The sequence below is a fragment of the Eubalaena glacialis genome, chromosome 18 (assembly GCF_028564815.1).
Source record: "Eubalaena glacialis isolate mEubGla1 chromosome 18, mEubGla1.1.hap2.+ XY, whole genome shotgun sequence".
Lineage (NCBI taxonomy): Eukaryota > Metazoa > Chordata > Mammalia > Artiodactyla > Balaenidae > Eubalaena > Eubalaena glacialis.
In genome coordinates, this window is record NC_083733.1 from 58529895 (window position 1) to 58601983 (window position 72089).

A 72089-nucleotide genomic window follows, 5' to 3' on the forward strand; every position below is an offset into this window, starting at 1 on the left:
CAAGAACTGAGAGGTGGCAGAGCTGGAGGCGGACCCAGGCTCTGGCCCCAGCCTTCCCCGCGCCCTCACCAGGACCTGTGCCCCTGTCATCAGAGGACCCACATCCCCCCTCTGCCTGCTGTGTACCGAGGAACCCCTGGCTCTGCCGCCCTCGGAGTCTCCCCTCCCTCCACCCAGCTTTCACTCTGTCACCCCTCAGGACTCAGATCACTCCTGGTGGGGAGCAAAGGCTGCAGCAAGGCCGGGACACAGGATTCCCAGGCTGTCTCCGTACACTCGGGGCCCCCCGGAGTGTTCGTCGCCTCCTTTGCCCGGTTCTGCTCTTCCGACAAGTGCAACTCGGCTGCCAGCAGCAGCGTCCTGTTGAACTCCCTCCCTCATCCAGGTGTGGGACCCCAGTGGGCTGGGTGGGACCAGGGGTAGGGAGAGATGGGGCCCCAGAGATACACCCTGGGGCTCAAGGAGGGTGGCTACAGCTAAGAGCAGAGCCGTGCGCCCCCAACCTTCTCTCTGCTCCCCAGCTGCCCCTGCCCCGGGAGACCTGCAATGTCCCACCTGTCTGTCCATCTTTGGATCCTGCACACAAAACTCTGATATTGTGAGGTGTCCTAAGGGCACCAGTCATTGTTACAAGGGTCACATTGCTATCAGGGGAGGTGAGTGCTGAAGGTCAGGTCCCAAGGATGAAGGGGCTGGGGGCCTGAATTCACTGGTCCTGAGGTGGGAGGCTGCTTGAGACCCTGGCTTATGCGTTTGAGGGTGGAGGGGGCTGGGGACCCAGATTTCCTAGGTCGGAGGGAGGAGGGGACTGAGAGCCTGGTCTCTTGGTCTGAGGGCGGAGGGGAGGGTCTAGGATTCCTAGGGTTTAGGAATTTAAGCTGAGGAAATCTGAGCCCTCTCTGACTCGATCTTCACTCTCCAGGTGGGCTGACCTCCCCAGTGAACATCCAGGGCTGCATGGCCCAACCTTCCAGCTCCTTGTTGAACGGTACCCAGAATATTGGGGTCTTTTCCGTGATTGAGGACCATGATGAAGCTATAGTGCCCGATGGAGCTGCCCCTGCCCCCGACCTGGCTTGGGTGGGAGGGCTGGGACTATGCCTAGCCCTTTGGTGTGGGGCGCCCTCCCTGCTGATCCCATTTCCCCGTGATTCTTAGCCCCTGCTGACCGCCTAGCCCCAACCCTCCCTCTGACCTCATAACTAAACAGCCTTGGACACTGAATTATTTCCCGGTCCTCTACACGAGTTATCACCTACACCCACCCCACATACTCTGTGACCTGATGACAGGGCCTCGGGGCAGCTGAACTTGCCCTGCGGGAGGGTGGACATTCAAGCAGTGGCCCCGTGTGTGTGATAATAAAGACATTGTCCTTTCCCCCAAATGCTGGGGTTTCTCTACGTGAGGGGAGGGTAGGACTCCCAGAGATCTGGCATGAGGGAGGAGAGGAATCCGGATTCACCATCTCAGACTGTCCTTTACTGATCTGGTCCGCATCCCCATTGGACCCCACTGGGTGGCAGCAGAGTCTTCAGGTTGCTGCAAGCAAAAGTATTTGGGCATCGCCATGACTTGGGAGGTGAAGATGCACCGGGACCAATGAGGCTTCTATCCCAGTAGCCAGGGCCTCAGCACCAACAGCGGGCTCACCCCACTTGAATAACTTAAGGGTTTGTGTGAAGCAGAGAAACAAGAGGGTTTGCACAGTTTCCTGAGGCTGATATCATTGGGGCTGTTATCATCCTAGGCCTGAAACACTGAGAAGTCATTACCATTACTAGAATCTGGAGGGGGTGGTGTTTAGAGAACGCTGCCTGACAGGATCTCTGATCCCAGGCTGAAAACCCATCCAGCCCACAGCGACACTACAGGGAGGGAGCCGGGGAATTAATACCCCAACCTCACTCAGTGTCCTCCCTCTGGTCTCCTGTTGGGTCTCCCCATTGACTGAACCCAGCTGGAAGGCAGGAGATACCACTGCCAGTCCCCACAGCACAGGGCAAGGAGAGAAGGTGAGAGAGTGAATTTGAAGAAGGAAACAGAAAGTGTCCAGCACAGTCACCCTTTTCCTTTGTCCAGATGAAAATCAGATGCTCAATACAGAAGACACAATTCCCATCCGTTACTTAATCATAGAAACATATTGTGCTAATGACAGTGGGTCACACACCCACAGCATTAGACACCCAGTTCTTCATGTACCAAGTGAGAGGAAGATGGGGAAAAACAGCCTATAACGAAGATGAAAAGGTCCTGACTATGTAGCTGGCGGTGATCAGAGCTGCCCTCTCCTACCACCCATTCTATGTTCTCTTACCACCTGCCAACACCTCCTCTGGACAACTGGTGTGACACAAATCTTCATTCTTAAGGGAAGTAAGTGTTCAATGGTCTTGTCTTTATTGGCTCTTGGCCACTTTCTGCTGAACAGGGCCACCGGCCAAGGAGATATTACCCCCAACGCATCCCCTGGCTTCCAAACATAGTCTTCCTTGATCCAGCAACCCAGCCTCCCTCTGGTGGTCAGGTTCCCTCTGGCCATCAGCAGAGTGGCCCTCGTCTCTGCCTGTTGTTTCAACAGCACAAGGTGCACAAAACGGCAAGGGGGCAGTCCTGGCTTCCAGTTGATTAGAGCTCTGATGGGGTTCCTCACCCACACCAAGCCCAAGGTCACAGAGACCAGGAGCAAAAATTCTTTAAGCGGGTTGTTAGGTGTACTAGTGGGAGGGGACACTCCCTTATCCTCCCCTGATTCATGGACCCCTGCATTCTGGCTCTGGGAGAGGTGACACGATAGACTGGCCACTGGTTCAAGACATACAGCATCTCCTGTTGGGTGGCAGGGTACCTTCTCTCACCTGGTGCCCTCATCAACCATCACGGCCATTCCACCCTTCCGATAAGTCAACTGTCTCTGTGTAGTGGGGCACCTGGAAGATCAGTGAGCTCCATGGATGGGAGTTAATTGCCTCACTTCCTTTGCCTTAAAATATGTCCTCTAGCTGGAAGCAATACTTCATGCGATACTGTAGCAATAGAACAGACATCTTCTAAGTTCCCAAATGGCAGGGCTGACAGAAGCATTGAGTACGAGGAAGGCAAATCAGAACCCACAGTGTGTATTTATCCCTGTGGGGAGGAAGCTCAGTCCCCTCGAGGGTGGGGTGTGTCCTGGGTAGTCCTGCTGTAGAAAGACGCCACAACAGGCTTAGAGTTGGCCTCTGCCTCTGTTGGTTTGGGCACTGAGTACAGTCAACAGCCAGGTCACCTTGGGGAGAGTTAGCCCATTTGTTGTTACCATGTGGAGCCTCCACCGCCCACATGGCCACTTTGCACGTGGGCCCCGTGTGCAAGCACTGATGCGAGAGAAGCCGCCTGACACTGTCCACAGGATACCAAGGGTACCCATGCTCAGGGCATGGGTTCTGGTGGGCATTCGTGTGGGACGTGAACATCTTCACACTCTGTGCCCATCCCCAGAGGACCTTACTCATATCCCCCCGTCTTCATTTGATACCTTTCTTCTTACCAAGTCCTTGAACAAGTGGCTCACCATGGGTCCATGCAGAAGTGGACCTGAGGACCCCTCTCCCTCCCACAAAGTGGACCCCTGAAGTTTTGCCGCCTGAAGGATTTCCTTACATCACTCTTTCAGGACCACACGTGCGAGTGCTAACACAGCAGCTACCCACTTCTGCCTGTCGCCAGCCCACACTACAGTTCCATCCATACACCTAGTCTGTGCTTTCTGTCCTCTGTAAATAGATCACAGGGAATCCCCATGAGCTCATAGGTGTGGGTGGAGGAAGAGGCAGAAGGAGTGGGTGCCATGGGTGCCTGAGCCACTTGCTGGGGTGTCCACCTGTGCCCTGATCTCATACACACCTTCTCCATGGATGGCAGATGCTGCTGTGCGTGCCCAACGTCATGGTTTGGTAACTTGACTGCACCCAGTATGTGATGTGCAGTTCAGGTCACAATGCTCTTGGTGTCCCATGGTCAGGTATTCAAACTTTACTGGGCCCCAGTAATAAGCCAGGAGCTGTTTCCCAGATGGAGGATAGTTATTTGCAGAAGAAGACATACCTTTCCTCCAAAACCCCAAGGTTCTGCACTATGATTATCCTATTATCTCTTTATGTCACATAAACTTTCAGGGACCTTGGGTCTCTTGGGTCAGATGACCCGAGGTTCAGAGCAGCTAGGTTTCCAGTCTGAACCTGCATCAGAGCCCTTTCCTGCTCTAGGATCCACTCAAAACTGGCAGTCTTATGGGTTCCCTCACAAATGAGTAGGAGTAGTATGTCAAAATGTGCTACATCCCCCCAGCCAACTCCTAAAGGACTGATCTCTTTTGTAAAGGGAGCCACACAAGGTGTAGCAAATTGTCTCTCGGTTTAGAAGGAATATTGAGACCTGCCCCAGACCTATAGTCCCCTAGGACTTACACCAGCGTGACGGGGTGGGGAGTAGATGACGCACAGTTTATCCTCCACTCTGTGGCACACGTGTGTTATCATCAGGGGTGCCTGCTACTTCTTGTTCACTGTGTCTGATTAAATAACATAAATCCATCAATGAAGTGGACCAGTGTTATGCTCTGTAGAAAATCAGATGATCAAGGTCCCTCTGGGACAAGAGGGCAGGAGAGTTGACCAAGACATGAGGCCAGAAAGTGAAGGTGTACTCTTGTCCCTGAAATAGAAGTGCTTCTGATTATCTCTGCCAACGAATACAGAACAGTGAATTGTTAGATCTGTAAGAAACCACATCCAGAACCGTAGCTGCAATTATCATTGCCACTTACATTTGCCAGAAACTGTCGTCATTCTCTAGACCGAGGTGCGATAGCCACCTAGGTCCTTGTGTCTCTCATGCTGTGGTGTTGGCATTAATCTCAGAAATTCCCCCAGGGGTGCATTATAGCTTCTGATTTACCATCTTGGTGGGCGTGGTAATAGTTTCAGAAGCACCATTCGGTCTTTCTTACCATAACAGCCCTCACTCCATGGGTCAGGGAACCTACGTGAGGGCTTTTCCAGTTACCTATTCCTATTATACATTCTAGGATGACATAAATAACAGGATGAGTCTGTGGTCCTCTGAAGCCCACTGGGAAAGGGAGTTAATTGCCTCACTTCCTTTGCCTTAAAATATGTCCTCTAGCTGGAAGCAATACTTCATGCGATACTGTAGCAATAGAACAGACATCTTCTAAGTTCCCAAATGGCAGGGCTGACAGAAGCATTGAGTACGAGGAAGGCAAATCAGAACCCACAGTGTGTATTTATCCCTGTGGGGAGGAAGCTCAGTCCCCTCGAGGGTGGGGTGTGTCCCACTGGGACTGAAGCCCACTGGGAAAGGGACTTGAGCCAAAAGTCTGTCTACACCCTCACCTGGCTCACGGTGGTGATAAGCATCCATCCAGACCCATCATCCGAGTAATCCTCACAAGGTCTGAGCATTTATTTCCCTTTGACCAGTGCCCAACTCCTCCAGATAAATGCACGCGCCCCCCCCCCCCCCACCAACCAGTCTTTCTGGTGTAGGGGGAAGATTCACTGCCTACACCCATGGTTGCACGGCAGGGTCCTTCTCAAACGGGCCCGGCCTCCTTGCTCGTTCACGGGGTTCCAGGGCTATACTGGCTTAGTCTGGGAATTGGATAAGAAGTCATAAGTCCCTGTCATGGTGATCTAAGATTTCTTCCCGTCAGAGCTAGAAAATTCCCTGCACCTTTAGGGACCCCCGGTCATTTAGCTTTGCCACGGATCCCCACCTGTCAGAACGCTCTGATGACATTTTTGCTCTGTGGCTTGTTCCAGTGATTGGGGCCACATTGTCCTGCATACCCAGTGTCACCACTTGGCTGCTCCCAAATCCTCTTTTTCCAGCATTCCCATAAGCATCTTCTGCCTCAGAGGTTCTTCTGCCACCACAGCGCTCTCGATGTCCCCTCCTCTGTGTATTTCTTAATGCCTTCCCACGGGATAGGATAAGGAGGTGACTAAGGAGGCTGCACAAGATGGACTTTTTCCAGCTTCCCCTGGTCCCCAAACTTGGGACTCTATTTCTCTCCAATACGCTGGAGAAGTTCTAGCATTGAGTCCAGATAGTAACTCACTAACATAGCAGGCTCATAATGATATTCCCAGATGCTTGAACCAACACCTTCAATCCTATATCCCATGTGAAAGAATTTGGCCCCACGAAGCCTTTCTCTTGGTCCTATTTGGTCTCACACCCTTAGAATCTGTATCAGCCAGGGTCCAGGCAGCCATCAGGAACCACACACCAGTTTTAAAGGGGAAAGTATTTTGGTTTTGGTTTTTGGTTTTTGGGCGTTTTGTTTTGGCCGCGTGGCATGCGGGATCTTAGTTCCCCGACCAGGGATCGAACCCAGTTAATATAAAGAATCATTAGTGAATTCCCTGGCGGCCCAGTGGTCAGGGGGTCAGGACTCCGTGCTTCCACTGCAGGGGGCACTGGGTTCAGTCCCCAGTGGGGGAACTAAGATCCCGCGGTGCGACCAAAAAAAAAAAAAAAAAGAAAGAAAATCATTAACTAAGTAACAGGGGATGAGGATTAAGAGGGGATGGGTTACTAAGGGGTAAAGAAGGGTAAAGAGAACTTTAGAAGATAAGAGAATAGCAAGCAGATCTAGGGAGCAACCTCTATACCTGGGGCTGGAAGACAAGCTCTTCCTCCTGCAGTGTCCGTTTAGCACCGTCTACTGGCAAAGCCTAACATTGTGCCAGGGAGACGATGAGAAATGCTTGCAAGAGCCAGCAGGGCAATGAAGAGTGGATCTGGAGCTGAGAGACAATAAATGGATAACTGGCACAGAGTCTGTTCATACACATGCCAGGACTCCTGCCACTGCAGACTGGCGAGGTCCTGTAACGCTCTCAGTGTGTGGCATGCCCATGCCGGACCAAGCCCCGTGCTTCTCTGGACTACGTTGGAAATTCACTCTTGTGGGTCTGGAGGAGAAGCAGTCCCCAATAAGGGGACTCTGTCCCATGTACGAGGGTCACACTCTCTTCTCCCCCAGCGCCTTTTCCTTAGCACAAAGTGGCAGGGTTGAACATTTACCTGGCAGTGCAACTCTGTAACACTTTCACTCAGACTTTGGGCTTCATCCTCAGCCATATGTGCCCTGTGACTACAGGAAACAAGGGACGCTCTGCTAAGGGAGCTTTCTGATTGTCCATCACATTTCAGTTTGGACAGTCTCACCTTTCAGTTGCTCCTTTTCCCCATGTTTGCTCTCTAGGGTCATCCGTAGAAACCAGCTGACGCCACAATCAACCGAGGCACCACTGCTGCCATAGTAACAAAGTGCCACACCCACGTGACTCCCAATACCTTGCTTTCCACCTGCACTTCTTTCACTGTTACCACCAGTGATAATCTTGTAACAGGGAAGAGCCAATTTTGACTCCAAGTTAGATCTGTTTCTTTGACTTTAGCCTTTGCTTTTCCTTGCTTTTGTTATTATAATCATACATAATGGCCTGCCTCAGGGAACCCTACCCACCTGTAAATGGCTGCCAGAAAGAAGAAATTAACACATCCCCTCCCCAAGGATGGCCATTCCAGGAGACGTTTTGCAAGACTGATGGCCCTTTTTACTTTACTTTCTCCCCGCCTCTCCCTCTCTATTCTGCCTTTTTACTTTACTTCCCTCTTTGATTCTATAAAAGAAACTGGCATCCATGATCTCGGAGAGGCAGCAGTGAGTGGTGGTGTGAAGCGAGATCTTAATTCCCTGACCAGATATTGAACCTGGGGCCAGCAGTGAAAGCCCAGAATCCTAACCACTAGGCCACCAGGGAACTCCCTCATGTACTTTAAACATATCACTGTGACAACATATAACAAAGAGTCAGGACCACCGTGATCATTGCACAGGTCATGTTGTGCATTGCACAAATGCTCTACATCTAGGGGGTGCCATGCACTTCATAGATGTATAACTGGCATGAAAAGGCTCAATACTGAAACAGGGGGAGACAGCTCCCTTCTACATAAATCTACACTTGAACACAAGGCCATGCACACTCGTGGTGTGCTGGTAAATGTTGAACAACTGCTCCCCTGAAGGGAGAAATAAAAGCTCTGATCTGTAGCATTTGCCAATGCCCATAGTATAAATACTCCCACTGTGGCTGATTTCAAGCTACCACGATGTCCCTGCCCCATGGAGTTGGGAAGAAATGCCCATGAACAACCATTATCTCTACTATACAAATACAATATCTATAAATAGCCTCAAGAACATAGGTAACAGTGAAATGTAGAAAGATAATTTAGGAAGTGATGATTTTTGAGTATTTGTTACCTTTGTTTTAATATAATTTAGTTGTAAGTTGACATAATTTAATTTTTAATAGTGGCTGTGTTTAGCAACTGGCTTGCAAAATTCCTGAAAATGTCAACATTGGCTCTCATGAACCGGGTGGAGTTAGTCCCAGCACAGCACTGCGCACACCCCAGAGAGAGCCAGGGAGGATGCACACGTGGGCTTGGCCATACCCTGCCCTGAGAGCCCTCAAGGGTCCCCTGAGCTCTCGATTCTTAAAGAATAGATTCTTATCCTCCCTTCCAGCTCTGAACCTGTCAGGGTGCCCTCACCTCTGGGTGTGTGAGTAGGGGACCAAGTTTGGTCACTGCCAAAAGCATGTGCACCTCAGTATCCAAGGTGTGTGGTGTGTGAGCATTGACGCCATCGGCACTGTGGGTCTCCCTATTATGGCTTGAGAAGTCACCCAAGATGACCAACACTTACAATTCCCAAGATACAAGAAGGCTGGATTCTCCTGGTGGAAGAACAGTGGTAAAAGAAAAAGCAATGGGTGCAGGCCACTGAAAGCTAATACAAAATAAGAAACTGGAGCCAGGTATACAAAAGACGAAATTTTCCTATGATGTGCACCAGCCAGTGACCAATCAGATGAGACAACTGTAAAATTCAGGTGACCAGAGGCATATATTTGGTCTTTTTGTACCTTTTTTTTTTTTTTGGCCAAACGGGCAAGGCTTGCGGGATCTTAGTTCCCCCTCCAGGGATCAAACCCAGGTCCTCAGCAGTGAAAGCACCTAGCCCTAACCACTGGACCACCAGGGAATCCCTGTACCTCTTAAAAACTTTCCAATGAGAAAGATTAATTAGGAAACTCAAATTTACGTTATGACCCCAGCCAAGAACCAATTGGTAATTTTTAATGCCAAATTTAGGCTTAAATTGAATAGAAGCGCCTACTTGTACTTCCTTTTAAACCATTCTATTTGACTTCTACCCAACCTGTCCAATAGCTCGGCCTCGCTAGCAAGAATAACATTCCGTGGTCACACCTCACGCCTGAGATTTTTCTTTAACACTACTTTCCGCAGGTCTAGCCACAAATGGATACGTGGGTTTGCGACAACATATTATGTTAGTTATCTACTGATGCCTTCCAAACCATCCCAAATGGTCACTTAAAACAACAGCCATTTGATCTGTTCACAATTCTATGGGTCATCGACTAGAACTGGGCTCAGCTTGTGGTTCTTCTGCTGGTCTCACTTGGAGATGTTCACGTGTCTGCATTTGTCTGACAATTTGATTGAGGCTGGAGGGTCTAAGATGGCATCACTCACACGTCTGACAGTTGCTGCTGGTTGTGAGCTGGGCCTCTCTACGTGGTTTGTCATGATCAATGTTATTCCAGGTTTCTCTAAGTGATGGTCCCCCAGGCAGCAAAATAGGGGAAACCCCAGTGTGCAAGCGCTTCGTGTTTGCTAATGTCCCATTGGCCAAAACAAGTCACACGGCCACGCTTAGCTTTAAGGGATGGAGAAACAAGACTCTGCCTTTGGATGGGAAGAGCAGCAAAGACACGTTACAAAGGGATGGGAGGAATTTGTAGCCATTAAACAACCTACCCCATACACTAACTATAACAGATTTTCAGATGAAGCGGTGGTTCTGTTTTCTGTAGCTGTCTCTTGACACAGAGGCCTGGCATTTTGTAGAATTCTCTTCGGCTCCCTGAGTTTCAGGGACCTGAGAACACTTCATTCAGTCAAAGAACCTCTGACCACTTTGGGATCTTAATTACTTGAGGCCAAAGGTGAATGAATTCATTGACTCCCCTTTCACCTCTTTGTCATTGTCACTATTAAGAATCTCTACTGAGTTACTGATGGCTTTAAAAACTGAACCCAAAGAAAGATTTACTTTATTTACATCAATAATTAACATTTTAAACCCACACTAACTCTCGTTAAAATGCCCGCTTCGGGTTACTTTATTTAGAGGTGGGTTAGGGCCATCTTCATAATGCCAAAAATTAATTTAAAACACACAAATAAAAATGCCATGTCTCCCCGACCAGGGCTAAGTGAGCAGATACAGGCAATTTAGAATTGAGAAAAAAGCCCTTTATTTAAGCTTGTGAGTTTGCGTGCAAACAAACTTAAAATAACCTTCCAGGGGGCTATATATGGAACAATGTCCAAAGCTCACACAGAAAGAGAAAACATTCCAATTTCAATAAGCCAGGCAGAGAGACCTTGTTGAACACATAGGACATTCAGTGGAGACCCCAGAAAAGTTATAATTTATGAGTAGAGCTAAACCAGCCCTAGAGCAAAGTCTATTCTATACCCATGTTAACAAAGCTTAACTATTCTATATTATTCTCTATTCTATACTCTTAAATATTCCTATATATTAGCAATGAACAACTGGAAAGTGAAGTATTTAAAAATACCACTTGCAAAGGCATCTACACACATAAAATACCAAATAATAAATTTAACAAAATATGTGGAAGACTTGTACACTAAAATCTAGTGAGTATAGCTAACAGAAGTGGAAGAAGTCTCAGATAAGTGGAGAGAGATATCATGTTCATGGATTGGAGGACTCAATATTGTGAAGATATCAATTCTGCCACATTGACGTACATATTCAATGCAATTCAAATCAATTAAAATAAAATTCCAATTCCAATCAAAAGTTTAGCAAGCCTTTTGTAGTGGCTGACAAGCTGATTCTAAAATTTATAATGAAGTGGAAAGGCCCTATAATAGCTAAGACAGTTTTACAAAAGTAGAAGAAAGTTGGAGGATTTACACTATCTGATTTTAAGGCTACTACAAAAATACAGTGTTCTAGGGCTTCCCTGGTGGCACAGTGGTTAAGAATCTGCCTGCCAGTGCAGGGGACACGGGTTCGAGCCCTGGTCCGGGAAGATCCCACATACTGCGGAGCAACTAAGCCCATGCGCCACAACTACTGAGCCCACGTGCCACAACTCCTGAAGCCCGTGCACCTAGAGCCCACGCTCCGCAACAAGAGAAGCCACCACAATGAGAAGCATGCGCACTGCAACAAAGTGTAGCCCCTGCTCACTGCAACTAGAGAAAGCCCGGGCGCAGCAACGAAGACCGAACACAGCCAAAAATAAAGAAATTAATTAATTAATTAATTTTAAAAAATACAGTGATCAACAGAGTGTGGTATTATCTAGATGTATATGTTAAATAGAACAGAGTAGAGTCCAGAAATGTATATACATATGATCAATTGATTTTCAACTAAGGGTATGAAAGTAATTTAATGAGAAAGGACAATCTTTTCTACAAAGGATTCTAGAACTGGTGGATTTAGGGAGAAAATGGACCTCAATCCTTACCTCACACCATTCACAAAAATGAACTCAAAATGGATCATAAACCTAAATGCAAAGGCAAAATGATAAATCTTCTAGAAAAAAACATAGCAAAAAAAATTTTTGTGACCTTAGGGTAAATGAAATTTTTTTATTGAACACCAAAAAACATGAATCATGAAAAAAACTGATAAATTGGGCTTTCTCAAAATGAAAAACTTCTTCTCTTCAAAAGATACCATTTTCTTAACAGTAAAAAGACAAGTCCCAGACTGAAAGAAAATACTTGCAACACATATATTGAAAACATGAAGCACTCTTATAATGCAATAATAAGATGGCAAATAACCCAGTTTTTTTTTTTAGCACCTTTATTGGAGTATAATTGCTTTACAGTGTTGTGTTAGTTTCTGCTGTAAACAAAATGAATCAGCTATATGTATACATATATCCTCCTATCCCCTCCCTCCTGCGTCTCCCTCCCACCCTCCCTATCCCACCCCTCTAGGTGGTCACAAAGCACCAAGCTGATCTCCCTGTGAGATGCAGTTGCTTCCCACTAGCTATCTATTTTACATTTGGTAGTCTATATATGTCAATGCTACTCTCTCACTTCGTCCCAGCTTACCCTTCCCCCTCCCCATGTCCTCAAGTCCATTCTCTATGTCTGTACCTTTATTCCTGTCCTGCCCCTAGGTTCATCAGAACCTTTTTTTTTTTTTTTAGATTCCATATATATGTGTTAGCATAAGGTATTTGTTTTTCTCTTTCTGACTTACTTCACTCTGTATGACAGATTCTAGGTCCATCCACCTCACTACAAATAACTCAATTTCATTTCTTTTTATGGCTGAGTAATATTCCATTGTAATATGTGCCACATCTTCTTTATCCATTCATCTATCGATGGACACTTAGGTTGCTTCCATGTCCTGGCTATTGTTAATAGTGCTGCGATGAACATTGTGGTACATGACTCTTTTTGAATTATGGTTTTCTCAGGGTATATGCCCAGTAGTGGGATCGCTGGATCATATGGTAGTTCTATTTTTAGTTTTTTAAGGAATCTCCATACTGTTCTCCATAGTGGCTGTATCAATTTACATTCCCACCAACAGTGCAAGAGGGTTCCCTTTTCTCCACACCCTCTCCAGCATTTATAGTTTGTAGATTTTTTGATGATGGCCATTCTGACCGGTGTGAGGTGATACCTCATTGTAGTTTTGATTTGCATTTCTCTAATGATTAGTGATGTTGAGCATCCTTTCATGTCAAATAACCCAGTTTTAAATGGGCCAGTGATTTGAACTGACACTTTGCTAATAAAGGTATACAAATAGTTAATTAGCACATGAAAAGTTGCTCAACATTTTTCATTATCAGAGAAATGCCAATTAAAAGCATAATGAGATACTACTACACACCCTCTAGAATGGTTAAATTTAAAAGTCTGACAAAACCATGGGTTAGCAAGAATGTGGAGCAACCGAAATTCTCCTGCATTGTTGGTGAGAATGTAAAACTGTGGGACCACTTTGGAAGAAGGTCTGGGAATTCCTTATAAAACCTACTATGCACCTACCCTATGCCCCAGCAGTTCCACATTTACCCTAGAAAATGAGAATATATGTCCAAACAAGGTCTTTTTATATGAATGTTTACAGGAGCTTTATATAGTAGCAAGCATTTACTGGATGCCTACACTGTAATCACGTGCTGGGTACACAGGGATGGATCGGACACAGTTGGAAGGAACCAGACACACATATAAATACACCCAGACATGGTCTACACATACAGCCATACATGTACACATAACATACACATAGACACAGGCATGTACACACAGAGAAACATGCACAGACACACACACACACATGCACACAGAGACACAGACACGTACATGTACAGAAGCGCACACACAAACTCACATGAACACACAGACACACACGCACACACACAGCCATTGTACCATAAAGTGAAAATTCCTAATACAAAGGCATAGACAAAAGACTTTGGACATCAACAGTTTAGCAAATATTTACTGAGCATCAGGAAGACCAGGCGACAGAGGGGGAGGTGCGCACGATGTCAGGGAATAAGTAGAGGACAGAAGGGCATCCCAGGGTGATAGAACAGCTCCTGTGAAGGCCTGGGGGTCAGAGAGGGCTGGGTACAAGCACATATAGATTGCTCAAAATAGGCCACAGCAAGAGCCCATATTGAAGTAGAACTGAAGGGCTGAAACATGAGTGGCCTTGACTGTCCCCATCAGGGGTGGTGGTCCCCGTGAGAACGGTGGGTCGGCACAGTCAGGAAGAGCCCAGCAGTTAACAGCCTAGTGTCTGAGTCGGAGACATGGGTGCTAGTCCCAGCTTTTGAGCGTCACCATCTCCTTGAGCCTCATTCCCCAATGTGATGTGTATTTATTTAACAAGCCCCTTCTATTTCCAGGCTCTGTCGTAGATGCTGGGGATACACCAGGGAATAAACAAATCAAAACCAAACCACCTGCCTTTGTGGAGCTTACCTTCTTGTTGGGGAAAGTAGTCATTGAACATAGAAATAAATAGAGACAAATAATATGTCAGGCAATGATAAGTGCTCAGAAGAAACTCAAGCAGAGCAAGGGGTCAGAGATTGACACAGCTGCTGTTCTTCTGAACAAGAGTCAGCAAAGAGCGCTGTTATAACAGAGACATGAGTGAAGGCAGGAAGTGGAGTAAGGAGGATGGTTTCAGAGAGCTGGAGGAGCATATGCAAAGGCCCCTGAGGTCAGCGTGTGCCTGCCATGTGTTCCTGGAACAGCCTGGAGGCCAGTGTGGGTGGAGAAGGAGCGAGAGAGAGCAGAACAGGACATGGGGACAGAGTAGGGCATTATAGACCATTTTAAGGACTTAGACTCTCTCTTGGGGTAAAATGGGAATTCACTGGAAGGCTTTACACAGATGTGACACAATCTGACTTATATTTAACAGATCACTCTGATACCAAGAAGGGAATAGACTGAAGTGGGGCAAGGGCAGCACGTATTGCAATAATCCAGGTGAACAATGATGGTCCCGTTAGTGTTTAAAAAAGATGTCCTCACTATATGTTAGCCATTCGATTCATTTTGTTTTCATTTTATTTTCCAAATAATTTGCCAACCATTGCTCTAGACTAACCTTCTCATTTTCCAGATGAGGAAACTGAGGCTCAGAAAGGAAAAGAGATCAGCTCAGGCTAAGAAAGATCCAGGGATTTCTCTCACACCAAAAAGGCAGAGTCACTTCTCCCACAGGGGTGGTGGTGAAAGGTCCCTACAGGTGTATAAACAGAGATGGGGTGAAGAATAGAGGAGGGGGTCTTACACTTCCAAGGTTCCTTCTAAACTTGAGATGGAGGGACCCTATGGCCAGGTCACCTGGAGTGTGAATTAAGAATGTGATCATCTTCCCAAGCCTGTGACTTGGAGGGACAGACATAGGCTGAGAATGGGGGCACTTTCTTCCCAGATCCTTTGATGTGGAATCACTCAAAGATGTCAAAGATACAGGGCAAGCCTGAAGGCAGGAGAAATCCTACAGCCCCCCTAAGAATTGAACCTATATCTGATCCTTACTCTCCTCATAATAGAATCAGATGGGTAGGCTTGGGTAGAAAGGGGTGTTTCCCCTACAAACTCACCCACTGGGATGCACTATATATACCTTGTGTTAACAGGGAACCCAGAATTCAGCTCACTGTTCTGGCCTATTTGGAATCCCTGAGTGAGCCTCTGAGCCCCTGACTCGCTCCGGGGATACCCCCTCAGTCTTGCATCTTCACACCCTCCCTCACCAGCCATCAGGGTAGCCTCTGTGGGAAGCAAAGGCTGCATCAGGAATGACGTTAACACAGAAGAAATTACAAAATGGTAGCAGGATGCCCCTGGAGCGCTATTCAGCACTCACTGCTTCATCTGTAACGCAAGTCTCTCTAACAGGCTGTTACGGGTGGTATTGCCCCCAAACTCACATGTTGAAGTCCTAACCTCCATTACCTCAGAAAGTGACCTTATTTAGAAATAGGATCCTCACAGGCATAATGAAGTTAAAACAAGGACATTAGGGTGGGACCTAATCCAACTGGTATCCTCATACTAAGGGAAAATCTGGACACAGACATGCATAGAAGGGGACTTCCCTGGGGGTCCAGTGGTTAAGAATCCATCTTCCAATGCAGCGGACGTGGGTTCGACCTCTGGTAGGGGAACTAAGATCCCACATGCCACGAGGCAACTATGCCCATGCACCGCAACTACTGAGCATGTGAGCCACAACTAGAGGGCCTGTGTACCGCAACTACAGAGCCCACGCGCTCTGGAGCCCACGTGCCACAAGTAGAGAGCCGCAACTACTAAGCCCACGCACCACAACTAGAAGAGAAGCCCACAGGCTGCAACGAAGAGCCCGGGCGCCACAACTAAGACCTGACGCAGCCAATAATAAAATAAATAAATAAATATTTTTAAAAAAGACATGCATAGAGGGAAGATGATGTGAACACACAAGAGGAAGACAGCCATCTACAGGCCAAGGAGAAAGGCCTGGAAGAGATCTTTCCCTCACAGCCCTCAGGAGGAACCAACCCTGCTGATACCTTTATTTTGGACTTTCAGCCTCTCAATCTGTGGTACTTAGTTACGGCAGCCTCAGCAAACTAATTAACAGGCCAAGAGATTATTTAAGATGACCTTCACTACAGGTGCTAGAAGCCAGCTTTGGGGCTAGGACAGAAGAGGACGGGTGAGTGCCAGTCAGAGGCATGGGAAGGGATGAGGGCCCTGAGACAAGATTCTGGAGCTTGAAGCAGGTGTCTGTGCAGCTCCCAACCACCCCCTCTGCCCTCCAGTTTCCCCTAACCCATTGGTCCTGCATTGGCAATTGTGGCCAAGATCTGAGACCTTGCACCACACCTATAGGTACACAATGACCCAGGAAAACCACATACTGCTACAGCTCAAAGAGGTGAGTGCTGGAGGCCTGAGTCCCAAGAAGAAGGGAGGGCGGCTCAGAGTCCTGGGTCCTGAGAGACAGGGTCTTTGGGACCAGAACTCTCTCTTACTGTATATATGAACTGTTCCTAATATTTATGTTAATAAATATATTAATAATAATATTCTTAATATTAACAGTCCCCAACTGAAAACTCTTAATATATTTTTACATAAAATTTAGAGTTTTACCAACACTGTTCTTATTGCAGCATTTTTCTCTATTAAAAATAAATATTCATATTGTGAGGAGGGATTAACGAAGATGGCGGAGTAGAAGGACGTGCTCTCACTCCCTCTTGCGAGAGCACCAGAATCACAACTGGCTGCTGGACAATCATCGACAGGAAGACACTGGACTTCACCAAGGAGGATACCCCACGTCCAAGGACAGAGGAGAAGCCACAGTGAGACGGTAGGAGGGGCGCAATCAGAGTAAAATCAAATCCCATAACTGCTGGGTGGGTGACTCACAGACTGGCAAACACTTATACCACAGAAGTCCACCCACTGGAGTGAAGGTTCTGAGCCCCACGTCAGGCTTCCCAACCTGGGGGTCTGGCAACGGGAGGAGGAATTCATAGAGAATCAGACTTTGAAGCCTAGTGGGAATTGATTGCAGGACTTCGACAGGACTGGGGGAAACAGAGACTCCACTCTTGGAGGGCACACACAAAGTAGTGTGTGCATCGGGATGCAGGGGAAGGAGCAGTGACCCTGGGGGAGACTGAACCAGACCTACCTGCTAGTGTTGGAGGGTCTCCTGCAGAGGCGGGGGCTGGCTCTGTTTCACCGTGGGGACAAGGACACTGGCAGCGGAGGTTCTGGGAGGTGCTCCTTGGCGTGAGCCCTCCCAGAGTCTGCCATTGGCCCCACCGAGGAGCCCAGGTGGACTCCAGTGTTGGGTTGCCTCAGGCAAAACAACCAAAAGGGAGGGAACCCAGCCCCACCCATCAACTGTCAAGTGGATTAAAGTTTTACAGAGCTCTGACCGCCACAGCAACAGTCAGCTCTACCCACCACCAGAGCCTCCCATCAAGCCTCTTAGGTAGCCTCAACCACCAGAGGGCAGACAGCAGAAGCAAGAAAAACTACAATCCTGTAGCCTGTGGAACAAAAACCACATTTACAGAAAGATAGACAAGATGAAAAGGCAGAGGGCTATATACCAGATGAAGGAACAAGAAAAAACCCAGAAAAACAACTAAATGAAGTGGAGATAGGCAACCTTCCAGAAAAAGAATTCAGAATAATGATAGTGAAGATGATCCAGGACCTCGGAATAAGAATGAAGGCAAAGATTGAGAAGATGCAAGAAATGATTAACAAAGACCTAGAAGAATTAAAGGACAAACAAACAGAGATGAACAATACAATAATTGAAATGAAAACTACACTAGAAGGAATCAATAGCAGAATAACTGAGGCAGAAGAACGGATAAGTGACCTGGAAGACAGAATGGTGGAATTCACTGCTGCGGAACAGACTAAAGAAAAAAGAATGAAAAGAAATGAAGACAGCCTAAGAGACCTCTGGGACAACATTAAACACAACAACATTCGCATTATAGGGGTCCCAGAAGGAGAAGAGAGAGAGAAAGGACCAGAGAAAATATTTGAAGAGATTATAGTTGAAAACTTCCCTAACATGGGAAAGGAAATAGCCACCCAGGTCCAGGAAGTGCAGAGAGTCCCATACAGGATAAACCCAAGGAGAAACATGCTGAGACACATAGTAATCAAAGTGGCAAAAATTAAAGACAAAGAAAAATTATTGAAAGCAGCAAGGGAAAAATGACAAATAACATACAAGGCAACTCCCATAAGGTTAACAGCTGATTTCTCAGCAGAAACTCTACAAGCCAGAAGGGAGTGGCATGATATACTTAAAGTGATGAAAGGGAAGAACCTACAACCAAGATTACTCTACCCGGCAAGGATCTCATTTAGATTTGATGGAGAAATCAAAAGCTTTACAGACAAGCAAAAGCTAAGAGAATTCAGCACCACCAAACCAGCTGTACAACAAATGCTAAAGGAACTTCTCTAAGTGGGAAACACAAGAGGAGAAAAGGACCTACAAAAACAAACCCAAAACAATTAAGAAAATGGTCATAGGAACATACATATCGATAATTACCTTAAACGTGAATGGATTAAATGCTCCAACCAAAAGACACAGGCTTGCTGAATGGATACAAAAACAAGACCCATATATATGCTGTCTACAAGAGACCCACTTTAGACCTAGGGACACATACAGACTGAAAGTGAGGGGATGGAAAAAGATATTCCATGCAAATGGAAATCAAAAGAAAGCTGGAGTAGCTATACTCATATCAGATAAAATAGACTTTAAAATAAAGAATGTTACAAGAGACAAGGAAGGACACTACATAATGATCAAAGGGTCAATCCAAGAAGAAGATATAACAATTATAAATATATATGCACCCAACATAGGAGCACCTCAATACATAAGGCAACTGCTAACAGCTATAAAAGAGGAAATTGACAGTAACACAATAATAGTGGGGGACTTTAACACCTCACTTACACCAATGGACAGATCATCCAAAATGAAAATAAATAAGGAAGCAGAAGCTTTAAATGACACAATAGACCAGATAGATTTAATTGATATTTATAGGACATTCCATCCAAAAACAGCAGATTACACGTTCTTCTCAAGTGCGCACGGAACATTCTCCAGGATAGATCACATCTTGGGTCACAAATCAAGCCTCAGTAAATTTAAGAAAACTGAAATCATATCAAGTATCTTTTCTGACCACAACGCTATGAGATTAGAAATGAATTACAGGGAAAAAAACGTAAAAAACACAAACACATGGAGGCTAAACAATACGTTACTAAATAACCAAGAGATCACTGAAGAAATCAAAGAGGAAATCAAAAAATACCTAGAGACAAATGACAATGAAAACACGACGACCCAAAACCTATGGGATGCAGCAAAAGCAGTTCTAAGAGGGAAGTTTATAGCTATACAAGCCTCCATAAAGAAACAAGAAAAATCTCAAGTAAACAATCTAACCTTACACCTAAAGAAACTAGAGAAAGAAGAACAAACAAAACCCAAAGTTAGCAGAAGGAAAGAAATCATAAAGATCAGAGTGGAAATAAATGAAATAGAAACAAAGAAAACAATAGCAAAGATGAATAAAACTAAAAGCTGGTTCTTTGAGAAGATAAACAAAATTGATAAGCCATTAGCCAGACTCATCAAGAAAAAGAGGGAGAGGACTCAAATCAATAAAATCAGAAATGAAAAAGGAGAAGTTACAACAGACACCGCAGAAATACAAAGCATCCTAAGAGACTACTACAAGCAACTCCATGCCAATAAAATGGACAACCTGGAAAAAATGGACAAATTCTTAGAAAGGTATAACCTTCCAAGACTGAACCAGGAAGAAACAAAATATGAACAGACCAATCACAAGTAATGAAATTGAAACTGTGATTAAAAATCTTCCAACAAACAAAAGTCCAGGACCAGATGGCTTCACAGGTGAATTCTATCAAACATTTAGAGAAGAGCTAACACCTATCCTTCTCAAACTCTTCCAAAAAATTGCAGAGGAAGGAACACTCCCAAACTCATTCTATGAGGCCACCATCACCCTGATACCAAAACCAGACATAGATACTACAAAAAAAGAAAATTACAGACCAATATCACTGATGAATATAGATGCAAAAATCCTCAACAAAATACTAGCAAACAGAATCCAACAACACATTAAAAGGATCATATACCACGATCAAGTGGGATTTATCCCAGGGGTGCAAGGATTCTTCAATATACACAAATCAATCAATGTGATACAGCATATTAACAAACTGAAGAATAAAAACCATATGATCATCTCAATAGATGCAGAAAAAGCTTTTGACAAAATTCAACACCCATTTATGATAAAACCTCTCCAGAAAGTGGGCATAGAGGGAACCTACCTCAACATAATAAAGGCCATATATGACAAACCCACAGCAAACATCATTCTCAACGGTGAAAAACTGAAAGCATTTCCTCTAAGATCAGGAATGAGACAAGGATGTCCATTCTCGCCACTATTATTCAACATAGTTCTGGAAGTCCTAGCCACGGCAATCAGAGAAGAAAAAGAAATAAAAGGAATACAAATTGGAAAAGAAGAAGTAAAACTGTCACTGTTTGCAGATGACATGACACTATACATAGAGAATCCTAAAACTGCCACCAGAAAACTGCTAGAGCTAATTAATGAATTTGGTAAAGTTGCAGGATACAAAATTAATACACAGAAATCTCTTGCATTCCTACATGCTAATGATGAAAAATCTGAAAGAGAAATTATGGAAACACTCCCAGTTACCACTGCAACAAAAAGAATGAAATACCTAGGAATAAACCTACCTAGGGAGACAAAAGACCTGTATGCAGAAAACTATAAGGCACTGATGAAAGAAATTAAAGATGATACCAACAGATGGAGAGATATACCATGTTCTTGGATTGGAAGAATCAACATTGTGAAAATGACTATACTACCCAAAGCAATCTACAGATTCAATGCAATCCCTATCAAATTACCAATGGCATTTTTTACAGAACTAGAACAAATCATCTTAAAATTTGTATGGAGACACAAAAGACCCCGAATAGCCAAAGCAGTCTTGAGGGGAAAAAACGGAGTTGAAGGAATCAGACTCCCTGACTTCAGACTATACTACAAAGCTACAGTAATCAAGACAATATGGTACTGGCACAAAAACAGAAACACAGATCAATGGAACAAGATAGAAAGCCCAGAGATAAACCCACGCACCTATGGCCAACTAATCTATGACAAAGGAGGCAAAGATATACAATGGAGAAAAGACAGTCTCTTCAATAAGTGGTGCTGGGAAAACTGGACAGCTACATGTAAAAGAATGAAATTAGAATACTCCCTAACACCATACACAAAAATAAACTCAAAATGGATTAGAGACCTAAATGTAAGACTGGACACTATAAAACTCTTAGAGGAAAACATAGGAAGAACACTCTTTGACATAAATCACAGCAAGATCTTTTTTGATCCACCTCCTAGAGTAATGGAAATAAAAACAAAAATTAACAAATAGGACCTAATGAAACTTCAAAGCTTTTGCACAGCAAAGGAAACCATAAACAAGACGAAAAGACAACCCTCAGAATGGGAGAAAATATTTGCAAACGAATCAACGGACAAAGGATTAATCTCCAAAATACATAAACAGCTCATTCAGCTCAATATTAAAGAAACAAACACCCCAATCCAAAAATGGGCAGAAGACATAAATAGACATTTCTCCAAAGAAGACATACAGATGGCCACGAAGCACATGAAAAGATGCTCAACATCACTAATTATTAGAGAAATGCAAATCAAAACTACAATGAGGTATCACCTCACACCAGTTAGAATGGGCATCATCAGAAAATCTACAAACAACAAATGCTGGAGAGGGTGTGGAGAAAAGGGAACCCTCTTGCACTGTTGGTGGGAATGTAAATTGATACAGCCACTATGGAGAACAGTATGGAGGTTCCTTTAAAAACTAAAAATAGAATTACCATATGACCCAGCAATCCCACTACTGAGCATATACCCAGAGAAAACCATAATTCAAAAAGACAATGCACCCGAATGTTCATTGCAGCACTACTTACAATAGCCAGGTCATGGAAGCAACCTAAATGCCCATCAACAGACGAATGGATAAAGAAGTTGTGGTACATATATACAATGGAATATTACTCAGCCATAAAAAGGAATGAAACTGAGTCATTTGTTGAGATGTGGATGGATCTAGAGACTGTCATACAGAGTGAAGTAAGTCAGAAAGAGAAAAACAAATATCGTATATTAACGCATGTATGTGGAACCTAGAAAAATGGTACAGATGAGCCGGTTTGCAGGGCAGAAGTTGAGACACAGATGTAGAGAACAGACATATGGACACCAAGGGGGGAAAACTGCGGTGGGGTGGGGATGGTGGTGTGCTGAATTGGGCGATTGGGATTGACATGTATACACTGATGTGTATAAAATTGATGACTAATAAGAACCTGCAGTATAAAAAAAACAAACAAAACAACTAATACTAAACTTTCATTGGGTTATTTGTATGGAAACATGTTAATATAAATGTTTCAGACATTACATGAAATTTCTAAAAATCTTATATGTTCTGGTATAATGTTATAAGTCATAATCCTAGTTATTACTTTAAAATGTATATCTCAGAAATAACTAATTTTCTTGTCAACTGCATTATTATGAACTTTCATCAAATCTTTAACCGTGGTCATTTTTAAGTCTTTTGTCATTTACAGACAGTTCTGGGTGTACTCTGATGCTTTTGCAAATATGTTCCTATAAAAGGGTTTCATCTTCAAGAAATTCATGGAAAAGACTCTGACAAGTACAGGTTTCTGGTAACTGACTGTACTGCTGAACTGAATGAATAAGCATTTTCAGAACTCTAATGAAAAACTGATGAACTCTAATGAAAAACTGATGAACTCATCTTGATCAAAAGATCAAGATGAAAAAAAAAATTAATTACATGGGACTGAGTGAACTGATGAGGATGAGTATAATTTTTGTGACTTTCTGTTTGAATTTAAAAAAAAAGAAAAAATCCCACAAGGACTCAGAGGCAAAGAATATACAAATCAATTTTCACTGCAAAGTAAAGGAGCTGTTACAGTGGAGGATTACTGGACTGAATGTCAATATTATGACATAGTATGAGTGTGTTTCATGTTTGGTAATTGCAATCATTGTTGCTTTTGTTGTGGTCATCCATGTACAATGCTTGGTGTCAGTCTATTTATCTCTTATAAAAATAAAATACAGTGTGTGTGTGTGAAAAAATAATAATAATAAATAAATATTCATTTATACCATAGAACTCACAGAAACAGTACCAAGTCTGAAAGAACACAAAGGGCATCTCTACTTCATGTTACATCAGAAAGCTTATATATATATAGACATATATATATACACACACATATATGTGTATATATATGTATGTGTGTGTGTGTATGTGTATATATGTATATATGTGTGTATATATATATATATATATATGAAATAGGATTTTCCAGCCATGAACAAGAAATCTGAATGACACAACGTGTTCATGGTACTGACACTGACACGTGGGTTAGATACGATGGCAATCTGTCATTCAGGGGTGCCGGAAGTAACACTGAAGCCTGCATTACCCTATTCAGCCTTCCAGAAGGTCACGGAGGAGGCTGGTGCCATGACGTGTTCAGAGGATGAGGCCTGGGCTGAGCAGGAACCACTGCAAGCGACGGGTGAGGAGGCCAAGTTGACTTCCAGCGGCTATGGCCACTGGATGGGTGCTGGGGCAGAGGCCAGGCTGGACACATGCGAGGCAATTTGGACAGGGAGAAAAGTTCAGTGGGTGAAAGCCAAGGGTTTAACTTCCTAGTGTGGCTGGAGAAGTAGGAACTCTATAACCCAAAGAGAGAAAAGTGTAAGCAAGGCCATTTGGGGATGCACCGCCCGCCCCGCACTGCAGGCCTAGCGCGGCAAAGACCAGCGAGTTCTAGGTCCCCCGGCTTGCCGGCCACTCGGCGTCCTGCGCATGCGTACCTGGCAAGGCAGCCAGGGATAGGCCAATGGGGTGTGGCGTTCCTCCAGGCTCAGCCAATGAGCTCATCAGATGCTTTCGTATCGACCAATGGGGCTTCGAGTGATCTGTCCGGTGAAGCAGGCCCCGCCTCCCGTGCCTCGGATAGACCAGAAGGGGAAGGCCCGGCTGGGCGAGTGGAGCGTTCCAGGGCGTTCCTTCAGCGCAAGGAGATTCTTGTGAGATCATATAGAAGGCAGGAGGAATTCTGGTCCCTTAAAGAGTAAAAGGGCGTCTGGGGGCCCAGATTCCTGGGTCCCGAGGAAAGAGAAGGCGGGGGACGGGGGGCGGGGGGTGCGGGGCGTGCAGGACTCCTGGAGCTGAGGGGGGCGAGGGCCGGGGCCCTGCGGTCTTGGGTGGGAGAGGGGGAGAGGCTGGGTGCCTAGAATCATGTGTCCTGACAAAAAAGGTGACTGAACCCAAACTCCTGGATCCCTAGGTAGGACAGGGCTGAGATCTCAGAATCCTGGGTTCGGATGAAGTTGGGGGCTGGGGACTGAGGTTCTTGGGCCTCGAAAGAGCGTAGGTTTGAACCTGGACTCCGGAGTCTGAGGGAGAAGGGGCCTCTGGGCCAGATTACGGATCCAGAGATTGGAGGGTAGGGGGCTGTTGAGCTTGGTATAGGTGGCTGAGTCTGAGAAGTACAGCTAGGGAAACTGAGGCTTGTTAACTAGTTAACTTGCCCAAACTCACAAGCTAGATCGGGACAGACTGACTTTAGAGATCATCGTTTTATATACCCGTAAACTCTGCCCTGAAGTCAGCACTTGTTGCCAGAACTTAGATTTAATCTCGTTCCATGTGGTTGAAAAGCTTCTTCTCCATCAAATCACAGATCCTGATCTGTTCTTCCAAACGTCTCTAAAAGAAGCCATGGGAGCCTGTCATTTCCAGGTTTTACTATTCCTCTTTCTCCTAGGAGCCCCGACCTTGATCTGTATGTATTGGGGATATGGGGGGAGAGCGGCTGGGTCACGGAGGATGGATTTCTGGTGAAAAAGGAGTGGTTTGGGGCCCCACGGAGAAGGGCAAGCGCTTATCTTTATCTCATTTTCTCCCCAGTAGCACAAAAATTGCGTTGTCAAAAGAGTACATTCGTGGGTTTAGAAGCAGATCCAGTAGAGACATTTAACTGGACCACAGACAAAGTTGAGACTTGTGACAATGGGGCATTGTGCCAGGAAACCGTGCTGTTGATTAAAGCTGGTAAAATGAGAAAGAGGCACTTGGGCTGGCGGGACGGGGCAGGGAGGAAGGGGATTATGTCCATGTTAATGCGGTTACCCCTCCCCAGGCCAAACATTAGCCCCCACCCCCCATCCACTTTCCTCCCCTCTTGTCTCACAGCAGGGACCAAGACAGCAATTTTGGCCACTAAGGGCTGCAGCTCAGACGGGGCACCGGCAATAACGTTTATCCAGCACACGCCAGCCCCTGGCCTAGTCGCAATCTCCTACAGTAACTACTGTGAAGATTCCTTCTGCAACAACAAAGAGGACTTATATGAGTTATGGAGGACAGAAGAGATTGACGGTACCCTGGGAGGGGAGAGATGGGTGCTGAGAGAAGCTCTATACACCCCTGAAAAACCGGGAGGTCTTCCTTGTTTGTGTTCTTACTCAGCTTAGGTCCAAGTGGGCCATACACAAAAGGACCTCAGACCTTTGGCTTGTCTTTCTTTTTCTTTTTTTTTTTTTTAATTAGAAAAATTTTTTTTTTTATTTTTATTTTTTAAAGAAACTGCAACCTATTTTATTTATTTATTTATTTTTGGCTGTGTTGGGTCCTCGTTTCTGTGCGAGGGCTTCCCCCAGCTGCGGCAAGCGGGGGCCACTCTTCATCGCGGTGCGCGGGCCTCTCACTGTCGCGGCCTCTCTTGTTGCGGAGCGCAGGCTCAGTAGTTGTGGCTCACGGGCCCAGTTGCTCCGCGGCATGTGGGATCTTCCCAGACCAGGGCTGGAACCCGTGTCCCCTGCATTGGCAGGCAGACTCTCAACCACTGCACCACCAGGGAAGCCCCCTTGTCTTTCTTTCTCTAAATTGTTACCTTGAGGTCTGGAAACGCTGCTCCGAGCAGAGGGACATCAGTGAAGGCTGGAGTGTAAATGGGGTTCATTAAGCAATACAGTGTCAGCGGAGGTTTCTGAGCAGGGTGATGGCATCATCAATCTAACAAGCATTGCTTCCCCCTTGCCGCATGGCCACAGCCCAGTTCCCCCGTTGGTCCTCAAGGCCTATAGACATCTGGCTCCGCCTATCTTTTCAGCTCATTTCCTTCTCTTCCTTCTGTCATTTATTGTATTCTGGTTGGGGCTAGGATTCAAAATATTTAACAGTGGAGATGGTACTGACCAATCAGAATGGACGCTGGCTATAAAAAACAGTCCAGTCCCACCTGTGCCTACCAGCTGCCTATCAACACCACAGTTTCTCACAATTCTCCATCCACCAAGCCGCCTCACACCTCCAGGCCTTCGTCCTTGCTGTTTCCCTTGCTCCCCTCCCCCACTCCCCCTCCCCCATTTTCACATAGCTAACCTCTGTTCTTCCTCCATCTCGACTCAGGCGTCTCCTCTGGGAAAATACCTAACCAAATTATTTTAGGTACTTAGGTCCTCCTCCATTTCTTTGCCACTAGACCTTGGACACAATGCCTACTGAATTGTATGGTAGTTAATTACTTACATGTCTGTCTCCTTCAAGGCAGTGATCCTAGATGGCAGGAACTGTGTCCTTTTCATATCTGTATCTCCACACCTGAGCACAGAGTTTGGAAGTCATGTTGGATGGGGTTCTGACAGCACAGAAATCAGTTGGAGAGGGGTGGGGAGGTGGTAGTAATAGTCCTTGAGTAGAGAGGCATCAGCAGGAAAGACTTGAGGAAGAGAAGGCATCAAGGGGGGGCAACTCGAGAGGCGGGACACGCCCTTACTTGTCCCTCTCTCTCCCCCTTCAGCTCCCAGAGGGTCAACAGCCCTCCGCTGCCCAACTTGTCTGGCTTTGGGGTCCTGTTTGAATGCTCCTTCTCTTCCCTGCCCCAACGATACAAATCGATGCTATCAAGGAAAACTTCAGGTCACTGGAGGTAAACTGAACATCTGATGGTTTCAGAGGCTGGAAAACCAGACATCTGAGTGTAGCCCAAGAGGTTCTGACACTCAGGGTTCCAGGAATGAGGGAGGACTGGACTCCTCTCTGATTTCCTAAAACATCTATGTGTCTCCCCATCCTTTCTTGTTCCACAGGAGACCTCAGTGCACCTTTGGAGATCAAAGGCTGTACATCCGCAGATGGTTGCAGGCTGATGTCTGGGATCTTTATAATAGGGCCCCTGTGGGTGAAGGAAACGTGTCCACTCAGGTCTGTCTCTCCCCGAAAGGTTGAAAGTGGGGCCACATGGCTTCACACTTCAGTTTGGAGGTTAGAGCTACTGCTGCCGCTGTTGCTGCAACCGCTTGTCCGTTGAGTAGGTGCTTCTGGTCCCGGGTCACTGGACATCTCTTTTGAGTGGTCATCAGCAAGTTGAGCAGGTGGAAGTTTGAAGAACAGTTCCAGTGGATGTATTTGACATTTCCAATAAAGTTTCTGCTGTGACTTGTGTATGCCTCAAAACTAGAAGTGGCATTACTGAGCTAAAAGGGCCCTTAAAATTCATCTTCTCCAACCTACACATTTTGCAGAAAGGGAATCAAAGATCTCGAAAACTTTAATGAATTTCTCACGCTTACATAGCTATGGGCAGAGCTAGGACCAGAACTCTGATGTTTTGACCTAAAGTCTGGTTTTCCTTTCACTCTAATAGGTGTCCTTCTCTTGCTAGCTGGACAAGAGGCTAATGTTGTCCTCCTCCAGAACGCTCCCTACCCAATTGTAAGGACAACGTCACCTGCTTTGGGGTTCTAATATCTCCCTGGGAGGTGTGGCAGAATGAGAAAAATCAGACTCTAAATTCTTCAATTATAGTGGCCCCATCTCCCTCTATCCTGTTTGTCCCTTGCCCACTTTACATCATTCCTTCCCATCTCTGCTGACTGCTTAATGCCTCCTCAGTGGACAGAAAGAACTTAGGAGGGACCTGGGGCTCAGTAGGGTCTGATGAATGTTGGTGTAAAACTATTGGGTGGGGAGATTCTTTTTTCACATTCTTATGCTTATTTATTTAACTTATTACTCAAGAATACATAAAGTCTATGTTACTGTAAAAGACTCCAGTGATATAGGAGCTGTATAGAGCAAAGTAAAAGGTAGAGTAAAGGGGAACAGACTTTTTTTCATTTTTTTAAAAAACAGCCTTATTGAGGCTTAATTGACATACAATAAACTGCACTGGGAGTGGGAGGAGAGACTTTTAATACAAACTGTTGACCCCTCCCACAAAGGACAGGGGAGTCTGATCACAGTATAGTCCAGCCAAGTTCTTTCTAGAAAGTTCTCTAGTTCTTACTAACTCTTTGAGTTAAAGGCCCACTCCAGGCATCTTTGTTCCCAGGCATCCAGTTCTCCATTGTGTCAGTTTGGTGAATCTCTCTAAAGAGGGAGAGGAAACACCAACAAATAAAACTTTAACTTAATGAGGGGACATATAAATTTGGGAAATTACAAGCATTCAGAGCCTTGACTGGTAAGTACTATTTGGGGTAAAACACAAAATCAAAAACAAAAAACGAACCGAAAAAGCCAAGTAGCTGTTTCCCATAGGACACTGGCTTCTTGCACTGAAGACAGTTGCAGGAGACACTCCTGACTAAATGGAGGAGAGCCACAATTTTCAAAAATTTGGCCTGTGAATTGTTATGGTATTTTTAAAATTATATCTATCATATGCCAAAGAGCTTCATGCAGCATGTACAAATTTCTTAGTCCACAAACTCAAGTGTGCCAACTTTCTTAATTTTTAAATATATAATATAAACTATTTAAATATATTATTTCTTTTTATGATAATTTTGTTTTTAAAAATTTCTTTTTATGATAATTTTGTTTATAACAATCTCCCATTCTACCTAGTGGTAGGTAGAAACTTAACCAATCTGAGTAAACTCGGTCACGTCAGGGTTTTCTCAGTCATTTCAGATCTAAGTTCAGTCAATTCAGGGCTTGTTTTCCTTTCCACTCTCCTCACCCAGGGCTTTGCTGTAGTGCTGGTGGGCAGGAGGTGACTGTCTAGTTCTCACCTCTCATCCTGCTTATGTCCAGGTTCTTACTGATGCCTGGTTCTCAGCTTCCATTCCTGCTGGCTTCCACTGGGAAATCTTCAACCCTGTCTGGGGATTCATGGGCTCCACGCAGGCCCTGTAAGCTCTGCCATCCCTCTTAGCGACTTCGGGGCCTCTTCCAACTGCTCTCAAATAATCTAAAGCAGCCTAGGAATCCCATATAGGTGATGAAATTCCTGAAGATCTGGAGAAAAGATCCTTTCATAGAGACTTGCTTTCTCCCAAGGTACTTGAGAACGAGATGCGGCCTAGACCCTGCAATTTATCACCCAGCATACACAGACCACTATCACACATTCTTCTCAAATCTACTTTTTCTTTTTCCAACAATCATGCCATAGGAATTCCCTGGCGGTCCAGTGATTGGGACTCTGCACTCTCAATGCCGAGGGCCCAGGGCTGGGGTTCAATCCCTGGTCGGGGAACTGAGATCCCACAACAAACAAAACAATCATGCCATAAAGCCTTCATTCTTAGACTGAAACTTAAAAATTCCAAGTCTAACAAGTCAAAAGTTGGGCCTTTGGAATTACATCAACTTCAATTTACATAGCCTACTCTGAAATTTCAGGGCTGAACATGAAGGTATTTCTGGCTTTTTGCATATCTAGGGTAATAGGCCTACTGACTGACTGGAGGAGAAGGGGCAAGAGAATTAGTACAAAGAATGGGGGCGTGGGGAGATAACAGTAATAGCATAATATCACCCTGCCGTACATGTGCTTCACCCACCCGGATTTAGCCTCCCATCATCACACATGATATTCATTGCTCCCTCCAGGGCTGTGTTCACGTCCTTTCCTCCCTGAAATTCCATTTCCTCTTCCCATCTACCCACCCCAGAGGACCCCACTAGACATCTCACCGCCAACTCCAGCAGACCTTTCCGGACTTCTCTGGCACCCACTGATCTCCTTCAGCATAGCCCCAGCACATCTGCCAGCCTTCCTTCAATATTTTACAGTTTCCCACACGACGTATAATCTCCCCTGTCAAGGTAGCAGCACTTCAGGGACAGGCATTATTTCCAACAGCTTTACAACTTAACAGCACCCATAAGATGTGACTGGCAACTTGAGGTTATGGGTCTTCTGCTTATTGAAGTGAACCAAACTCCACTACACATGCACACACACCCCTCTCCAACAACAAAACTAACCACCATCAACTGCAGCCGATTACCTGAAACTTGATGCTGATGTGAAAAAAAAAAGTAAGTTCTAGAGAGTAGACAAGAAAAGAGGTAGAAGTCTAAGAAGGATGGGCACTGCAGAAAGTAAGAATTTGAAAATTCCTCTCTTTTGTCAATGCTGTTATAGTGGCCAGGTGGGCACATCCTCGTTTGGGGCAGGGATGTCAGAGTGGGAGATGAGTTTTTTTTTAGTTTTTTTGTTTATTTATTTATTTTGGCTGCATTGGGTCTTCATTGCTGCACGCGGGCTTTGTCTAGTTGTGGCGAGCAGGGACTATTCTTCGTTGCGGTATGTGGGCTTCTCATTGCAGTGGCTTCTCTTGTTGTGGAGCACGGGCTCTAGGCGCGTAGGCTTCAGTAGTTGTGGCACGTGGGCTCAGTAGTTGTGGCGCACGGGCTTAGTTGCTCCGCGGCTTGTGGGATCTTCCCGGACCAGGGCTTGAACCCGCGTCCCCTGCATTGGCAGGCGGATTCTTAACCACTGCGCCATCAGGGAAGCCCTGCATTATGTTTTTTTAAAAAGTAAGAAATTTCCATTGCAGCGAAATATCACTTGTATAAATTAAACAAGGCACGGAGTTCCCTGGTGGCCTAGTGGTTAGGATTCGGGGCCTTCGCTGCTGTGGCCCGGGTTCAATCCCTGGTCGAGGAACTGAGATCCTGCAAGCCACGTGTGGCCAAAAACAATTTTGGCATGGCCAAAAAAATTAATTAATTAATTAATTGAACAACGCTACAGTCAGAATACAGAACAGTTTCTTCATCTCAAAAACTCTCTTGTTCTGCACCTTTGTAATCACATCCTCCCTCATCCAAGTCCTTGACAACCACTGATCTGTTCTCTGATCACTATAGATTTGTCTTTCCAAAAAAAGTCATAGAAATGGATTCATACAGAATGGAACTTTTTGAAACCAACTACTTTCACTCAGCATGATGGCTCTGAGATTCATCCATGTTGTGTATATCAACAGCTTGTTCCTTTTAATTGAGAAATATTATTACATTGTATGGACATACCACTGTTTGTTTATCCATTAACTCATTGAAGACGTCTGGGTTGTTTCTAGTTTGGGGCAGTTATAAAGTAAACATTTGTGTACAAGTGTTTGCTGTAAACATTTGGGTACAAGTTTTTATGTAAACATAAAATTGTATTTCTCTAGGGTAAATACTTAGGAGTAGGATTGCTGGGTCATATGGCGAGAGTGTGTTTAACTTTACAAGAAACTGAGAAACTGTTTTCCAGAGTGCTTGTATCATTTTTTTATTCCCACTAGCAATGGATGAGAATTCTAGTTTTGCAGTTTTCAGGATACAGGTCCTGAACATATGTTGTTAGAGTCATAGTTATTTCACCTTTACGGGGCTATTGTAAATGGTACTTTTAAATTTCAGTTTTCAATTTTTCATTGCTGGTATAGAAAGTAAGTGCAATTGATTTTTGTGTGTTGAATCTGGCTAAACTCATTTATTAGTTCTAGGAGCTTTTTTGTGGGCTCCATGAGATTTTCTAAGTAGACAATCATGTCATGTGCAAACAGGGACAGTTTTTTTTTCTTTCCAGCATGTCGACCTTTTATTTCTTTTCTTTTCTTATTGTAGTGGTTAGGACTTCTAGTACAATGAATAAAAGTAGTGAGAGTGGACACTTTGCTTTGTTCCCAGTGTTAGGAAATTTCTTAAAAAATTAAACATACACTTGCCATAGGATTCTGCCATTCCTTTCCCAGGTACTACCCAAAAGAAACAAAAGCATATGTCCACACAAAGATTTTTATACAAATATTCATAACAGCTTTATTTATAATAGCCAAAAACTGGAAACAACTCAAATGCCCATCAACAGTGTAAAAATAAATAAATTATGACATGTCTTCATGATGGAAAACTACTCAGTAAAAAAAGGAATGAACTATTGATGCATACAGCCACGTGGATGAATCTTAAAATAATTATCCTGAATGAAAGAAGCTAGACAAAAAGGAGTCCATACTGTATGACTGCACTTATATTAAACTTCAGAGAACGAAAGTTAAATCTACAGTGACAGAAAGCAGATCTGTGGTTATCTAGAATGGAGAAGGAGGGGGGAATAGATTACAAAGGAGAACAAAGAAACTTTTGGAGTGATGGATACATTCATTATCTTGGCTGTGGTAATGGTGAGGTTTCTGGGGTGGTCACATATGTCAAAAATCATCAAATTGTACCCTTTAAATATGTGCAGTGTACTATATGTCAATTATACCTCAATGAAGCTGTAAAAAAAAAAGCACAAACTGATAACACTTTTCCTGTTTTTCAGTATTACCTTAAATTACCTTTTCTTGATAAAATTGGAGTAGAGATGGAGGAGAGAATTATTATACTGAGAAAACTAATTTTGTGCTTGGTGGTCTGCCAGACTCCAATCCATCCCATCTGTTCCTGCTGTCACCAGTAAATCAACTGGCTTCTTGTGGACACAGTAAGATCTCTCTGTCTTTGACAGATATTCTCCTCCACCTCCCAACTCCCTGACCCAGGATTTGCCTCAGGAAGCTGCCATGGCTTGCCAGTCACCTATGAAGGGCTCTCTTCTATGGTAACCAGAGGGGCTCTCTTGTATCCATTTCCATTTCTCTGTTTTTGGGGGGTTTGTTTGTTCGTTTTGCCACACCCTGAGGCTTGTAGGATCTTTGTTCCCTGACCAGGGATTGAACTCGTGCCCCCTATAGTGGAAGTGCAGAGTCCTAACCACTGGACCGCAAGGGAATTCCCTTTCCATTTCTCTTTAATTTTCCAATATGTGACATTTTATAATGTCCAGATATTTCTTGGTGTTATTGCAGAAGTTAAGGTCTTCCATGTTCTCCCACATCCTAAGCCAAAATCAAAATCTCAATATGTGTGGTTTTTAAAAATAAATTTATTTATTTTTATTTTTATTTATTTTTGGCAGCATTGGGTCTTCATTGTGTGCAGGCTTTCTCTAGTTGCGGCGAGCGGGGGCTACTCTTCATTGCGGTGCGCGGGCTTCTCATTGCGGTGGCTTCTCTTGTTGCGGAGCACGGGCTCTAGGCACGCAGGCTTCAGTAGTTGTGGCTCGTGGGCTCAGTAGTTGTGGCTCACAGGCTCTAGAGTGCAGGCTCAGTAGTTGTGGCACACGGGCTTAGTTGCTCCGCTGCATGTAGGATCTTCCCGGACCAGGGTTCGAACCCGTGTCCCCTGCATTGGCAGGAGGATTCTTAACCACTGCGTCACCAGGGAAGCCCTCAATATGTGTTTTTAGCACGAGGAAGCTGAGTCTCTGGTCCTAGTCCAATATTACTCCCAACTGCTCTGATTTTATGCCTTCAGAATCAGACTCTATCACATGGTACCCTTCCTTGTTGTCAGCATCAACCAGTCCCTGTAAAAAGTCCCATCCTCAGTTGATAACTTCACCCTTGTCACTGCCTCCTCTCCATCCTTTCTCTTACTACCCAGTAGCTGGGTCTCCACCCTTAACCTTCTTGCCTCTAATGACTTTTTCTTTCTGTCTCCCTCCTTGTTGTCACAATGCCACTGAAATACTGTACCAACCGTGAAATCTCAATTAAATGCCTCTCCCATTAACAACTATAACATAAAGGAAGAGAGTAAAGGAATCTATACAATCATAAAGTTTCTACATTTCACTTGAAGTGGCAATAGTTAAGTATGAGTATTATATTATACTATATTATATGAGTATTATACTCTCTAGAACAACCGCTAAAAACACCATGGAAGACCAATTATTAAATTGTTAAAGACTAATCATCAGAAGAGATTAAAAATAGGGACTTCTCTGGTGGTTCTGTGGGTAAGACTCTGCGTTCCCAATGCAGGGGGCCCGGGGTCAATCCCTGGTCGGGCAACTAAGGAGGTCGCATGCCACAACTGAGAAAGCTGCATGCCATAACTAAAGATCCTGAGTGCCACAACTAAGACCCGGAGCAGCCAAAATACATAAATAAATAAATAAATAATATTTTTAAAAAATAAAAATAAAAAAATAAAAACATGAACCAACTATATGGTGTCTACAAGATAATCATTGCAAATACAATGATACAGGTAGGTTAAAAATAAAATGATACAAAAATAAAAAATAAAAAATAAATAAAATGATACACTTCTACTTCTGCTCCAAATGGAGTAACAGGGACTAAATTTATCCTCCTACATGAAACAAACAAAAACTAGACAAAATACATTGTTTTCAAGACACCTGACATCAAGCAACAAAGGGCAGTAATTCCTGAGAGATGGGAAAGGAATCAAGGCAAACCCTGTGATGACACCAGCTTTTTATCTTGAGAGAATTTCCAGTCCCTAGCACAGGGAAAGAGAACTCAGGTGGAGCCTGGCACCCTGTCTGAGCCAAGGATAATCCAGATCTCAGAGTCTGAGGAAATCAAGGCAGCTTGAGTTCACAGGCCAGAACACCAGCGAGAGGAGGGCAGCACAGAGAGAGAACTCTGGAGATCTGCAGAGGAGTGTTGACCATCACATATGGGTGAGGAAACTACCAGGACTGGGGTAAAAACAATCTGAAAGGATTAGAGGTCAGGCCTGGCCCTCACATCAGGCAGGGAATAACGACTGTTCCCATCAGCCAGAATGGAAATATTCATAACTTACGGGGCGCTGGACACAGGAAGGTCTTGCCTCGGTAGTGGCAATAATTAGCCCCAGATGAGCACTGCTCCAGACCTGCCTAACAAAACATAAAAGCAAGACCAAAAGGATCCAACTGTTTCCAAAAAGCTAAACTGAATTTGATAACAAAACTCAATAATATGTATAGGTAGACAAAAAATATCCAGCACCAAACAAGGTAAAACTCACCATGTCCATGCTATTAGTTCGAAGAAAGTTAGAATGGCTATTTTAATATAAGACAAAGCGTAATTCACATCAAAGAACACTATCAAGGATAAAGATCATCTCATATGAACAACAAGTCAGTTCATCAAGAGGATACAACTATTAAACATGGATGCCCTCAATAATAGAATTTCAAATCTGTGAAACAAAAACTGAAGGAATTGCAGAGTGAAACATAAATCCTCAATTATAGTTCAGGATTTCAATTCTCTGCTCTCGGTAACTGATAGAACAAGCAGAGAGAAGATCAGCAAGTATATAATAGAACTGGATAACACTATCAACCAATGTGACATAATTGATACATGTAGAACATTGCACTCTACAAGAGCAGAATACAAATTCTTTTCAAGTATACATGGAACATTTATCAAGATAGGCCATATTCTGGACCAAAAATTTAGTCACAGTAAATTTGGCAGGATTCAGGTCATAGAAATTATTCTCATACCACGATGGAATTATATTAAAAACCAATAACAGGGACTTCCCTGGCGGTGAGTGGTTAGGACTCTGCACTTCCGCTGCAGGGGGCATGAGTTCGATCCCTGGTCAGGGAACTAAGATCCCAGAAGCTGCTCAGCAAAGCAAAAAAATAAAATACAATAGAAAAGAAGAAAAAATCAATAACAGGTCCAATCCAGTTCCATCTGGTTCTCCCACCACCCTCCCACCACCCTACTTGGCCAAGGGTCCCAGCAGCTTGGGTGGTGGGAGGAGCACAGGGGCCAGGCAGCCCATCTTGGGAAGGATCTCAGCGTGCCCTTCAGGTAGGCACGGGGCACCCACCCTCCCCACAGCCATGATGCCCAAGACTATGAAGGAGGAGCCCAGGAGGAGATGGGAGGGCTGGTCTGCTAAACCTGCTGCTGCAAAAGTGGAAAGGAAGTCAAAAAGGTGGCAGGAAAAAAAAAAAAAAGTGCAAACAAAAGGGAAAAGGGGAACAGAGAGAAAACAGGCTGAAGTACCTAACCAAGAAACTAAAGATTTACCTGCAGAAAGTGGAGAAACTAAAAACAAGGAGAATCCAGGCTCTGATGAAGAAGGAGAAAAAGAAGTCTGATTAATATCATATACCATGCCTTATCAGTGGTCCCTGTTTCCCTTCTTGTACAGTCCAGAGGAATACTTTTTTCAACTCCTTTGTAAATGCAAGTTTTTAGTAGCTCTAGAAACATTTTTAAGAAAGAGGAATCCCGGGATTCCCTGGTGGCGCAGTGGTTAAGAATCCGCCTGCCAATGCGGGGGACACGGGTTCGAGCCCGGGTCCGGGAAGATCCCACATGCCGCGGAGCAAATAAACCCGTAAGCCACAACTACTGAAGCCCGCGCACCTAGAGCCCGAGCTCTGCAACAAGAGAAGCCACGGCAATGAGAAGCCCGCGCACCGGTAGCTCCCACCCGCTGCAACCAGAGAAAAGTCCGCATGCAGCAACAAAGACCCAACGCAGCCAAAAAAAGAAAGAGGAATCCTACCTCATCCCATTTGTTAAGTGTAGTTTTTTTAAAAGCGTACAATCATTTGCTAGTTGTTTTTTGTTTGCTTGTTTGTTTGGTTTTGGTACAACCAGAAAATAGTGGGATATGGAATACAGGAGATTTAACTGTCTTGGGTGTACTTTTTACATCCTTTAATACAAACCATATTAAATGCAATTTGGAGTCATAGTCATGCATTTAATATGACTTGAACATTTTAAATTACTTCTATTCCTGTGTTGGCACCTGTGAATTTAATTTTGCCTCATTCAAGCCCAGCTAGTAACTTATATATTACTTTTCTAGAATATCTGGGTTTTTTTAAAGGGCAACATGCCTTTTGAAAAACATCAGAGGGCCAAGTATGTGCCAGGTTCTGCCCTCAGGACTGATGCCAGGGCAAAGAGCCCGGTCCAACTTGTCCTTCCAAAGATTACATTCCCCTGGGGAAGATGGACAATTTAAGTGCAAGTAGGGAGCGAAAAAACTGGCAGGACATGACCAGAGAGCCTCATATTGAGGAGTCAGAATATATCTCCAGAAAGAAATAATCAGGAAAGACAAATAATTTATTTTTTTAATATTTTAATTTTATTGAAGTATAATTGATTTACAATGTTGTGTTAGTTTCTGATGCACAGCAAAGTGATTCAATTATATATATATATTCTTTTTCATATTCTTTTCCATCGTGGTTTATTACAGGACATTGAATATCGTTCCCTGTGCTATGCAGTGGGACCTTGTTGTTCATCTATTTTATATATAGTAATTTGTATCTGCTAATCCCAAACTCCTAATTTATCCCTCCCCCACCCCCTTTCCCCTTTGGTAACCAGAAGTTTGTTTTCTATGTTTGTGACTCTGTTTCTGTTTCCCAAAGTGGGTGTGAGTGGGTCTTGATCAAAGAAATGTTCACATATTGAGGGCTGGGGAAGTCCTTCTGGCTCACACATGAGTTAACTTGAATTTTTTGCTAACTACAACAGCCTGTTTGTGGCCTATCAAACATACATTGTACATCTGCTTTAATTATTAAAGATAAGGGTGCATTGACCAGAAGTAAAGACTGTCCATGTTAAAAATAAAGATTAAATGCCTCCATTCCTGGGATGCCAATGCTGATACTCCTTCTACAAGACTCCCTTCCCAGGGGCCCAGGCCATACTGACTTGCTGTGTATGTGCTGACTGGTTTTTCTTGAAACCTTGAAGAAATGTACCCCTAACTTGTTTCATATTCTTTGTTCTGACACTATATAAAACTGTGCTGAAAACCGTGCTTCTCCAGAGCGGTTCCTCAGAGTTATCTGAGAGAGGCTGTCTCCTGGGCTATAGTCCTCAGTTTGGCTCGAATAAAACTCTTTTCTATTCCTATTGCAGATTGTTTATTGATTATTTTCATTGACAGTCTTAAATAACAAATCCACTCTAACAGTCCAGTCTCCCTAAGCCTCTGAATTCCTTCCTCTGCATTAAACCAAGGGAAGTAGGGCATTTCCAATTTGTTCACAATGGGCCATTTTTTGGTCCATGTTTCAGCCAATCAACCAACTAAACTGTTCGAGCCCTTTCTAACTCCCTGAGCTGCAATATTAAAAGCAGAATCTCTGCGTAGAGAGCCTGTACCAGTAAATTTTACCTGATCCAACTTTAGGTTCCTTCCACCACTATCCGCCACACTTAGTATCCATTCCCACACGTTTCCCAGATTCCTATCTGAATAAATGATAAAAGTCAAGGAGTTCCTTTGGAGGACCGTGCATCTCCTCATTTCCCACACCTTTAGGGGCCTGCTGGGACTTGAGTCTAGTAACAATAGGTCTAGAAGCAAAGAGGGGTGGTGGGAGTGGACCCCGAGGAGAATCAGCATCGTCTTGCAGGGTTACCATGTGCTCAGGTGATGCAGGGTTAATCCCTTCAGACCAGGTGGAAAGGCCTACATCACTGTGGGTGGAAGTACCACTCTGTGTTGGGAGGCCACCACCACTGGGGGTTGGAAGGCCACTTCTGCTGGACTGGAGCGGGGGAAGCTTCCACCGGGGGTGGGAAAACCTCATCCAATGGCAAAGAAGACATATCACAACTTAGGGGCTCAATGTTTCCACCTTCATCAGAGTCTTCCCACAGGTCCCCATTCCAACTTACAGGATCCCAACTCCCTCAATCAGTGCCCTCATTTAACAGTAGACAGGGACTTTCCTGGCAGTCCAGGGGTTAAGACTCTGCGCTCCCACTGAAGGGGGCCTGGGTTTGATCCCTGGTCGGCGAACTAAGATCCCGCATGCCGCGGGGCGAGGCCAAAAACAAAACAAAAAACAGTAGACACCCTGAGAATCTGAGGGTTCAACTTGCATTGCGATCAAGTTGCCAAATCAGCCAATGGCAGGATGGGGTTCTATGTTTGACTTTTAGCAATTTCAGCCCTGCAGCTATAGGAGATCAGGGTCAAGAAACTCAGGTCATTTAGGCAGCAGTTGGGCTAAAAGTTTGAACTCCTGAACTCATCTTTTACGACTGGGAAGTCATTAGTGTCTTTTTTTTACCCCCACCCCCACCCCTCCCCGCACCGCAGGGCTTGTGGGATCTTAGTTCCCCGACCAGGCATTGAACCCGTGCCCCCTGCAGTGGAAGCGCAGAATCCCAACTGGACCGCCAAGGAATTCCCCATTCGTGTCTTTAAATCTAATCCGATCAGAGAGCCAATTCCAAGAACCTCAGAACCAATTCAGAAAACTCATCCTTAACATGTTGTTCATTTAGAACCATTCTCAGCACAAAAATCTGTATTAGCCAGGGTTCTCCAGAAACAATAGGATATAGAGAGAGATATAAGAAAAGATTTTTATAGGAATTGGAGGTGGAGAAGTCCCACAATCTGCTATCCGCGAATCGGAGAACCAGGAAAGCCAGTGGTGTAAGTCTTGTTCTGAATTTGAAATCTGGAGCACCAAGACCAATGATGACCAAGCGCAGGAGAAGAGGGATGTCTCAGCTCAAGCAGAGAGTGAACTCGCCCTTCTTCTGCCTTTTGATTCTATGCAGACCCTCAAGGGATTGAATGATGCCCATCCATACTGGTGAGGGCCATCTTCCTTCCTCAATCTACTGACTCATATGCTAATATCTTCTGGAGACATCCTCAGAGACAAACCCCGAAATAATGTTTTACCAGCTCTCTTGGCGTCCCTTACCCCAGTCAAGTTAACACATAAAATTTAAAATCACACAGGCCTAGAAAGGTGGGGTAAGGGATAAATTAGGAGTTTGGGATGAACGTATACACACTTCTATACATAAAATAGATAATCAACACAGACCTACTGTATAGCCCAGGAAACTTTACTCAATATTCTGTAATAACCTATAAGGGAAAAGAATCTGAAAAAGAATGGTTATATGTATATGTATAACTGAATCACTTTGCTGTACACCTGAAACTAACACAACATTGTAAATCAACTATACTCCAATATAAAATACAAATTTTAAAAATTAATAAAAAATAAAATAAACTCATACAGGCCTAAAAGGCAGCCAGCAAGGCTTCATTTTAAGGAGTGCTCTGGGATAGATAGGTGAGAACCTTGAAATGCCTATTCCCTCAACAGGCCCAAAGATTCCTCAAAGACCCCATTCAGTGAACGCATGATGGCTGGTTATCTCCTCGGGGAAAACATTACTACATAGCTTTCCAAGACCCAGGATGTGTTCATCAGAGAACTAGAAGGGAGGAGACTTATAAATGGACCCATGGATTTGCACCGGTGGTGAGCTGGTGTTCTCAGAGCACCTACTGTGTAAAGAGTCCCCACACCAGCTTAAAGCTCCTCAGAGACACAACTCACATTGCCCTGTAAGGAACGGATTGTGATGTGCATTTTGCAAGTGAGGAAATGGAGGCTCAGAGCAAGGGAAGCATTGGGTGGGGAAGCCACGTGGGGCAGATAAATATGGTTGAGTGTGAAACATGGCAGGGGATCTTCCTCTCTGAAAAGGTCCACTAGGCTGAGTGGCTTCAACAGCCGGCTGTGCCCTAACTCACCCTGTGCCTTGAGGAGCTCTCTGAGCTTCGGTTTCTTCCTCCTTCACATGGAGACCCGCACAGCTGCCTTATGGGGTTGCTCTGAGGCTCCAACAGGCCAGCTGGTTGGGCCTTGAGCCTGGTGCTGAGTCTGCAGTCAGGAAACCAGGTGAGACGGATGCTGGGGAAAACCCCGTGAGAGAAGATGGTCCTTTTCATCTTTCCCTCTCCTCTTTGCCTTGTCATAGGAGGCTGGAACTGACAAGGATCTTGCAAACGATTTGGCCTCATTTTACTTTATTATTTATGTATTTGGCCACTGCCACCCAGTTTGCAGGATCTGAGTTCCTCAACCAGGGATCGAACCCATGCCCCCTGCAGTGGAAGTGCGGAGCCCTAACCAGGGGACCTTGGTCTCATTTTAAATGCATTTCAAACTATTGAGGCTCGGAGACATTAAACTGCCAGCCAATGTCCTGTACATTCCATGTGAGAGATAAACTTGCACTGCATGCTCTCAGGCTGAGGAATGCACAAGCACCGTCCCGGCGAGGTTGATTCTTATCAGCTTGAAGGGGTGTCAGGGTAACGGGTTATATAAGAAACAGACTGACGTTTGTCAGTCACAGGAAAGCAAGCTGCCATGGCACCGCGTTTGGGGATCTTTCTGATTTGGGCTGGCGCGTCTGTATTTCTACAACTGGACCCTGTGAATGGAGGTGAGAGAGGGGAGATGGGCTAGAACTGGTGTGAAACAGCCTGCCCCAGACATGGATTGATGTGTAAAACTAATGATAATAATAATAGCGGTGACAAATACGTTTGCCATTCCTTGAGTATATCCCAAGGGCTTCACATTTTATTTAATTTTCATGCAACTTCTATGAAATTTAAACCCAGGTGAGTTTGGCACCAAAGCCAAAGGCCTTATTGACTAACAACCCTCATGACCCCTGCCTCATTGCTAAATATCCATTCCAATCTCCCAGACCTGGGCAGCCTACACCCAGGGTTGGTTACGTTGTTCAAATTAAGAGTTTTTGATGTATGTAGAGTTTACTGTTTGAAATGACAGGGACAGTGTGGTCTCAGGGCAGGTCCTGTGAACAGTGTGCTATAGCCGAGTCTCAGCTTTACTGTTGAATTCACGTGTGTCAGTAGGAGAGCAATGAGGATGTGTCAGATTCTCCACTCATCTCTTCTGTTTAGCCCTCTAGTCATTGAGTCTATCTGTTCAGGGTTAACAATGACTTCAAAATATAAAAGAAAATAAAAGTTAGAGATGCAGGGCAGGTCCTACTGCAGATTGTATTCTGGTTGTGCCCCTGCTTTGTTCTCACTCCCCCTGCATCCATCTCCTCTGCTTTTCTTCCAGATCAGCAGCTGTCTGAGAACACCACTGTTTCTTTCGCAGTTACTCCAGGTAATCAACATTGGAAGAGGATGACAACAAAGCAGCAATCAAATGCAACAAACTAATATGTGCGGCGTGGTAACTGTGACCGGGATTCTCCAAAGGTACTTTACACGCATGAGGTAACTTCACCCTCTCAGGAGGAGGCATGTGTGCACATTCCCCAAGGTGGCACCCCTACAGAGCATCAAGGGTGAGCATTCTGTAGATGGGGGGGCTGGAATCTGAACCCAGGGTCAGGACTTCAGAGCTGGTGCCACACGCTAAGGTAGAAACTGCCCAAAGTTAAAGAACCCTTCCTAGTCCCTGAGGGAGGGACCACACCATATTTACCTTGACATCCCTGATGCTTAGCAGGGGGTCTGTACAGGGCAGGCCCTTGGGGATGATGGGCTAGCTTGAACAGAGACTTTGTCAGAGTTACTGCAGAGATCATGAAACCCTGAGAGCTGAAGAAGCGAACAATGCCTTTCTTCGTTCAGGTAATGGATGTGTTTTCCCATTCATCTATGGAGGGAAAACGTATTTTGATTGCGCTATCCGTGGTTCCATATTCCGTTGGTGTGCTCTAAATGTGGATTATATAGGAAGATGGAAATACTGTACTAGGAAAGGCAGGTGTGCAGTTTATCCTCATGTGAGGCGCACGTGGCTTCCCAGATGAAGGGGGAATGTCCATAACTGTCTCCTAGACGGAAGCCTCAGGCATCTCCTCACCCAGCTCCGTGTGTTCCATTCATGTCCATTTCTCTTGATAAGACTAAAAATAACCCTCCCACAATTAATGTTTTCATCCATTTCTTCTATCTTTCAGACCATGCCAAACGTACCTTTCCCTTTATCTATTGAGGCAAAATATACGAAAGTTGCACAAAAACTAGGAGTATTTTTTGGAGGCGTTGGTGCTCACTCTCTCCAAACTTGGACCAGGATAGAGCTTGGAGGTATTGCTAGCAATAAAAAAGGTAAGAGCGGCGCTTCCCTGGTGGCACAGTGGTTGAGAATCTGCCTGCCAATGCAGGGGACATGGGTTCGAGCCCTGGTCTGGGAAGATCCCACATGCCGCGGAGCAACTAGGCCCGTGAGCCACAATTACTGAGCCTGCGCGTCTGGAGCCTGTGCTCCGCAACAAGGGAGGCCGCGATAGTGAGAGGCCCGCGCACCGCGATGAAGAGTGGCTCCCGCTTGCCACAACTAGAGAAAGCCCTCGCACAGAAACGAAGACCCAACACAGCCAAAAATAAATAAATAAATAAATAAAATAAAAATAAAGGAATTCCTTTTTTTAAAAAAATGCAAAATACTCCATTATATTTAAAAAAAAAGGTAAGAGCGTCCGGGGAGGATGGGAAGAGACAGAGCTGGATAAAGAGGTGGGGTCAGGTGCCACAGTGAGAAGGAAGGATGAGGCAGGTGGAGAGATGGGATGAGGTAGAAATGTACAGGAGGAAGAGTGAGGGGCAGAGGCCCAGAGAGGAAGAAGAGGAGGGAGGGGAGAAAAGATGTAAAGAGAGGAAGCGACGAAGGCAAAAGGCAAAAGATGGAGAGAGGAGAGTCCGAGGGGGAAGAAGCAAGAGAGTTTGCAGGACGAGAAATGGAAGGAAGAGGATCTGGGAAGGATTAGTGGCAAGAGAAGGTGAGAGAGGGGCAGAGAGAGGACAGCACAGTCTTTGGAGCAGGCATGAGAGGGCAGGAGTCGACATGGGAAGAGCAGAAAGCAAAGGAGAAAGAGACCTCTGCCCTCCATGGGACTGACTGGAAAAACAAATAGACTCGTTAACACTGACCCCAAGACTGTGTTCAATTACTGTCCAGTGCATCCACCCGTGGCCTTGGGTGCAGTCAAGCCTTTGAAACCTCAGTGAAGAAAATCAAGAAATCTCAAGTGTGAAGGTGATGCTCTGAGTGACAGAGGTGAAATCCTTTCCCTGCATCTCCACCATGTTCCCCCTGTGTGGGGATCCAGTCAATAAACCACTTTCTCTGCAGGTGTGGTCTTTTTTTTTTTTTCCCCTACAAAGAAACCTATGTATCAAATGGGAGGGTCTCAGCGTGCTCAGGTTAATCAGTCAGGATGTTCTTGTCTTCCCTTCCCTTCCTCGGGGTCCTGATGGAACATCAATACACATCACACTAATAAAGATGTTAAAAAATTAAAAAAAAAAAAATACACATCACAATTGTCCTTCCTGGGGGCTTGATTGACAGCTGAAGGCTCAGTGCTGGGACTTGAGGTGAGGGTAGGAGGAGGGTCCCAGAGGGTATAGAGGGCTGGTCCTTGTCATAAAAGATTTGTCTTGTCCCGACTTAGCTGAGATTTTATTTCTTCCTGGAGCTATTCTCTGACTCCCCAGTATAAGGAGTCCCGTGTCTTTCCAGTTCATCCTTTCTTTACTTACAATTAAACTGTCCATTTTCCCTGGGGGACTGTAATTGGGGAGGACAGGACGGACTGCGTCTGCCCTGGCCTCAGTCCTAAGTACGGAATCCGACACATCCTTGGCATTTTTCAAAAGGACTAGTCTCCTTTTTTTAAAATTTTTATTTATTATTTATTTATTATTTATTTTTCGCTGTGTTGGGTCTTCGTTTCTGTGCGAGGGCTTTCTCTAGTTGCGGCAAGCGGGGGCCACTCTTCATCGCGGTGCGCGGGCCTCTCACTATCGTGGCCTCTCTTGTTGCGGAGCACAGGCTCCAGACGCGCAGGCTCAGTAGTCGCGGCTCACGGGCCTAGTTGCTCCGCGGCATGTGGGATCTTCCCAGACCAGGGCTCGAACCCGTGTCCCCTGCATTGGCAGGCAGACTCTCAACCACTGCGCCACCAGGGAAGCCCCGGACTAGTCTCCTTTTTAAAACAAACAGGAATTTTAGACGAATATCATTTCCCTCACTAACTGGGCCTGATTGAAAGACGGTTAAATTCACAGGTGTCAGAAATAATGAAGTGCCTCAAAGACTGATCACTAAATCTTATCCTCGTCAAAAACACCCACTGAGGGCTTCCCTGGTGGCGCAGTGGTTGAGAGTCTGCCTGCCGGTGCAGGGGACACGGGTTCGAGCCCTGGTCTGGGAGGATCCCGCATGCCGCGGAGCGGCTGGGCCCGTGAGCCACGGCTGCTGAGCCTGCGCGTCTGGAGCCTGTGCTCTGCAACAGGGGAGGCCGCGGTGATGGGAGGCCCGCGCACCGTGATGAAGAGTGGCCCCCACTTGACACAACTGGAGAAAGCCCTCGCAAAAACAACAACAACAAAAAAAAAACACCCAGTGCCTATCTAATAAATCCATGGGACCTGGTGGTGGACTTTCAGTCACCATCTGGGGAAGAGATACACAGACTTTTAATCACCGTACAGGAAGGAGGTACAATATTTGTCCTCTGTGATTTAAAGCCAGTAACGCAGAGCCTCACTTGAAACCAGGACATAAAAATAAATAAATATTTAAATTAAAAAAATTTAATAAAAATAAATAAATAAAAGGAAACCAGGACACTGTAAGGGCTATGCAGTTAATGGGGACCAGAAAATCGTCTCTCGTGGTCCCAAAGAAGTTTCCATTTTTGACTCTCTGAACAGATTATAAGGAAGTATTACCCTGGGGGAAAATCTAATCCCAAAGCCTTCACATACTTTTTTTTTTTTTTAATTTATTTATTTGTTTAATTTTGGCTGTGTTGGCTCTTCGTTGCTGTGCGCGGGCTTTCTCTAGTTGCGATGAGCGGGGGCTACTCTTCGTTGCTGTGCGCGGGCTTCTCATTGCGGTGTTTTCTTTTGTTGCGGAGCACAGGCTCTAGGCACGTGGGCTTCAGTAGTTGTGGCTCGCGGGCTCTAGAGCGCAGGCTCAGTAGCTGTGGCACACGGGCTTAGTTGCTCCACAGCATGTGGGATCTTCCCGGACCAGGGCTCGAACCCGTGTCCCCTGCGTTGGCAGGCAGATTCTTAACCACTGAGTCACCAGGGAAGTCCCCACATACTTGTTCATGGCACTGAATTTACACAACTGAAAAAGGGCAAGATTACACACACACACACACACATGCCCATGCACACTGCACACACACATGCATTCCTAGTTGAAGAATGCTGAAAAGTCTAAAGCATTGGCAGAGAAATGGAGGAGGAAGTGGGAGAAATGGCAGGTTCTCAGACCGTATAAATCTTTAGCCTTTTACTAAAGCATTGGCAGAAGAAGATTTAAAACCAATTTCTAGAGATGCTTCTACCAAAAAACAAACAAAAGAATTAGCACATTTCAGACAATACATGCTAAATAACTGACATATTCGATATCACCTGCTATGACAAAGAAAAAATAGAAAATAATTTATAGAAAAAAATGAACCTTAGATGAATTGGGGGATTGGGATTGACATATATACACTACTATGTATAAAATAAATAACTAATGAGAACCTACTGTATAGCACAGGGAACTCTACTCAGTGATCTGTGGTGACCTAAATGGGAAGGAAATCTAAAAAAGAGGGGATACATGTATACGTATGGCTGATTCACTTTGCTGTACAGCAGAAACTAACATAACATTGTAAAGAAACAATACTCCAATTAAAAGAAAAAGAAAAAAATGAACCTTATCATTATTCTTTATTTTTTAGATCAATGGACTCTAATTGAAAGTCCAGAACTAATCCTTCACATTTGCAGTCGATCTTCAACAACATGTCAAGATAGTTCAATGGGGCAAGAATAATCTTTGCAACAAGTGGTGCTGAAACAAGCATATCTGCATGCAAAATAAAGAAGTTGGATACCTCCTTTCACACCATATGCAAAAGTTAAGTCAAAATGGGTCATAGGCTTAATTTTAAGAGCTGATATTATAAAATTCTTAGAAGAAAATATGAGTCAATCTTTAAGACCTTGGGTTAAGAAATTAGTTCTTATTTATAACACTAAAAGGACAAATGACAAAAGAAAAAGTTTACAGATTGGACCTTATCAAAATTTATGCTTTAATTTTCAGAAAATGAAAACTGCCAGAATGGGAGAAAAGTATTTGCAGGTCAGGTGTCAGATAAGGAACTTGTATCTAGAACATATAAAGAACTTGTACACCTCAATAATAAAATGACAAATAACCCAATTTAAAAGAGAGCTAAGGGACTTCCCTGGTGGCACAGTGGTTAAGATTCCACGCTACCGGGCTTCCCTGGTGGCGCAGTGGTTGAGAATCTGCCTGCCAATGCAGGGGATACGGGTTCGAGCCCTGGTCTGGGAAGATCCCACATGCCGCGGAGCAACTGGGCCCGTGAGCCACAACTACTGAGCCTGCGCGTCTGGAGCCTGTGCTCCGCAACAAGAGAGGCCGCGATAGTAAGAGCCCTGCACACCGCAATGAAGAGTGGCCCCCGCTCGCCGCAACTAGAGAAAGCCCTCACACAGAAACAAAGACCCAACACAGCCAAAAATAAAATAAATAAATAAATAAGTTAAAAAAAAAAAAAAGATTCCACGCTACCAATGCAGGGGGCCCCGGTTTGATCCCTGCTCAGGGAACTACATCGCACATGCATGCCGCAACTAAGGAGCCTGCCAGCCGCAACTAAGAGCCGGCGCAACCAAATAAATAAATAAATAAACAAAACATATTAAAATATATTAACAACTCCACCATCCCAGGAGTTCCCATTACCTTTAAAAAAAAAAAGTGAGCTAAGAGGGAATTCTCTGGCAGTCCAGTGGTTGGGACTTGGCACTTCCACTGCAGGGGGCAGGGGTTTGATCCCTGGTCAGGGAACTAAGATCCCACATGATGCCAAAATAAATAAATAAATTTATTTATTTACCACAGCCAAAATAAATAAATAATTAATTAATTAATTAATTAATTAAAAAAAAAAATAAAGCACACTACTGAATATCACAAAGAAGAAGCAGATTCACAGATACAGAGAACAAATTAGTGTTACCAGTGGGGAGAGGGACGGACAAAACGGGGGCAGGGGATTAAGAGGCACAAACTACTATGTATACACAGGGAATATAGCCACTAGTTTATAATAACTATGAATGAAGTATAATTTTTAAAAATTGTAAATCACTATGTTGTATACATGAAACTCATATAATATTGTACATCAACTATACCTCAATATTTTTAAAAGTTAAAAATAAAATGTCCAATTTCAACAAAAAGTTATGAGATATGCCAAGAAACAGAAAAGGGTACTTTACACAGGAAAAAAAGCAATCAGTAGAAACTGTCTTTCAGAGGTTTAGATGGTAGACTTATCAAAGACTCCAAAGAGTATATTATGAATATGTTCAAAGAACTAAAAACAAGCCATGTCATAGATTTAAAAGAAAGTTTTATGATACTGATCCATCAAATAGAGAAGACCAATAGAGAGTTAGAAATTGTTTTTTTCACAAGGACCAAATGGAAATTCTGGAGTTTGAAAGTATAATAACAAAAATTTTAAAAACTCACTAGAGGGGCCCAACAGCAGATTTGAGCTAGCAAAAGAATCAATGAACTCGGTGATAGATCAATAGAGTTTAACCAATCTGAAGAAAAGAAAGAAAAAGAATGAAGAAAATTCAACGGGGCATCAGCGACCTGTGGGACACTATCAGGTTTAGCAACGTACAAACATGGGACTACCAGAAGGAGAAGAGAGAAAGCAGCAGAAATAATAACAAGATCAACTTGGGGAGTATTGTCATCTTAACAATGTTAAGTCTCCTCATCCATGAACATGGAATGCCTTTCCATTGATTTAGGTCTTCTTAATTTCTTTCTGCAATGTTCTGTATACACCAAACAGGTGGATTTTTGAGCAGTACGCAAATGATACTTCAGTAAAGCTCTTTTAAAAAACAAGAATAAAAGGAAGTTTCTTGGGTGCTTACACTGTGTCCCACGGCCTGGACTATCACTCAGTCAGCAGGAGAAGTGGACAATGAGTTCTTCTCTTCTAGAGATTGAATGTTCTTGATACTAATCAGAAAGTCCTAGACATCTCCCAGGGATTAATCTATACACATATTACCCCCCCTGCATCAACCTCATGAATTTTCATGATTGGATTTTTCCATCAAACGAAGAGAACCAGGTCACGCCTCCTCCTCATCATCATTACTACAAAGCCTGCTTCCTACAGCCCCTGCTTATTCACTCTGCACCTAAGTGCAACCCCTGGGTGGCCCTGTACGGTGTGCAATGTCCTCCTCCCCCAGTCTGTGAATATATGTGGCTTATATACTGCTATCAATCTCATCTGTGCAGTGTTGGGTGTTGTTTATTTGGTCCTCTCATACCGTTTAAGGTGGGCTGAATAGAAGATGATCAGAACAGTATGGCTATTTCCCTGATGATCCTACCAGTACTACTGAACTGTAAGGGATAGAATCAATGGTCCACTTCTCTGGCAACCTGCAGACCTCCATCCTCCTCCTAACGTTGGGAATCTGCTATGACTCTCACTGTTTCTGTTCCCACACCACACACTAAAATAAGAAAGAAGAAAACCACCTTATCTCTCCTTTTTCTTTCTCCGCCCCCCACACCCCACCTTCATCTCTATCTCTCTCTACATCTATTTCTATCTCTCAGACCTGGCATAAATTTCTCAGTGAGCCCAGGCTTTCACAGAAAACAAGAGGTGGTGTTTTTTTGTTTTGTTTTTGTTTTTGTTTTCTTTTTTTTTGGCCACACCTCACAGCTTGTGGGATCTTAGTTCCTTGACCAGGAATTGAACCTGGGCCCTCCACAGTGAAAGCACGGTGTCTTAACCACTGGACCACCAGGGAATTCCACAAGAGGCTATTTTTAACACTCAAAGATTCTAGGAAAAGATTCATTGGGGATCTCAGGTTAATGGAATTTCAATGTTTGATTTTTTTTTTAGGAGAGGAATACAGTAGAAATGTCTTAGTGTGACAACGTAAATATTATGGGTTGTATGTGAGTTTAAAAACTGAATGATCGGGACTTCCCTGGTGGTGCAGTGGTTAAGAATCCGCCTGCCAATGCAGGGGACACGGGCTCCATCCCTGGTCCGGGAAGATCCCACATGCCGCAGAGCAACTAAGCCCGTGCGCCACAACTACTGAAGCCCGGGTGCTTAGAGCCCATGCCCCGCAACAAGAGAAGCCAAGCAATGAGAAGCCCGCGCACCGCAACGAAGACCAACGCAGCCAAAAAATTTTAAATTAATTAATTAAAAAAAAAAATTGAATGATCAAAGTTCACTGTGTTTATTGTGGGATTTCCACATTAGTTCTCTCATTATAGGAGTAAAAAGTTACTCCTATAAAAAAGTTATAAATATAAAATATGCAAAACTGGAAAGCTAATTCTATAGCATTATCTCTGTTTCCTTTTTGCCATTTTCCCTTGGCAAATGCATGGGACCCTGACACATTCCTATCTTCAAGGAAAAGCCATGTTTGTATGTTAATTATTACCCCTATCCTAACACAAGAAATAGATATCCTTGTTGCTTGCCTTAACTTGAGTCATTTCTGTCACTGATACTTTCACTGGATGTAGGGTCTGTTTCAGCTGATCATATTCTCTCCCTTGTACCACGTTACTCCTTTCTACTCAACATCAACCACACCTAATCCTCCCAGGAATGCACCTCTTAACTATTTCTCCCATTCAAGGAAACTAGCAGCCTCACAAAATAAAAGAAGTGAAAAGGGGCTTCTCCGCTGGCACAGCGGTTAAGAATCTGCCTGCCAATGCAGCGGACATGGGTTCGAGCCATGGTCTGGGAAGATGCCACATGCGCGGACCAACTAAGCCTGTGCACCACAACTACTGAGCCTGCGCTCTAGAACTCGTGAGCCTCAAGTACTGAAGCCCGCATGCCTAGAGCCCGTGCTCTGCAGCAAGAGAAGCCACCACAGTGAGAAGCCCACGCACCGCAACGAAGAGTAGCCCCGGGTCTCTGCAACGAAGAGTAGCCCCGGGTCTCCGCAACGAAGAGTAGCCCCCGGTCTCCGCAACTAGAGAAAGCCCGCGCACAGCAACAAAGACCCAACGCAGCCAAAAATAAATAAATAAATTAATTAATTAATTTTTTAAAAAAGTGAAAAGGGGGTTAGTGATGAGGAATAAAAGGAGAAGAGGAGGTGATGGGTGATGGAAGGAGAGAAGGGAGAGGAGATGGAAAGGAAAGAGGAGGGTGAGAGCAAGGAAAGTGGGGAGATGGAGAAAAGGTGAAAGAGGAAGGGGAGAGAGAGGGGGAAGAGGAAGGAAATGGGAGAAAGAGAAGAGCTGTAATATTAACTATGTACCCAAGACTGTGGTGAGAACTTTACATTGAATCACCTAATGGAGTCTCACCAAGTTTTAGTGGAAGGACTAAAAATAGCACCGTTTTATACATAAGAGAGCAAAAGTTCAGAAAAAGTTAAATAAATTTCCTAGGATGTAACAGCTACTGAAGGTGAAAATGAAGATCAGACTCCAAATCCTAAATCTATACTATGCTACCCTTCAGGATGGATTCAAGCCATGTAGATGCCAACCACTAAAGAGATAATGTGAAGTAATTGTAAGAATATCTCTTCCAAACTCAATCCTGCCCCCAAAAAATTATCCTTTATGAGTCTCAGGTTTTCTCTTCTGTAAATGGGAGCAGCCAACTCCCCTTGCAAGATTTTGGTGGGGATTCTACAAGCTCATAAGGTGCTCAATAAATAAATCCTTTCTTCTCCAGTGGTATTTATTTGACCTGTGGTCAAACAGGCTTGGGATGGGTGGGGGAGAGCGAATTTGGATCTTCAAGTCACAGGACAGCGACCCTAAGTGAGGGAAAGAAAACAGACACTTCAAAGATGATTTCTTCTGGTGCAGAGAATTCTAACCAGATTAAAGGTAAAGACACGCTCTCGAAATCAAGAAATATCAGCTAATAAAAGAATGAAACAAAGCGACACAAAAGAGAATATGCAGAGAAGGAAGCAATAAGCATTTCAGGATGTCTAATTCTGTTAAATTAGTGAGAAGCCTTTGATGTAGAGAAAGACAATAAACCAAGAAACAAAATGCAGAGAAATACCCAGATTCAGACAAAAGAGCTGGAGGAAGTTCACTTTCTTTTGTTTCCAAAAGGGAGAAAAGCCACCTTCACAAATTCTCTCATTCCACCTCCCTTTAAAAACAAAAACAGTCTATTGGATTTTCTGCATAACTAATTACATCATCAGGAAAAGGAGAATGCCACAGTATATTAAAAGATGACTATACCATATCCAAGTTGAATTTTTCTAGGGAAAGAAATGTGGGCTCAGAATTAGAAAACCTAGCAATTACATCAACAGAGTAAACACAAATATCACACAAAATCAGGAGCAGGAGAGAACATGATTCAGTTTTTCCTCCACCAGCTGGGGGAACTTTTAATTTGGTGTCACTGACTCACAGAACTAAAAGTGGCAGCAATAACAGCTAACATTTACAGGACACTTACAATGAGCCAAGAATATGCCAAGAGTTTTATAGGCATTATCCATTTAATACTTAGCCTTTAATTCCCACTGCAATCCTCTGAGCAAGATATTATTTATAACTTTTTTATACAAAAGGAAATGAAGCCTCAGAGAGTTGATATAACTTGCCCAAGGTCACACAGTAAAGTAGCTGAGTTAGTTTTTTGTTGTTGTTGTTGTTCTTGTTTTTTAGAAGTAGAATTGTTTTTTAAAAAATAGAATCTTATGTCAAAACCCTCTGTATAAAATAAAGCAGAACTGTGGGTGAAGGGCCTTAAGGCAGTGCAAAAACACTGATAGTTATCATTAAGAAACATACCTTGAATTCTTCTGCTAAAAGTACCTCTACCAGTTAGGCTGCTTTGATTACTCCTGTGCCCCAGTGCTCAGAACAACACCTGGCACATATGAGGCATTCAATAAGTATTCCTGAGTGGGGGGAAAAAAAAAAAAAAAAAAATATATATATATATATATATATATATATATATATACACACACACACACACACACATAATCTCAATAGTTATTAAAATATATTTGATAAGCTTTAAATAACTCCCCATTATTAAATAAAGCATCTTAAAATAGAAACAAAATATTCCTTTAACTTGCTAAGAAATATCTTTTCCAAATCAACCTCCAACATCATAAGTCATGGTGAAACACAAGAGAAACACAAGTAAAGCAAAAAGCAACAAAAGATAAAGCTCCTAAAACAAGGGCACCACCTTTAGGAAATCTGACATAATTCACTAGGACAGAATAAAGAAGCATAATACATAAACATTCAAAAAGAAGATAAAATATTAATACTACTTTTTGTTGGTGGAGTTTTTAGCTTTTAACATTATGTTCAGAGGGGTGTGATTTCATCATCACTATATTTCTTTTTCCTTGTAACTTCTATCTTCAATCTATCCTAAGTATACCTTTAATATACTCACCTGCTTTGTTTTTGTTAGCTGGCTATAAGCTCCTGGAGAGGAAAGACTGCTGGATTGGTACCTGGGTATTCAGGGTGTATAGCAGGGAAATTTACACCTAATAAACAAATGAATGAGTGCTACATTTGGGGGTGCTGTGGAGGCAATAAACACCATTTTCATAGGTACTGAAACCAAGCGCAACCCTTTGGGACTCTCCCCATGTCCCCTGTCTCTTGAAGTAAAAGACCTTGCTTCAGGCCTCCCCTGAGTCTCAAAAGGCTGGCTCAAGAGTTAATGATTAGGAAAATGTGAACATGTAGTAACAAAGAAAAACTGTTGGGCCAGGAAACTGGTAACAATTTAAACAATAGACCAGCCATATAGCAGAGTCACAGGAGTTTTAGTTCCCCCCTAACGGACATAGATAACAATGTCTGATGCACATTACCGGTTTTTACAGAAACCAGACTTTCACCAGATGGAAACTGCTAACTACAAGCACATGGACCCCAGACTAATTGAGACCAGAAGGTTGATGATGTTGATGCCCCAAATATCCTGTTACCTCACTACCAACCAATCAGAAGAATGTCCACCAGCTGATCAGGCACCCTGCAACCCACACCCCTAAAGCTGCCTTTAAAAACCCTTGCCTAATCAAAACTACAATGAGGTACCACCTCACACCAGTCAGAATGGCCAGCATTAGAAAGTCTACAAATAACAAATGCTGGAGAGGGTGTGGAGAGAAGGGAACCCTCTTACACTGTTAGTGGGAACGTAAATTGTTGCAGCCACTATGGAAAACAGTATGGAGGTTCCTTAAAAAACTAAAAATAGAGTTGCCATATGATCCAGCAATCCCACTCCTGGGCATATACCCAGAAGAAACTATAATTTGAAAAGATACATGCACCCATATGTTTATAGCAGCACTATTTACAATAGCCAAGACACGGAAACAACCTAAATGTCCATCAAAGTTGAATGGATAAAGAAGATGTGGTATATATATATATATACAATGGAATACTACTCAGCCATTAAAAAGAATGAAATAATGCCATTTGAAGCAACGTGGGTGGACCTACAGATTATCGTACTAAGTGAAGTAAGTCTGAAAGAGAAAGACAAATACCATATGATATCACTTATATGTGGAATCTAAAATAAGATACAAATCAACATATCTAGGAAACAGGAACAGACTCACAGATATAAAGAACAGACTTCTGGTTGCTAAGGGGGAGGGGGTTTGGGAAGGGATGGATTAGGAGTTGGGATTAGCAGATGCAAACTGTTATATATAGGATGGATAAACAACAGGGTCCTACTGTATAGCACAGGGAACTATATTCAGTATTCTGTGACAAACCATAATGGAAAAGTAAATATAATATTATATGTATGTATGTATGCATAACTGAGTCACTTTGCTGTACAGAAGAAATTAACATAACATTGTAAATCAACTATACTTCAATAAAATAAAAAATTTAAAAATTTAAAAATTTTAAAAAACAAAACAAAACAAACCTTGCCTGAAAGCCATCAGGGAGTTCAGGTCTTTTGAGCACTAGCTGCCCATTCTCCTTGCTCGGTGCCCTGCAAATAAACACTGTACTTTCCTTCACCACAACCTGGTGTCAGTACATTGGCTTTGCTGTGCATCAGGTGAGCAGACCCAAATCCAAGTTCAGTAACAATGTACAACACATTTTAACAAATTCTAAAAGCACAAACCTTTACATTCTCAAGGTGTTTCTTTTCTATTATTAATGTGTGAGGGATGTTTCCCACCTCAACCCCCATCCTCAGGCCTGGGAGGGCAGGCATCAGTGCCCACTACACAAAATCAGGAGGTGTATGGTGCCCACATGTGCTCATCTCATAAACGGTGATTGGTCATTCCAATCAAAACTCTGTTCACTCTCTGAGAACTCATCAAGTCCTCAAAAACTCTAAATCTTTTGCTACTTTTCCCCTTAAAAATTTTAATAGACTTTATTTTTTTCAGAGCAGTTTTAGGTTCACAGCCCGAGTTCAATCCCTGATCGGGGAACTAAGATCCCACAAGCTGCGTGCCAAAAAAAAGAATTCCATACACATAGAAAAGTTTAATGAATAGAACAACACATACCCATATACTCTCCACCCAGGTCAAACAATTATTAACTTTTTGCCATATTTGCTTGCTCTCTCTTCCTCCCCGCCCTGCCACTTGTACTGTTGTTGAATCCTTGAAAGTAAATTTAGACATCATGACTTTTCACCCCTACACATTTCAACGTGCATCTTCCAAGAATGAGGACAATCTTCTATAGAGACACAATACCATTATCACATATAAGAAAATTAAGTCTCTGGAAACCCAAATCTCTACACGTTTCATTAAAATGTACATCTCACTTTCATTACTTTAAAAACAATACGTCTGTTACTTGCAAAAAATTTTCCATCCCTGGTAGCAGAAACCATTTTCAATAAGCATTATAAAAATAAAATGGCAAGAGAGGACAAAATTATCATAATCATCAAATTAAAATAACAAAAAGTTAACAATAGTTTCATAATATCATTGAATATATATCTTTGTTTGAACATTCCCAAATGTTCCAAGAATGTCTTCTGAAGCTTATTTGTGTTTTAACTAAAAGGCAATCTAGGTCCATGCACTGCATTTGGTTGTTATGCCTCTTTAGCTTTTTAAATTTAGAATAGCATTCACAATTTTCTTGGGCAAGACTTAGGCAAGAGGGCACACTTTAGAGTGCCCCACACATCACACACATCACACACACACACACACACACACACACACTGATCTGGCACTCGGCAATGGTTCAGTACAATCCAAAACCCTAAACATCAGCTCTTGTGTCTAACACCAGTCAGGCCTCAGAAAAATACTTCTCCACAGCCCTTGCCCTGTGTTCTTGAAACAAATATCATAAAGTCCTGTGCGTTGCACCATTATCAAAGCCAGAGATAAACACTCTGTCAAGCTTTGGAGGATGGGAAGGAGTTGAGTGACAGAAGCACTTAGGTAAGAGAAAAGAGGAATTTTCCTCTCAGATGAAAGAACACCAAAAGTTATTGCATAATGAAATATTTCCCAGCAGTGAAAAGCATTCTCTCTCTCTCTTTTTCAAATAGTCCAAGTGGTGATTCTGGAGGGATTCATAAATGAGTTTGATATTAGTAGTTGCTCAAGGTAGCTGTGTGGGGTTGAATAGTGTCCCCCCAAAATTCTTGTCTACTCAGAACCTCAAAATGTGACCTTATTTGGAAATAAGGTCTTTGCAGACATAATCGGTTAAGATGAGGTCATACTGAATATTACAGTGGGCCCTAAATCCAATGACTGGTATCTTTATAAGGAGAGGAGAGGACACACACACACACACACACAGAGACACACACACACACAGAAGAAAGCCATGTGAAGATGGAGGCAGAGACTGGAGTGGTGCAGCTATAAGCCAAGGAATGCCACGAGCATTCTTTAACTTCTTTCAGCAATGTTCTGTAATTTTCATTGTACAAATCCTTCACTTTCTTGGTTAATTCCTAAGTATTTTATTCTTTTTGATGCTATTATAAATAGAATTGTTTTTGTAATTTCCTTTTCAGATTGTTCACTGTTCACATATAGAAATGCAACTGATTTTTGTGTGTTGAATTTGTATCCTGCTACTTTGCTGAATTCATTTGTTAGCTCTCAAAGGTTTTTTTGTGTGTAATCTTTAGGGTGTTCCACATACAAGATCATATATGCAAATAGAGATAATTTTACTTCTTCCTTTCCAATTTGGATGTCTTTTATTTCTTTTTCTTGCCTAATTGGTCTGCTAGAACTTCCCTAGTACCATGTTGAATAGAAGCAGTGAAAACAGACATTCTTGCCTTGTTCCTGATCTTAGAGGAAATGCTTTCAGTCTTTCACCATTGACTATGGCACTGTGGATTTTTCATATATGACTTTAATTATGTTCAGGTAGTTTCCTCTACTCCTAGTTTGTTGAGTGTTTTATCATGAAAGGATGTTGAATTTTGTCAAATGCTTTTCCTGTATTAATTAAGATGATCATGTGTTTTTTTTTTTTCTTTCATTCTGTTGATGTGGTATATTACATTGATCGATTTTCATTTGGTGAACCATCCTTACATTCTAGGAATAAATCTCCTACTTGGCCTTGGTTTATAGTCCTTTTAATATGCTGATAAATTCTGTTGTTAGCATTTTGTTGAGGATTTTTGAATCAATATTCATAAGGATATTGGCCTGTAGTCTTCTTTTCTTATAGTATCTTTGTCTGGCTTTGGTATCTGATTAATGCTGGTCTCACAGAATGTGTTAGAAAGTGTTCCCTCCTCTTCAATTTTTTGGGAAAAGTTTGAGAAGAATTGTTATTAGTTCTTTTTTAAATGTTTGGTAGAATTGACCAGTGAAGCCATCAGGTCAAGGCTTTCCTTTGTTGAGAGATTTTTCTTATTGCTGATTCAATCTCCTTACTAGTTACAGGTCTTTTCAAATTTTCTATTTCTTTATGATTTAGTCTCGGTAGGTTTTGTGTTTATAGGAATTTGTCCATTTCATCTAGGTTACCCAATTTGTTAGAGTACAATTGTTCACAATACTCTCTTATAATCCTTTCTGTAGAATCGGTAGTAATACCCCCAGTTTCATTTCTGATTTTAATAAATTAAGTCTCTTTTTTCTTAGTCCATCTAGGTAAAGGTTTGTTAATTTTGTTGACCTTTTAGAAGAACCAACTTTTGGTTTCATTGGTCTCCTCTATTGTTTTCTATTCTCTATTTTGTTTATCTCTGCTCTAATATTTATTATTTCCTTCCTTCTGTTAGCTTTGGGCTTGTCTGCTCTTCTTTTTCTAGTTCCTTAAGTTGTAAAGTTCGATTGTTGATTTAGTATCTTTCTTATTTTTTAATGTAAGCATTTATAGCTATAAATTTCCCCCTTAGCATTGCTTCCACTACTTCTAATTTCCCCCATGATTTCTTCTTTGATCTACTGCTTGTTTAAAAGTGTTGTTTAATTTCCACAACTTGGTGAATTTTCCAGTTTTCCTTTTGTGATTAATTTCTAACTTCATCCCATTATGGTCAGATAAGATAAATACTTTGTACGTATCTTTCTTTTAAATCTGTTGAGACTTCATTTGCCACCTAACTTATGGTCTATCCTGGAAAATGTCCCATGTACACTTGAGAATAATGTGTATTCTATTGTTTTTGGGTAGAGCGTTCTGTATACGTCTGTTAGAGTTAGTTGGTTTTTTGTGTTAAGTCCTCTATTTCCTTACTTATCCACTGTCTAGTTGTTCTATCCATTAGCATGAATGGAGTATTGAAATCTCCAACTATTACTATCTCTCCTTTCAATGTCAGTTTTTGCTTTATATATTTTGATAGTTGGTCATTAGGTGTGCATATGTTATAATTTTATATCTTCTTGCTGTAGTAAACCTTTTATTAGTATATAATGTCCTTCTTTGTCTCTTGTAAACTTTTGATTTAAGGTCTATTTTGTCTGATACCATATAGCCACCCCCATTCCCTTTTGTTTACTGTTTGCATGAAATATCTTTTTCCATCCTTTCACTTTCAACCTGCTTGTGTCTTTGGATCTCAAGTGAGTGTCCTGTAGACAGCATACAGTTGGATCATATGTTTTTACCCACTCTACCAATCTCTATCTTTTGATTGGAGAGTTTAATCATTTACAATTAAAGTAATTACTGATAAGGAGGGACATACTTCCGTCATTGTGCTATTTGTTTTCTGTATGCTCTTTAGCTTTTTTGTCCCTCATTTCCTGCATTACTGTCCTCTTTTGTGTTTAGTTGATTTTTTGTAGTAAAATGTTTAAATTCCTTTCACATTTCCTTTTGTGTATATTCCATAGCTGTTTTCTTTGTGGTTACCATGGGATTACATTTAACTCCCTAACGTTATAACACTCTAATTTGCATTTATACCACCTTATCTTCAATAACACACAAAACTCTGTTCATTTACAGCTCCATCCCCACCCCCTTTAGGTTATTAACATCACAATATTACATCTTTAAATATTGTGTGCCCCCCAAATAAACGAATAATTATTTGTAATGGATTAGTCTCTTCAATAAGGTAGAAAACAAGATTTAAAGTTACAAACCAAAGTTACAGTTATACTAGCTTTACTAATAATTTGGGTTTTTCTCTTTAAATGTATTAGTCCCTTAAATCATGTAGAAAACAAAAAGCACAGTTACAAACCATTGTTACAATACTAGACTTTATAATTTCCCATGTATTTACCTTTATTGAGATCTTTATTTCTCCATACAGCTTCAAGTTACGATCTAGTGTCTTAATTTTACTCTGCAGGACTCACTTGAGCATTTCTTGCAAGGCAGGTCTAGTGGTCAGGAACTCCCTCAGCTTTCATTTACATGGGAATGTCTTAACTTCTCCCTCACTTTTGAAGGACAATTTTGCTGGGTATAGAATTCTTAGTTGACAGGTTTTTTTCCTTTCAGCCCTTTGACCCTCTGTCTTCTGGCCTCCAAAGTTTCTGATGAGTAATTTTCTGGATATCTTATTGAGCATCCTTTTTATGTGATGATTTGCTTCTCTCTTGCTGCTTTCAAGATTCTCTCTCTGTCTTTGTCTTTTGAAAATTTGATTATAATGTGTCTCAGGGCAGCTCTTTCTGAGTTCATGTTACCTGGAGTTTGTTGAGCTTTCTGGATATTTATATTCATGTCTTTCATGAAATTTGGGGACTTTTCAACCATTATTTCTTCAAATATTCTCTCACTGTGCTCTCTCTCTCTCTCCTTTTTCTAGGACACCCATGATTCGTGTGTTGGTTTCCTTGATGGTATCCCACAGGACCCTTAGGTTGTGTTCACTTTTCTTCAATATTTTTTTTTTCTGTGTCTCATACATGATAATTTCCATTATTTATATTCATGCCCACTAATTCTTTCTTTTGCCTGCTCAAGTCTGCCTTTGAATCCCTCAACTGAATTTTTCATTTCAGTTATTGTACCTTTCATCTCCAGAATTTCTTTTTGGTTCTTTTTAGGTTTTCTATCCCTTTATTGATATTTTCATTTTGTTCATCCATTGTTTTCTTGACTTTCTCCACATCTTCCTTTAGTTCTTTGAGAAATTTAAGACAGTTGTTCTAAAGTCTTTGTCTAATATATCTGCCATTAGGTCTTTTTCAAGGACAGTTTCTGTTAATTTTTTTTTTCCTTCGAATGGCCATACTTTCCTGTTTCTTTGTATGCCTTGTGATTTTTTTTTTGTTGAACACTGGACATTTGAATCTAAGAAAGTGGTAATTCTGGACTTCAGATTCTTCCCCTCCCCCAGGGTTTGTTGTTTTTATTGTTTTCATGGAAGTTTCAGGTTTTTTTTTTTTTTTTTTTAATTGTTGTAGGCTGTCTCTGTGCAGAGGATCAGCCTGACGTGTAAACTTAAGTTCTTCTCAGGTCTTTTCTGAGCCTCTTCTTGGATATGCACTGTCGCTTCCTAATTTTCCCCATATGCGTAGCTGTTTTTCAATGTCCTTGTTTTTAATGTCTGGCTCTCAAAAGAGGAAAAAGGAAAAATGAAGGTGGGAGAAAAGGTACCAGCCAGGTAAGTCACCTGGAAGTCAGTTTAGCTGGAGAGAGGGGCTCACAACCATGGGGGAAGGTGCAACAACCTCAGCTGCCCACCTCTTTGTCTGCGATCAAAAGCGGCAATCAGTGATCAGAGCACAGGTCCCTGATATTTGGAGGACAGGGTCCTTGCTGCCCTCTGGCTCCCACAGGCTGCATGCAAATTGCTCCTGGAACACAAGCACAGCAGCCTGTCACACGGCTGGGGGTGTTGGATGGGTAGCTGCTACTGTGCTGAGAGATGAGACTGACTGAAGTGAACCGCAATTTACCATCAAGCCTTCCTCTGGAAGTTGTTAAGCCTTCAACAGACTCCAGAGTTCCAAAACAGTTATATCAGACAGACACTGCCAGTGCAACTGTCGTCTAGGTGGGGAGACAGAGTCCTAATGCTTCTTACTCTGCCATCTTCCCACTGTTTGCCATAGTTATTTAGGCTGAACAGCTCAGATCAGTAGTTCTAACTACAAAGTAAAAGGGAATTTGTGGGGCAAAGGAGCATGTTAAATGACACCACAGGGATACGATCAGTGAAATCCAGACTGCAGGAACTCTGAAAGACAGTGACCTAGCTTTGTCAAAAGTTAATTTTAGTGGAATAAAAAGAGACAGGAAGGAAGCTACAGCTTAAAAGAGACTTAAACACACAAAATCAAGTGCAATGTGTAAACCTCACTTGGATCCTGACTTGAAAAAACAAGAAAAGATATTTTTATGAGACAGGTAGGGAAATCTATTCATTGATTGGCTATTTAACCATACGAGGTATTTTAAATTCTATTAGACATGAGAACTGAAAGTATGCATTTCAACATGACTTAATGGTTTGTTCCAAGAAAGTCTTGCCTAGAAGGATAAGTCTGTAAAACAATAAATAATTCACTATTTACCCCCGGAAATTCATGCAAACCAATTTATCTAAGCAAACAGTTTATTCACCTGGGCAAACAGCTCCCCTTTCAGGATTACAGATTGCTCACGTAGGCAAAGAGCTCACTTATTACACAACAGTTTGCTTATCAAGCATTGTTTCAAGACTGTTGTTTCGCTGGGTTCACCAACCCTACATTATTGTGCCATAATCGTTGCTTAATCTTATCCAGTTCCTTGCTTTGAAGTAGCCTTACTCAATCTCAAGTAGCCTTACTTAATTTTCCCCTTTGTGGAACTACTGACATTCTGTGGTCTTTGTGAGAGCCAACTGTTAACAGGTATAATACTATTTTTCTGGCATGTTTATTTAAAAGGGGGGGCTTAACATATCTGGACAAAACTGTAATTCAAAAAGATACATGCACCCCAAAATTCATAGCAGCACTATTTACAATAGCCAAGACATGGAAGAAACCTAATTGTCCATTGACAGATGAATGGATAAAGAAGATGTGTATATATACACAATGGAATATTAGCCATAAAAAAGAATGAAATAATGTCATTTACAGCAACACAGATGGACCTAGAGATCATCATACTAAGTGAAGTAAGTCAGAAAGAGAAATACAAATATCATGTGATGTCACTTATATGTGGAATCTAAAATATGACACAAATGAACCTGTCTATGAAACAGAAACAGACTCACAGACACAGAGAACAGACTTGTAGCTGCTAAGGGGGAGGGGGTTTGGGAAGGGATAGATTAGGAGTTTGGGATTAGCAGATGCAAACTATTATATACAGGATGAAAATATACAGGATGAAACTATTATATACAGGATGAAAACTATTATATACAGGATGAAAATTTGAAATTTGATAAACAACAAGGTCCTACTGTATAGCACAGGGAACTATATTCAATATCCTGTGATAAACCACAATGTAAAAGAATATAAAAAATAACGTGCATATATATATACACATATATACGGATATATATGTATAACTGAATCACTTTGCTGTACAGCAGAAATTAACACATTGTAAATCTACTATACTTTAATTTAAAAAACAAAAAAAAAAGGGGGGGACTTATATTTTTGAAGAAATATACTGAAGGATTTACAAATTCAATGAAACAAAATCTGAGATTTGCTTCAATGTAATATAGGATGGAGAGAGGTGGGGGCATAGAAGAAATAACATCGACCATAAGTTGAAAATTGTTGAAGCTCATTGGTAGCTACATAGGGTTTCCTATACTATTTTTGTCTACTTACGTATATGTTTGAAATCGTCCAAAATAAAAGTTTTTTTTTTTAAGTTGCGAGTTACATTTTTTTTTAAATAAATTTATTTATTTTATTTATTTATTTTTGGCTGCACTGGGTCTTCGTTGCTGCTCGCACTTTCTCTAGTTGTGGCGAGTGGGGGCTACTCTTCGTTGCGGTGTGCGGGCTTCTCACGGCAGTGGCTTCTCTTGCTGCGGAGCACGGGCTCTAGGGCGCGGGCTCAGTAGTTGTGGTGCACGGGCTTAGTTGCTCCGCGGCATGTGGGATCTTCCTGGGCCAGGGCTCGAACCCGTGTCCCCCGCATCGGCAAGCAGATTCTCAACCAGGTGGATTGTCCCCTGCACCACCAGGGAAGTTCCCAAGAGTTTTTTTTAAGTGTGCTACTCAAACCACATCATTGGAGCTATGCTTGATCTTCCTCTCTTCCTCTCCTATCCTATTAGCATATCTAACCTTCAAATTTCCTCTAGAATCTAACCATTTCTCATGACCTCCACTGCTACTTCCCTGGTCTGAGCCGCCACATTTTCCCGCCTTGGTTATTGCAATGGTCTCTATGTTTCAACCTTTGTCCTTCCCCAATCCCCTTTTATTCTCAACACAGCAGCCAGAGAGATCCTTTTTAAAAATAAGTCTAGGGAATTCCCTGGCGGTCCAGGGGTGAGGACTTGGCACTTTCACTGCTGGAGCCCGGGTTCTATCGCTGGCCGAGGAACTACGATCCCCCAAGCTGTGCAGCGAGGCCAAAAAAAAAAAGGCTAAGAGTCAAGGTCAAAGTTCTTACAACGGCCTACAAGGTCCTACACTCTCTATACCAACCCCTTTCTCTCTGACCCCTTCCCCTAAGACACATGCCTTGGGCCCCTCTACCCCCTCTACTCCAGCCACACTGACCTCCTTCCTGTTCTGCTAAGGCATCAGGCACACTCCTACCTCAGGACCTTTGCACTTGCTGTTCCTTCTGGTGCTTCCTTCAGGTCTTCACACAAATGTCCCCTTCTCAAGGAGACCTTCGCTGACCACCCTATATAAAACTGCAACCATCTTCCCGGACCCAGGCACTCCCTCTCCCCCACCTGTTTCCTCTCCTTTGCACTCATCACCATCATATGTCAAACTTTACAGTATTTAGTGTCTCTCTCCTTAGAAAACAAGTCCCACATGAGCAGGGATTTCTGTCTATTCTGTCCCTGCAGTAGACCCAGTGACTGGAACAGTGCCTGGAACAGAATAGGTGCTCAGTAAATATTTATCCAATGACTTTGGTCACTATTGTCTTCCATACGGTGTCCTTGGCCACTTCACTATTCCTCCAGGGTTCAAATTTAGGTGCTAAATCCAGATGGGATACTTGGGAAAGCAAGTTTGAATTTTTAAAAAATTATCCTAGCAGAAGAGAGGCAGGGCCTTAGCACTGCAGTCTACAGCGGTGCATGTAAATGATGCACCGTGGAGCAGAACACTGTGAAGGGTGCCTCTGGGGTGGTGCCCCCCAGTGGTGGACCCAGGTCTTTAGACGATGGCATTACCCATAAATGATCTAGTATGCTAGCAGATTGGAAAAGATGCTCAATTTCCCTCCCTGGGAACCCAGGAAATGCAAACTAAAACAACAATAAATTACCTTGGCAGCTTTCCAAACAAGGGAAGGAACTAGTCAGAAATGAGCAAACTTTGTTCAAGACAAACTTTTAATACAGTGTTTTGATTTTCGCAGCATGTCTCAAATGACTCAGATTCCTGACTCGTTTTAAAAGACAGAAATAGGGCTTCCCTGGTGGTGCAGTGGTTGAGAATCTGCCTGCCAATGCAGGGGACACGGGTTTGAGCCCTGGTCTGGGAAGATCCCACATGCCGCGGAGCAACTAGGCCCGTGAGCCACAACTACTGAGCCTGCGCGTCTGGAGCCTGTGCTCTGCAACAAGAGAGGCAGCGATAGTGAGAGGCCCGCGCACCGCGATGAAGAGTGGCCCCCGCTCGCCGCAACTAGAGAAAGCCCTCGCATAGAAACGAAGACCCAACACAGCCAAAAAAATAAAGTAAATAAATAAGTCAGGAGCTCTTAAAAAAAAAAAACAAAAAACACTGTGATGAATCTTCCGTAAAGCGGCAAAATTAAAAAAAAAAAAAAAAGACAGAAATAATAGGAGACTTCCCTGGCGGTCCAGGGGTTGAGACTCAGCACTTCCACTGCAGGGGGCACTGGTTCTATCCCTGGTCCAGGGAACTAAGATCCTGCATGCCGCATGGCGCAGCAGAAAAAAAAAAAAAAAAAAAATTATATGGTGGAGTTGAAAAATACCAGTATCCACTTTGAAAAAAAATGTTTGGCAGTACCTACTGAGACTAACATATGTTTGCCCTATGACCTCATTAATTCCACATCTGGGTATATACCCAAGAAAAATGAGTGCCTATATCCTTAGACAAGGATGCTGATGGCAGCTCTATTCATAATAGCTAAAAACTGGAAACAACCCAAATGTCCATCAACAATAGACTTGGGTAAATAAGTGTGGTACGTTCATAAGATGAAATGCTTCACAGCAATTTTTTTTTCTTTTTGGCTGTACCGTGCCGCTCACGGGATCTTAGTTAGTTCCCCCGACCAGGGATCGAACCCGGGTCACAGCAGTGAAAGTGCCGAGTCCTAACCACCACCAGGGAATTCCCTTCACAGCAATTAAAAAAATAACAATACTGCTACATGCAACAACATGGCTGAATCTCACAACACAATGTTGAGTGAAAGAAACCAAAGACAAAAGAGTACATAATTGAATGATTCCTTTTATGTAAGTATCAACTCATGGTGAGAGAAATCAGAAAGTGGTCACCCCTGGGTGGTATTGACTGGAAGAGGGCACAAGGAAACCTTCTGGAATGATTAGAATGTTCTATATCTGGACCTAGGTGGCAGTGACATGAATGAACACATATGTATATATAAATATAAATGCATCAAGCTGTACACTTCAGTTTTGTACTCTAAGTTATACTGCAATAAAAAGTTTAAATTTTTAAAATTTTAAATAAATAGAGTAGAATAAATGACTAGTATGTTGTTACTTTCAAGACACGAAATGCCAGAATGCAGGACTGGTCGGGTGGAGTACACACGTGGACAACTGGGCCCAGGTTCTTAGATTCCCACTCTCACCACAAGGTGGCTCTCTCTCCTCCCTCAGGCCTCTCTGACCAAGTCTCTGGGAGGGAAAACCAGCTGAAGGTGACATTGCCCACTTAGAAATATCACTGGTGGTGGAGGGTTGTGTGCTCCAGAAAAGGAGAGCATAGGCCTAGGGTGAGAATGCTGTATAATGATACCGGCCTCACTACAGAGGACTGTAGCCCTTTCAAAGCTAGGTTTTGAATCCCAGCTCTGTCATTTCGTAGCTGTGTGACCTTGGGAATGTTCCTTAACTTCTCTGTGCCCCAGTATCCTCATTTATACAGTGGAAATAATAGTACTACATACCTTGTGGTGTTTGTTCGTGTGAAATGAGTTAGTCTTCATGAAGCTCTTAGAACATTACCTGGCAAAAAAGAAGAGCTCAAAGTCATTAACTGAATAATATTAAGAGATGAAATCTCAGTAACCAATAAGGGAAGACCTGGCATCTCACTTCTTCAGAGACCAACTGGGTATGGGGAGCTTGGCTAAACTGGAGATTTAGCCAAGCCATTCTGGTTTCTATGTTCTTTTCCAGAACCTGATGGCCCACTCATAGCCACCACAGCCAGTGCTGGTCCAAATCTGTGGCCCAGAGGGTTTCACGAATCTTTCTGTAGGTACCAAACCTCTGTGCCTCGGTGTGGGAGATAGAATGCCCCCCCTAAAATGTCCACGTCCTAATCCCTGGGACCTGTGACTATGTGACCTTACATGGCAAAAGGGATTTTGCAGGTGTGATTAAGTTAAGGATCTTGAGATGGAAAGATTATCCTGAATTATCAGGAAAGGTCCAGTGTAACTACCTAGGTCCTTATAAGAGGGAGGCAGGAGGATCAGAGTCAGAGAAGGAGATGTGACAACAGAAGCAGAAATCAGAGTGATGTGGCCAGGAGCCAAGGAATACAGGCAGCCTCTGGAAACTGGAAAAGGCAAGGAGTGGATTCTGTTCTAGAACCTCTTTAAGGAAGACGGCCTTTGATTTTAGCTCAGTAAGACCTGTTTAAGATTTCTGACCTCCAGAACTGTAAGTAAGCCTGTGTAATTTTATGCCACTAAGTTTGTGGTCATTTGTTACTGCAGCAATTGGAAACTAATACACTCAATTCAAGCAATGTCTGGGCAACTTGGTGGTGTTTGCAGTTGTACGTCTTAATTTTCTTTATTCAAACAGGAAATACAATCTCATGGTTCAAATACTGAATTCTCAAAATTCAGTAAGTATATCCGAGTACTGTGGAAAATTGTTTCTAAGTATTTAGCTAAACATATGCATACCCTTTAACCCTGCACTTCCAGCCCAGCCTAGGTACTCAACAGGAGTGCGTAGGTATGTCCACCAAAGGACCTCTACAAGAATGTTCCTAGCAGCAATATTTGTAGTTGCCAAAAATTGGAAGCAACCCAAATGCCTGTAAACGGTAGAATGAATAAATAAAGATTCATCATTTCATACCCAGCCACCTTGGGCCCTGAATCCTTCCCCTTCACAGTGTGAAGGAGTGAGTATCGATGTGCCTGGAAGAGTATGATGCATTATGAATAGTTAAAATATCAACAGTCAGTATTTATGGAGGGCTTCCGACCACAGCAGGGTTTGAAGCACTTTACATGGGTCCACTCACCTCTTCCTCACAACAACACTGTGAGGTCAGTGCTTTTACTATCCCCATTTTACAGATGAGGAAACCGAGGCATAGAAAGTCTAAGTAAGATGCTAAAGCATGCTTACTAGTGCAGAGCGAGAATTTGAACCCCAGCAGTCTGGCTCCACTGTGAGAGACACAGAAATCCAGGAGTAGGATATAGCCTGGGGGTGCCAAGCTTGCCCCTAGGCAGCTGGGAGATGTGGGACCCTCAGGACTCAAGCTGCAAGAGGCCAGCTGCCTCAAGGCCCTGTCTGGAAGCACTTTCTAATCATTGGGCTGTCCCAACAAATGGGCAGCCTTCCCAGGAGGTTGATGGGCACAGGCTAAGGGTGCCAGGGTGTGGGGCTGATAACGTCCTTCCAGCTCCAAGCTGGGTGATAGGACATTTGTTCCTGGTGCGATGGTCAGTGCTGAAGAAGCCCTTAGGGATGCAGTGATAAGAGTGGGGAGAGCTGGGAGCATCTTCAGTGTTGCAAAAGCCCAACACTTAGCCCAGGTTCTTTGCTCTGGGCCAGAATAGTATCTCTGAGTGGCTGGGACATACCTGTGTCTCCCAGTGCTCTGAGATCAAGAACCAAAAAATTTGAGTTCTGGGCTTCCCTGGTGGCACAGTGGTTAAGAATCCGCCTGCCAATGCAGGAGACACAGGTTCGAGCCCTGGTCCAGGAAGATCCCACATGCCGCAGAGCAACTAAGCCCATGCGCCACAACTACTGAGCCTGTGCTCTGGAGCCCGCGAGCCACAACTACTGAGCCCATGTGCCACAACTACTGAAGCCCGTGCGCCTAGAGCCCGTGCTCCGCAACAAGAGAAGCCACCGCAATGAGAAGCCCACACACCGCAATGAAGAGTAGACCCCACTCGCCACAACTAGAGAAAGCCTGCAGGCAGCAACATAGACCCATCGCAGCCAAAAATAAATAAATAAATTTAAAAAAAGAAAAAAGAATTGAGTTCTGATTGGTAAAACACAGGGAAATTAATTAACACTCCAAATGCACCATGAGGGACCAAATGTGGAAGAATGAGCTTGGGTTTGCCAGATGAACTGTAAAAGGATCACTGTTATTACGGACTTGAGCTTCTCAAAGCCTATGAGCCCTGAGGATATGGAGGTTACTCCAGACCAGGAACCAGGAAAAACACACACCCACAGTTACTGTAAGAATGACAGCTGCAGAGAGACCAGCCCCGCCATTCTACATCCTGTGGTGCTGGAGAGATGGGAGTGTTAGGGGAACCACTGACTGAAACTGCCCACCCTGGCCAGGCACCACAGTGACCATTTGCATGAGTTATCTTAAACAGGAGGTCCTGGTAAGGAATGCGGAACTAACACGCTACCGCCAACCGGAAGAATTCGGGAAAGGTCAGAAGGAGAGAGGAGACTCCAGTCCATATGTCCTACCAGCCTCCCAGAGTCCTCGCTTGAATCCGTCTTGGTTGAGTGATGCAAGCTCCACCAGGAAGAACTCTGAGTCAGAGTGATTGGCCAGAGAGAACCCGGAAACTAATCCCATCACCATAAAACACGAGACTATGAGCCACGTGGCGGAGCAGTCCTCCTGGGTTCCCTTACCCTGCTGCTCTCCACCCGGGCGCCCCTTCCCGATAAAGTCTCTTGCTTTGTCAGCACATGTGTCTCCTTGGACAGTTCACTTCCGAGTGTTAGACAAGAGCCCTGGAAGGGGTCCCCCCTCCTGCAACAGGAGTGTGTCTGAATCCCTGCCTCATGCCCCTGTGCCAGGACAGCTGTCTCTATTCTGCTGGTGACAGCGTAGCCGGCCTCGCTTTTTGTATCCAGGGAAGTTCTAGAATCCTCTGGGTCCAATCATTTTTACAAGCAGCAAAAGTTCTGGGAAACTGGCTTGTGGAAACCACTAAATTTTCCTCGCTTGTCAAATGGAGATAATCATAGTCTGGCTATATAGAGCTGTTGTGACGATTAAGTGGCTTCTGCAGGGCATGCAGGATGGAAGGCGGGTTTGCAAAGCCCAAAGCTTACACAAGAACTAGGAGGGAAGATTTTGAAATGACTCTAAAGATCTTAGGATGCATGAAACCCTCATCTGCACCTTTATTTACAAACCAAGGCTTCACTGAGCCAAAGACAAAAATTCAGAAAAACATAGCCAATGTATAATTGATTGATAAATAGATAGATCTAAATTAATCCATTTAGATGAAAAACCTCAAATCAGATAATGCCATGAGTAAGATCAAATAAAGCACTCACTCCTCAACCAGGTAAGGTGGATGCCTTCCAAGCTTCCGGCCAGCTTCCTCTACAGCCACACCCAAACAAGAAATGCAGACACAACAGCTTCTTCCCCCAGCCACTCTCTACTACTGTGTTCCCTTCCCCCCACACACACACAAACCCTGCCCACCCTGACCCTGAGCGTTTCCTTCAAAGAAGCATGAAACAGGAGCTCCCTGGGGTCCTCTCCCAAATGGCCTCTGACCTCTCCTGCTGGGGAGCAGAGCCCAAGATCTTTCAGCTGATGGGAACTATGGTAGATTGTACTTTTGGCCCCAGTTCCTCACCTCTTCCTGTATCCATGCTCTTTACCATGTAACTTTGTAGTTATATGACTCTGGGTTGGCTGAGTGACTTGGCTTTCACCAGCAGAATGAATTGGAAGTGACAGAGTGCCCATCTCCAGCCTACATCTTAATTGAGGGGCCTGGCACATTTTTACCTGTACTTTTGCTTCCATGAGAACAAGCCTGGGCTAGCCTGTTGGAAAGCACAGACATGTGGAGCAAAACCAAGTCTCCCAGCCAAGACCAGGCTAGATCAGCCAACAGCAGATCCCCGGACATGTGGGTAAGCACAGCTGAGCCCAGGAAAACCATCCAGCCAAGCCCAGCCTAAAACTGCCCACCACAAACTTCGTGAGCTACATAAATGCTACTGAGAGTCGGGGTGGTTTGTTACACAGCATTACTATAGCAAAAGCTAAATGATACGGGAAACCTGCAGGTCCCTGGTCCAATCTTTAAGCTGGGCTGTTTGGATCTGAATCCCATCTCTGCCGTTTGTCAGCTGAGTGACTTAACCTCCCGGTGCCTTAGATTCCTCATCTGTAAAATGGGATGATAGCAGTTTTCCCTCGACAGATTGTTTCCATCACTCAGGGTCCTGATGTTTATTGAGCTCCTACTGTTCTGGGTGAGGAGGAAAGGACAGTGCGACAAAGTTCCCGCCCTCATGGAGCTGACATTCATGTGGGGCAGATGAATAGAAAACAGAGAGATGTACAATAGGCCGTCAGAAGAGAGAACTGCTACGAAGAGGAGTAAAGCAGAGTAGAGGGCTGGAGGGCTGGGGGTGCGGAAGAAGAAATACTGTTTCTCATAAGGTGGTCAGGGAAGCCCACTCAGAGGCGGTGACGCTCCAGCCGACCTGAGA

At 43.4% G+C, this 72089-nt stretch overlaps 3 protein-coding genes across 3 annotated transcripts in view; all 3 read left to right on the plus strand.

Moving 5' to 3' along the window:
• Nucleotides 1-1158, plus strand: part of CD177 (CD177 molecule) — a 6597-nt gene extending 5439 nt beyond the window's left edge. The window contains 3 exon segments of the mRNA XM_061172471.1: nt 200-385; nt 522-656; nt 923-1158. Coding sequence (XP_061028454.1) covers nt 200-385; nt 522-656; nt 923-1158 — 557 coding nt within the window.
• A 23619-nt stretch (nt 1159-24777) lies between these two features.
• Nucleotides 24778-27853, plus strand: TEX101 (testis expressed 101). The gene is made up of 6 exons (XM_061172472.1): nt 24778-24796; nt 25223-25324; nt 25450-25593; nt 25735-25920; nt 27344-27472; nt 27633-27853. The coding sequence occupies exons 1-6, from the start codon at nt 24778-24780 to the stop codon at nt 27851-27853; spliced, it is 801 nt and encodes a 266-aa protein (XP_061028455.1).
• Nucleotides 27854-41836: 13983 nt separating this feature from the next.
• LOC133077699 (seminal plasma protein A3-like) lies at nt 41837-43561 on the plus strand. Its single transcript, XM_061172473.1, is given in 4 exon segments — nt 41837-41912; nt 42569-42616; nt 43090-43221; nt 43422-43561. Coding segments are annotated over 4 exon segments (396 nt in total).
• Nucleotides 43562-72089: the final 28528 nt, after the last annotated feature.

What these genes read in the sequence shown, in the direction of transcription:
- TEX101 (XM_061172472.1), top strand. An exon ending in AGGAGCCCCGACCTTGATCT is followed by an intron (nt 25,325 to 25,449) that starts GTATGTATTGGG and finishes TTTTCTCCCCAG; the next exon opens with TAGCACAAAAATTGCGTTGT. An exon ending in AAAACTTCAGGTCACTGGAG is followed by an intron (nt 27,473 to 27,632) that starts GTAAACTGAACA and finishes CTTGTTCCACAG; the next exon opens with GAGACCTCAGTGCACCTTTG.